This window comes from Coptis chinensis, chromosome 2 (genome assembly GCF_015680905.1).
Source record: "Coptis chinensis isolate HL-2020 chromosome 2, ASM1568090v1, whole genome shotgun sequence".
Classification (NCBI taxonomy): Eukaryota; Viridiplantae; Streptophyta; class Magnoliopsida; order Ranunculales; family Ranunculaceae; genus Coptis; species Coptis chinensis.
In genome coordinates this window covers 107,006,851-107,074,412 of record NC_141457.1, presented here as the reverse complement: position 1 = coordinate 107,074,412, position 67,562 = coordinate 107,006,851, and the positions used below count along the sequence as shown (strand labels likewise).

The 67,562-nt window shown below is 37.9% G+C and overlaps 11 protein-coding genes, 1 long non-coding RNA gene and 2 pseudogenes across 15 annotated transcripts; 5 read left to right on the top strand and 9 right to left on the bottom strand.

Moving 5' to 3' along the window:
- Positions 1-12,097: 12,097 nt before the first annotated feature.
- Positions 12,098-13,625, top strand: LOC147520209 (uncharacterized). The gene is made up of 2 exons (XM_086591715.1): positions 12,098-12,354; positions 12,501-13,625. Exons 1-2 carry the CDS (start codon positions 12,171-12,173, stop codon positions 13,259-13,261), a joined length of 945 nt encoding a protein of 314 aa, XP_086447841.1. The 5' UTR covers positions 12,098-12,170; the 3' UTR covers positions 13,262-13,625.
- Positions 13,626-14,345: 720 nt separating this feature from the next.
- Positions 14,346-16,370, bottom strand: LOC147520208 (pentatricopeptide repeat-containing protein At5g40410, mitochondrial pseudogene; annotated as a pseudogene).
- A 45-nt stretch (positions 16,371-16,415) lies between these two features.
- LOC147520207 (GPI mannosyltransferase 1-like) lies at positions 16,416-18,466 on the bottom strand. The gene is made up of 4 exons (XM_086591714.1): positions 18,097-18,466; positions 17,828-18,010; positions 17,108-17,655; positions 16,416-16,853 (listed from the first exon to the last, which is right to left on the bottom strand). Exons 1-4 carry the CDS (start codon positions 18,362-18,364, stop codon positions 16,539-16,541), a joined length of 1,314 nt encoding a protein of 437 aa, XP_086447840.1. The 5' UTR covers positions 18,365-18,466; the 3' UTR covers positions 16,416-16,538.
- A 1,875-nt stretch (positions 18,467-20,341) lies between these two features.
- LOC147520206 (thiol-disulfide oxidoreductase LTO1-like) lies at positions 20,342-24,478 on the bottom strand. The gene is made up of 6 exons (XM_086591713.1): positions 24,011-24,478; positions 23,028-23,284; positions 22,825-22,937; positions 22,198-22,345; positions 21,477-21,614; positions 20,342-20,626 (listed from the first exon to the last, which is right to left on the bottom strand). Exons 1-6 carry the CDS (start codon positions 24,384-24,386, stop codon positions 20,549-20,551), a joined length of 1,110 nt encoding a protein of 369 aa, XP_086447839.1. The 5' UTR covers positions 24,387-24,478; the 3' UTR covers positions 20,342-20,548.
- A 1,381-nt stretch (positions 24,479-25,859) lies between these two features.
- Positions 25,860-27,312, top strand: LOC147520205 (heterodimeric geranylgeranyl pyrophosphate synthase small subunit, chloroplastic-like; annotated as a pseudogene). Its single transcript, XR_015212523.1, has 2 exons — positions 25,860-26,468; positions 26,533-27,312. The product of XR_015212523.1 is annotated as a heterodimeric geranylgeranyl pyrophosphate synthase small subunit, chloroplastic-like (transcript).
- A 2,103-nt stretch (positions 27,313-29,415) lies between these two features.
- On the top strand, positions 29,416-30,486 carry LOC147520204 (uncharacterized). The gene is made up of 2 exons (XR_015212524.1): positions 29,416-30,062; positions 30,135-30,486. It is a non-coding gene; the product is annotated as an uncharacterized LOC147520204 (long non-coding RNA).
- A 3,485-nt stretch (positions 30,487-33,971) lies between these two features.
- On the bottom strand, positions 33,972-36,213 carry LOC147520203 (acyl-CoA 5-desaturase AL21-like). The gene is made up of 5 exons (XM_086591711.1): positions 35,852-36,213; positions 35,268-35,408; positions 35,049-35,189; positions 34,545-34,651; positions 33,972-34,454 (listed from the first exon to the last, which is right to left on the bottom strand). The coding sequence occupies exons 1-5, from the start codon at positions 36,182-36,184 to the stop codon at positions 34,166-34,168; spliced, it is 1,011 nt and encodes a 336-aa protein (XP_086447837.1). The 5' UTR covers positions 36,185-36,213; the 3' UTR covers positions 33,972-34,165.
- Positions 36,214-39,217: 3,004 nt separating this feature from the next.
- Positions 39,218-42,250, top strand: LOC147520202 (thiosulfate sulfurtransferase 16, chloroplastic-like). The gene is made up of 7 exons (XM_086591712.1): positions 39,218-39,364; positions 39,440-39,535; positions 39,607-39,720; positions 39,804-39,877; positions 41,325-41,395; positions 41,488-41,541; positions 42,020-42,250. The coding sequence occupies exons 1-7, from the start codon at positions 39,297-39,299 to the stop codon at positions 42,089-42,091; spliced, it is 549 nt and encodes a 182-aa protein (XP_086447838.1). The 5' UTR covers positions 39,218-39,296; the 3' UTR covers positions 42,092-42,250.
- A 918-nt stretch (positions 42,251-43,168) lies between these two features.
- Positions 43,169-45,018, bottom strand: LOC147520201 (Ubiquitin-like superfamily protein). Its single transcript, XM_086594934.1, has 4 exons — positions 44,628-45,018; positions 44,448-44,553; positions 43,924-44,023; positions 43,169-43,620 (listed from the first exon to the last, which is right to left on the bottom strand). Exons 1-4 carry the CDS (start codon positions 44,848-44,850, stop codon positions 43,513-43,515), a joined length of 537 nt encoding a protein of 178 aa, XP_086451060.1. The 5' UTR covers positions 44,851-45,018; the 3' UTR covers positions 43,169-43,512.
- A 668-nt stretch (positions 45,019-45,686) lies between these two features.
- Positions 45,687-47,971, bottom strand: LOC147520200 (pentatricopeptide (PPR) repeat-containing protein). The gene is made up of 3 exons (XM_086591710.1): positions 47,605-47,971; positions 46,214-47,520; positions 45,687-45,778 (listed from the first exon to the last, which is right to left on the bottom strand). The coding sequence occupies exons 1-2, from the start codon at positions 47,857-47,859 to the stop codon at positions 46,450-46,452; spliced, it is 1,326 nt and encodes a 441-aa protein (XP_086447836.1). The 5' UTR covers positions 47,860-47,971; the 3' UTR covers positions 45,687-45,778; positions 46,214-46,449.
- A 1,613-nt stretch (positions 47,972-49,584) lies between these two features.
- On the top strand, positions 49,585-51,469 carry LOC147520199 (protein IQ-DOMAIN 20-like). Its single transcript, XM_086594249.1, has 4 exons — positions 49,585-49,654; positions 49,717-49,787; positions 49,945-49,992; positions 50,112-51,469. Exons 1-4 carry the CDS (start codon positions 49,585-49,587, stop codon positions 50,280-50,282), a joined length of 360 nt encoding a protein of 119 aa, XP_086450375.1. The 3' UTR covers positions 50,283-51,469.
- LOC147520198 (glutathione S-transferase PARB-like) lies at positions 50,892-52,464 on the bottom strand. Of its 3 annotated transcripts, none has more exons than XM_086591707.1 (4): positions 52,363-52,464; positions 51,786-51,962; positions 51,661-51,709; positions 50,892-51,585 (listed from the first exon to the last, which is right to left on the bottom strand). In XM_086591707.1, exons 2-4 carry the CDS (start codon positions 51,933-51,935, stop codon positions 51,110-51,112), a joined length of 675 nt encoding a protein of 224 aa, XP_086447833.1. In that variant the 5' UTR covers positions 51,936-51,962; positions 52,363-52,464; the 3' UTR covers positions 50,892-51,109. The 3 variants fall into 3 exon arrangements, with proteins under 3 accessions (XP_086447833.1, XP_086447835.1, XP_086447834.1); XM_086591709.1 differs by having other exon boundaries at positions 50,892-51,582; XM_086591708.1 differs by lacking the exon at positions 52,363-52,464 and having other exon boundaries at positions 50,892-51,582; positions 51,786-51,979.
- An 807-nt stretch (positions 52,465-53,271) lies between these two features.
- On the bottom strand, positions 53,272-54,397 carry LOC147520197 (glutathione S-transferase-like). The gene is made up of 3 exons (XM_086591706.1): positions 54,096-54,397; positions 53,955-54,003; positions 53,272-53,885 (listed from the first exon to the last, which is right to left on the bottom strand). The coding sequence occupies exons 1-3, from the start codon at positions 54,243-54,245 to the stop codon at positions 53,416-53,418; spliced, it is 669 nt and encodes a 222-aa protein (XP_086447832.1). The 5' UTR covers positions 54,246-54,397; the 3' UTR covers positions 53,272-53,415.
- Positions 54,398-61,923: 7,526 nt separating this feature from the next.
- LOC147520196 (glutathione S-transferase F11-like) lies at positions 61,924-63,189 on the bottom strand. The gene is made up of 3 exons (XM_086591705.1): positions 62,911-63,189; positions 62,771-62,819; positions 61,924-62,692 (listed from the first exon to the last, which is right to left on the bottom strand). Exons 1-3 carry the CDS (start codon positions 63,058-63,060, stop codon positions 62,223-62,225), a joined length of 669 nt encoding a protein of 222 aa, XP_086447831.1. The 5' UTR covers positions 63,061-63,189; the 3' UTR covers positions 61,924-62,222.
- Between the last annotated feature and the right edge of the window lie 4,373 nt (positions 63,190-67,562).

Sequence of the window (67,562 nt, the reverse complement as noted above, 5' to 3'; positions counted from 1 at the left end):
GAGGGAGTAAAACCGAGAAAAGACCGATGAGGCCGAAAATGAAAAAGCTTGACGTAAAATTGGATACATTCGACCGGTGGATTGACGACGGTGTCTTTCACCATGTAGCCCAAGAGACTACGACCTTCGATCTATGGAAGAAACTTCGAAGACCTTTATGAGAGGAAGTCGGTGGAAACAAAGTGCTAGTCGTTAAGAAGTTTGCGGACCACGAAGTACCAAGAAGGTTCTTCAATGTCCGAGCATCTTAATGAAGTACGAGAATATCATCAATCGGATGCATTTGATGAAGATCAATTTGGGAGGCGAAGTTGAGGCTTTGTTTCTATTAGGCTCTCTACCCAAAGTTGGGAGACATTAGCGGTTTCTCTACATGGAGCGACCAAGGATGGAATTGTTACCATGGAGATGGCTACCACGTCTTTGTTGAATGAGGAGACTAGAAGAGTGCAAGCGGCTCTTCTAACTTCGGAGGTCCTTTTCACGAGAAACGGGGAGAGGTCGGGCGAAAAACCATCTCGTTCTAGAGGTGATGGCGATGTAATCTGGGGGGGTGAAGCTAGAACTCCTAAAGGCAGAGGCAATGTTACTATTGTGCCACCAAAGGCCACTTCGGATATGAGTCGCGAACACCGAACAAGAGGGATGAGAAGAATAACCGTGTACATGAAGACATGGTGCGAGGAACGGAAACACGCGGCGGGAGATATACCGCGACTAGTCGATGACCTGAAATGGGAATTGTGTCGGTGTGGTGTGTCTTTGTCCCGAGTACCTCATGTCGATCTGAGTGGGTGATAGATCTGAGGAGCATCCTATCACGTCACGCCGCCGGGGATTCTTCACTACCTACGGTTGTGGTGAATATGGTGAAGTGAGGATGGAAACAACGATGGCGTCTCGAAGATTATAGGCATTGGAGATGTTCATGTAGAAACCAATGTCGGCTACACCTTGACACTCAAGGATGTAAGACATGTCCCCGACATACGGTTAAGCCTAATTTAATTTTGGGGAAATTAGATGATGATGGCTTTGTAAACTCGTTTGGTAACGGGGTATGGAAACCGAAAGCGAGGTTCCATTGTAGCGGCCAGGAGGAAAGAAAAACTTGCTCTCTTTACAAAACACGAGGCTAGTTTGTGTAAAAGCGTAGCGAATCTGGCGAAGAAGCTTCATCTGAATCGTGGCACAAGAGACGTGTCACATGGGCATAAAAGGGATGGAAGTTCTTGCTAAGCAAAAGGCCATGCCGGACATTAAAGGTACACATTTAAATACATGTACTCATTGTTTGGTAGGAAAGCAACAGGTGTCTTTCCAAAGATTCCCGTCTCACGAAAAGGACAATCGTCCTTGAACTAGTGCACTACCTGGACTTATGTGGTCCTATGAGAGTGAAGTCCCACCGTGGGGAGCCTTCTTGACATTCATTGATGATCGTCAAAGAAAGATATGGGCCTATAGTCGAAGACCAAGGATGAAGTACTTGGCGTGTTTGAGAAATTCCACATGGTGGAAAGAGAGACTGGGAAGTTGTTGAAGTGTATTATTTCGTGGATAATGGGGGTGAGTACATTGGGCCATTTGAAGAGTATTGCGAGTCATGGGATTCGTCATGAAGCGACCACCGTTCCCAAGACACCGCAACGAGAATGGAATAGCGAGAGAATGAACCGTACCATTGTAGAGGATAAGATGCATGTTATCTCACTCTAAGCTACCTAGAAGCTCTTGGGTAGAAGCAATGCGTCTGTGCCGTGCATGTGATCAACCCGTCACCGAAAGAAAAAGCCTCCGAATAGTGATTATCCGGAGAGTATGGTCGGCGAGATGTTGATTATGGATACTTGAGGGTATTTGGGTGCGGGGGCATTTTGTGCATATTCGAAGGATGAGAGATTCAAGCTTGATGACAAAGCCAAGCGGTGCATTTTTCCGGGTTATGGAGATGAAAAGTTTGGTTACAAACTCTATGATCCGATTAACAAGAAAGTAATCCGAAGTCGAGATGTTGTGTTCTTAGAAGACCAAACCATAGCGACTTTTGAGGAGGGTGAAAAGCTACGCTTTCACCAATGATCTTGTTGATTCGAACCCGAAGTTCCTACCGTGGAACGTCGCGGAAGGCATTGAGAATGCAGAGAACCATGAGTTTGAATCTCGTGATGAGAATCCTATTGCTCATGATGGGATAGAACCTATTGGTATAGAAGATGCGGATGAGATGCATGAACCACCACCGAGCAAGCGAAGTGTATCCTCCCGGGCACCGCCAGATGGGGCAAGGAGGTCCGACAGAGGAGAATAGCTTCAACGGTATCCACCACATACGTGCGTGCTACTATCGGATGGTGGAGAACCTATGTACTATCAAGAGGCACTTGAAGTACGCACAAAGAAAAGAAAAGTGGTTGAAGGCCATGCGATGACGAGATGGATTCTTTGCATAAGAATCACACTTATGAAGTTAGTTGAGAAACCCACGGGGAGAAAAGTTCTCAAGAATAAGTGGATATACAAAGTCAAGCATGAGAGGAGAACAATCCTCACCCAAGGCACAAAGCTTCGCCTTTGTTGTGAAGGGATTCGGTCCAAAAGGAAAGGGATTGACTTTGATGAGATTTTCTCTCTGTAGTGAAGATGACTTCTATCCGGGTGGTATTGGGTATGACCGCAAGTATGAACCTAGAGGTTGAAGCGGACTAGATGTTAAGACAGACTTTTCTTCATGGAGACCTTGAAGAAGATGTCTACATGGACCAACCGGAGGGTTTGAGGTCAAAGGCAAGGAGCACCTAGTATGCAAGCCGATAAAGAGCTTGTATGGGTTGAAGCAAGCACCGAGACGATGGTACATAAAGTTTGACTCCTTTATGGTGAAGCAAGGATACAAGAAGTCCGCTTCCGATCATTGTCGCGTTTGTTCGAGATTTCGGATGGAGATTTCATTGTCTTTATTCTTTGTATGTGGATGATATGTTGATAGTTGGCCCAAACATCAACAAGATATCAAAGTGAAGAAAAGACTTGAGTAAGTCCTTTGAGATGAAGGATCCGGGTCAAGCAAAGCGAGATACTTGGGATCACGGATCACTTTCGTGACGAAAAGAGTGGGAAGTTGTGGCTTTCAAGAAAGCTACACATTGAAAGTGTGTTGAAGAGATTCAACATGGATCAAGCGAAGCCGGTCGGTTAATCGCTTGGTGGCCGTTCGCGTGACCAAAGAGATGTGTCCTAAGGGTGAGCATGAGCGTAGTCGGATGGAAAAGATTCCTTATGCATCCGCATGGGCGGTTTGATGTATGCCATGGTGTGTACTAGACGGACATTGCTTTTCGCCGTTGGGGTGGTAAAGCGATTTTTACAAATCGGGTAAAGAGCATTGGGAAGGTGTTAAGTGGATATTGAGATATCTCAAAGGCACTTCCAAATCATGTTTGTGCTTTGGTGGAAGTAAGCCACTTACTTGAAGCTACACCCGACGCGGATATGGCGGTGATGTTGACTTCGATGAAGTCCACCTCCGGTTATCCGGTTACTTTTGCGGGGAGCGGTTTCTTGGCAATCTAAGTTGCAAAAGTGTGTTGCCCTCCACTTCTGTAGTTTAAAGTATATTGCGACCAATCGAGTGTTGCAAAAGAGTTCTTATGGATGAAGAGGTTCTTCGAATTAACCGGGCTAAAACGCAAAAGCGTTTGTAGTTACGTGTGACGATCGAGGCGCCATCCACTTGAAAGCAAGAATCCGAAGTTTTCATTCTAGATCCAAGCACATACATGCGCGTTATCATCGATTAGAGAAGTACTTCGAACACAAGCATTTGTGTATCGAGAAGATCCATACCGAAACAAGAACGGGCCTGATATGATGACCAAAGTCTTACCGAAAGGTAAGTTTGATGTTTGTTGTCTATTGCGGGAATGGCGCCGACACCTCCTCTGCTGATTTGGCAATTGCATGGAGGTAGCCCCCTCACCGTTCGGGAGGGAGATTGTTGAGTTATCCCTCACATGAGGAGAGAACCGAACGAAAGGCCGAATTCGGCGCGATCGCATCAAGTCGAAGGCCGCCGCCGATCGATAGAGCGACCAGCCGTGAGCTCCAAGATAACATAGAGGCGACCCAGCGAAAGTGGCCGCCAGCCAGTCAGCCAGCCTTCAGTTCAGCGACTTCGCCAGAGTGAGCGCCAGCGCTTCCGGCCAGCATATTTTCGTGGGCCCTTGCTAAGATTCCGCGAATTTGGTTTTGGAGATAAAACCAAAAATCAAGGTTTTGGAAAACCTAACCTAACGAGAACCAAACAAGTCGGGAGGATTGGAATCCGCACTAAAACAAAAGAGATAACCTTTACGGATATACAACCCTCAGAAAGAGATAAGAGTGATCTAGTAAGGTGAGAGAAAAAGGAGAGATTGTAATCTTCCTTCCCACTTTATTAAGAACCGGCTCTTGTGGAAGTAGGCATCATTAAAGTAGAACCACGGTAAATCTTTGTGTTGTGGTTTGCTTTTACCGCTTTTACATTATTATCCGTTTGTTAATAGTTGTTTAATGAAGGCATGTTAGTATAGGTTGTAGTTGATATTTAGATTTTGTCCGGAGTTGAATTGTGTTCATACAAGTTATCTGTGTAGTGGGGGAACCGATTGGTATTGGTGTAAACCCCAACAGGATGTTCCAGATTGGGGAGGTGGATGTGGACGGGATAATTACTAGGTTTGCCATTGAGTTATGGGCACTTGATTCTGTCTGTTTCTCTATATCTTATCGTCAGATTTTGACATTTTTAAATACCTTTTGTCGGTTTCATTTTGACCCCTAGTTTAGCTCGCGCATCCATCGCATTGATATCTATGGGCCTTTGGCACTATCTACTTATTTAGCCTATCTATCCTAAACCATTTTCAATGAAAAAAAACATCGGAAGGGAGAATATGTTTATATGAAACATGAATAACAATATAGCATGAGGATACATAATAATAGAGTCCATTTTGATTTTTAATATGTGGACTAACAGCATCACCAACGGAACTTGATTACTGATTTATATAACAAACAAATGGCTAATGTCTTTTTTCTCTGCTAAACAATCTAATGGACTAATGGGCTATTGCCTATTGGCTAAGATCACTTTGTAATGTTGGATTTGGCCTTGATATAGTATTACGGTCAAATGTCCGTCTAGGTTTATGAGTACACGATCCATTCTTTGTTATTACGGTCAAATGTATATATGGTTAAGTACAAGAACCACTAACATCAGGAAGTAGTATAATTCGGAAAAAGTTTGGTGGAAATCAAACCTAAATTGAGATCTAAAATGCCAAAACTTAGGTAATAATATGTACTAACTTCAATCAGGCTGACATTCCTATATTGTCCACCAATCCAGTTTGGATGCCACATTTGACCAAAATCAATGAAATCATGCAATGGTTGGTTGCCCAACGAACGTATTCAAGTGAAATATGTCCAAGTTTTTTATTTTTTGTTTGCGTAGAGCTATGGGTAATCGGTACTTTCACTCACAGATTATTGCAATAATCTTATAATCATACCTCATTATTGCAATAATTTTATAATCATAATCTTATAAGACTAATGAAAAAAAAATAAAAAATCGGAAGGGAGAATATGAAGATTAGTTTTGATGAAACATGAATAGCAATATAGGATAAGTCCAATAGTTTGGTGCGCCATCCCACCAAACTACAATAGTATAGTGTATAGAGTTATCGGGTTATTGTTTCCAAAGTCAATGGTTTTTTTTACAGCCATCGGTACCAATGGTGTATAGGATTTTTTTTTGGACTCACTGCCATTCTCAAATGCGTGTAGAACCAACATGTTCCTGGATGAATTTGAGGAGTATTGCTGAGAGGAAATTGAGTCAGCATAAAGAGTTGATATGGTGGGGTGGAGCTTCTTTGGAAATCACAAGAGCATATCTCCAACTTTTGTTCTTTAATTTTCAGTCTAGACAAAAATTTATTTGGATGTTTTCCTCATTTCCCTCATAATATGGTTATCAAATCTGTTTGGAACAATTATCTATGAGACATCATCTATATCCCCACCGAAGGTATACTGGTTTTCATTTATGCAAATTAGGCAAGATTGAATGCAAAAATAAAATGGACTAACTGGACCACCTTGTGGCAAACTGACAACTGATATAGAATTGGCTTTTGTATGTAAAATCACCTCATTTTGTCTTTTCAAAACAGATTATGAGACTCTAAGAACCCAATTGTACAAAAATGACATCAAATTGGAAAACCCCGATAAAATTCAAACAAAGATAAATTTTCCTGTCTTTCACATAGTGACAGTATGAGCTTATACTTTTTCCTGTTTTACACAAGGTGCCAATTAATACAATTGCTCTTCCAAAAGTGTAACTAGTTACAGCTTTTCTAACATCAATAAAGATGAAGCTTTATATATAAAAAAAACAAAACAAGAAAAAAAAAACATGAAATAAGAAATGCATCGCCAACTGCTATGCTCTTTGGGAAGAATTGAGCCGGAGCCGGAGTTGGGTGCTAGCTTTCTTGGAAGGAAATTCTTGTTCAGTTACTAAACATCCATTATACTGCTATAGTTGTCTTTTTAAACTTTTATTTTCATAAACTCTTGATAATCAACTCTTGATCATTAATATCTTTAGTATTCTGACTAATTTTACAAGACACCACAATGTCTGACATATGAAGGACCAATTCCGATCTTCCTAGATAATAGAGAACCCGAAATTACAAAGAAAATATAAATGTATCCACTTCAGAGGGAGTGTTTAGGGCCCTAATAAGGATTAATGAGAGCAAATGAAACTAAGTGTAGGTCCTCGGCCGCTTAGCGCCCCTCGAGTTTAAAACTCAAAATGCCTCGCGGATAACCCCCAATCGCCATTGCCATTATGACACTACCGCCACTTTGTTCATCCGTTGTGGTTCATCCATTGAAGAGCAATCTACGTTCTAGCCTGCAGCCCTTGTATGTGGGGCAAGTTGCCCCGGCCGTGTCGATGGTGAAGTAACTTGTCTTGTGCAAGACACCGAAGGTGATGAAAGTCTTTGTTGCTTGGGGACTAGTATCCCTACTCCCTTCCCAATCATCGATTCGTCGATTAAGAGCCCCGCCCGCTCTTGAAGTTCTGCTATCGTTAAACAAACCCAAATCAGATTGTAACAAGAACCCCTAGCCACTAGACCCGGACAAACAAAACAAACCCAAATCAGATTAAAGGCGAAGAAACCAAAGCAAATTTATCAAAGAAATGCAACCCGGATAATGAATCTAACAACCCCATGGAAAGATTTGAACAGAATGAGAACAACAAAAAAATGCCATTTTATTAAACATAGATAACCACAGGCACAGAGTGAATCCAAAAACCTCATGGAAAGATCTGACCATAATAAGAACAAATCTGTTTGATAAGCATATAAAACAGTTAAAAAGCAAGAAAAAAGAGCAAACCCAAATCTAATCATGACAAAACAAGAAACCCCATTTTTAATTAGTCAAACATAAGTATATATTAAATCCAAAAACCCATAAAAAGTTTCCAAAAATGAGAACAACAAAACCACATGAAAAATATTAATTGAAAATGGACTGAGAACAACATGATTCATATTCATCTTCTATATATTCTACTAAACAATTTTTTTGAATAGGAAATTGGTTGGGACTTCATCGAGAAGGTAAGTGTTCCTCTCTTACTGACTTTTGAAACTCCCCTGCATGGAGAACAAATATTTTACGTACAAATTAGGTCGTTATTGTTCTAGGATCTTTGACCAAATTATTACGGTATAACGCCTTTACGTGTCAGACTCTAAGTTCAAGTACAGTAAGATAACCACTAATTCCAAATCTGTGCCAAGAATTTGGGGATTTAAATGTAACAACTAGCTAGGCCATTAAACGACTAAAGAGTGTAAATTTAATTCAATTGAAAACATTGGCGACAACGGTTATGAACTGATCATATCCATTTAACACAATCAAGCTACAAGTGTTACGTTAATTCTGCAGACAAAATCTAGCAGAATCACATGTATCCACAACTATCTATAACAAGTAAAAGACCATGAAAGCAATTTGAATTACTTTCAATCAAAAGCATGCCTTAGAGTCGGATAAACTAAGGCCACCATAACAAAATCAACCTAATCAAAAGAAAGCTCTCCATCTACATTGGACGGCGCTACAGCCCTCTTGGCCAAGACAACAAAATAAGAAAAAAGATTTCTCTATCAATTAATAGCATTATAACAACCGATTGACTACAACAATTGATCGAAGACTAGCTTGAGATGAATCAACAAATAAATGAGAAATTTAGATTGACTTAATTAATCAACTCAATTATATAATGTCAAGTAATCAAGATCGATATATAAATCTTTCATTTCAATATCCCATATAAAACCATATTCAAAACCAAGCATTTTTCAATACAGGGGCAATCGGACTAATTGAATCAAATCATACTCAAACAAACCTCTACCATGCAAGCCGCGAGAAAGATACAACATAACCCCATTCATCCTATTATCGAAAAGAAAACTTCAATACATCTAAATCAAGTGCACATGCAAGAAAAATCATAATTTGGATACATAACTAAAAGAGAAATCGAAATAAACGAACTCCATTAGTTTTAAAATCATATATTACCAATGCATGTTTTTCCCCGGCTTCAAAGATGCATCTTTGCATACTAGTAGATTGAGAGTAAAGTTGAGAAAGAGAATTTGCGGTAGTTCTCAATGTTGAATGAAGATCTCTCGTCCATCTCTTCAAAGAAAAGAAAGATCATTTCTTCCTCGCTTACTATCCATAGCTTTTTTTCAAACTTTATTTGTTCTTTCTCTATAAGTACTTTCTGCATTTGTGAAGTTGAATAACATGAAGAGAAGAAGAAGAAGACATGGTTATTAACGCTTTTGTAGAAAAAAAAAGAGTGAAGGGTTTCTTTATTCTTGGACAAATGGCAAATTTGGCTAGGTGGATTGAAACGAATACGAGTATGTTACTAAGAAAATGTAATTATTCTTTTCTTTGGGATTTCGGTGTTGAAACTGAAATCTTTATCGATTCTTTTCTACTTTCTGCCAACTCTGTCTGTGGAAAAAAAGAAGTTGGAGAGAGAATAGGAAAGAGGAGCGAGTGAGAGAGTTTTGAGAAAACCCTTCGCGAGATTATATTTCGAAATTTCGGTTTTTAACTAAAGTCCGTAAACGGTCTAAGAGCGGGGCTGTATATATATATATATTTAACCGCCACACAGTGTGGCGTGTGGCTTAGATTTTTCCTACTCGCCACTCATACGTACTGGTGTGTAGACTTGACGCTATCTTGTTAAAATTGACGCTATAGATAAATAAACTAATACCAATAGCGTTGTCAGATAGCGTTTTGACGCACTATTAGATCAGAATCTCAATGACGCTATCTAATGGTTTTGTCGCACCATTAGACTTGGCTTAAATGTCTAAATTTATCATTTTAGATTATTAAGACATTACACCAAGTTAAACATTAGCTCTTAAATTAAAGTGAATAAAGCTAATGGTTTTGGTTGTTGTTAATGACTGTTCTTCATGTGGATGAAGATGCATACGTATCTAGTATGTGTATTGGAGATAGTAGTGAGGTGTGAACCAGTAACCCAGGTTAGGAATCAATAATCAGATTGGAATCAAGCCACACGTAGTTCTTGAAGGTGGTTTTTATAGGCATTGATAGTATGTATTGGACGCGACACGTGTACTGATGAGTACATATGTGCGGTCGAAATGTGTGGTACATTTCCACAAGAGGGGGGGTAGTAGATGTAGGTCAGTATTGTTTGAGCTGGCATAGAGCGTAATGATACTGAGCTCTCTGTAATAATGGTGAGTGGTTGTAATGGTTTGTGGATTACGGCAGGAAGGAGACATAAAGATAATGTTGGTAATGATGACAATAACAGGTGATGATACCATGAGGTAGGGCCGAGTGGCGAGTGGGTATGGGGTCAAGTTATACTGAAGGAGTCATTGTTTGTGACCTTGTGTACATCATGTGCCTGGTAGGATGTCCCTTACATATTCATAATATAGTCTATTTTGATTTTTAATATGTGGAGTAACAACATCACCAACGGAACTTGATTACTGATTTATATAACAAACAAATGGCTAATGGCTAAACAATCCAATGGAGTAATGGGTAATGGACTAATGGGCTATTGGCTAAGGTCGCATGAGTACACGATCCCTTCTTTGTTATTTTAGTTTTTATTTTTCAAATGGAACTTTATTTTCTATATAGGATATTTGTATATGGTTAAGTACAAAAACCACTAACATCAGGATTCAGGAAGTAGTATAATTTGGAAAAAGTTTGGTGGAAATCAAACCTAAATTGAGATCTAAAGTGCCAAAACTTAGGTAATAATATGTACTAACTTTAATCAGGCTGACATTCCTATATTGTCCACCAATCCAGTTTGGATGCCACATTTGAAGCAAATCAATGAAATCATGCAAGGGTTGGTTGCCCAACGAATGTATTTATACAAGTGAAATATGTCCAAGTTTTTGACTTTTTGCTTGCGCAGAGCTATGGGTAATCGGTACTTTCACTCCCAAAGTATTGCAATAATCTTATAATCATAATCTTATGATTCTTATCATAGCCAACATTGAATAGCAGATGTTCAAGGATATTTTCTTAGGGTGCAAATCCCTTCAACAGGCTCAAATATAATATTCATCTTTGAACAATCCTTGTAACAGGAGGTTGAATGCGCCATTGGGAGGGATTATAGTCCATACAATCAAACAAGAAAATTATAAAACAATAAATAATAAATATCATCATCAAACAAAAGGGTAATAATTTAATGTTCACAAGTAACAACGAAGAAAATGATAAATCCTTTAGCATGACTTGGAACAGCAATCAATAGAGGTGGGCGAGGATAATGTGCTCGAAGCCTCGAACCCCTACTTCGGTTGGTTTTATATTACAAAAAGAAGCATGGCATCATATCAGGCACGATTGCATATTGAGTGTTCATTGTTGATGTGAAAGAGGAAGCTACCTTGACCTTGCAGGCAATGGTATACTTTGTCCATCGAACTCTTTGCACCGACTTTGGGGTGGGAAGGTCAGGCCCATACAGCCTCGTAAGCTACAGGCGTTCCACGACTTCACGAGTTGCTTGCCCCTGACCTTCACAGTGTTCATGGCTTCATGCATGTCTGCTTGAAGTTTCGAACCTAGACTAATTTATTGGTTGTGCATATTTAGTTTGCAAATTTGTAGGATTTTGCTGTTGGAATTTTAACTAAACATGAGGACATGGATCATCCAAGGACTTAGACACTTGGTAGGAGTTTTCATCTGTCCACTAGTCCCTGCTATGCAAATTAGCATAAAGTTTAGCATTTATGCAAATTAATTTGGGGGATATTATTGGATTGAGGTGGTTATTGGGGTATGACAAAAACTTAAATTAGTTATGGAGCACAGGAGTGTTTTTATGGGTGTGTCCAAGATCATCCCTTATAGAATTCAGTAAATTTTTGAATGGATTTCACCATATCCCCTTTGGCAGGATTTTTGGTGGTCGAATCACCTAATCATCCCTTTAATCACTACTGCTCCAGCTCAAATTTCGCCCCTTGGAAACTTTTGTAAATTTGTAGAGTAAATAAAAACAACTTTCGAAGTAAGTCTGCCGTTCACTGCAAGCGTAAATTTTCACCAACGCTTATATGGCTTCTGTTACACCTTCATAAACCTGTTTTGGTTACAAAAGCGAAGGAAACAAACTAATAAAGAACATATGGTCGTGTCTTAATGTCATTTTTCATTAACAAGCAGCTTAGTTCTTCAGCCACATCATATCTATCAACATCTTGGTAAGGAATCGTTTTCTGGACCGTACTCTTAAGATATATGTAGGTTTGGTAAACTGGTGTTGACCTTGCTTATAGTAACATTATTCCTTGCGCAAACAAACACCTAACATGGTTGTCCTCTTGCATGGTGGTTATACAAGCAAATTAAAGAAAACACAATTCGTAGCATGGTCACTTGGATACTCACTTTATTAAAGGACTTAAGGACTAATGACCACACTTACATGAAGAATAACAGAGATGGGAGGAGCATGGGTCGTCTTCGGTATATTTTGTTTCAGTTACTTCCACATCCTCGTTGATGCTTGGAGAGCCACTTGCCATAACCCTTATTATGGAAACTGTTATGGGATCTCTCACAACTGTCCTCCTGGTTGTCCCAGACTATGTGAAGTAGACTGCAGACTTTGCAAACCTTATTGTGGTAAGCTCTTCACTTGTTTTTCTCTTATCCAAAATCTTTTGGCTGTATGAGGATATAAAATTCCCTTCTGATTTTGAATACTCCAAAATTTGATTCTAGAGCATTATACTGACAAGTAACCGATAATCCTTTTTGTTGTAGAACAGCTTGTGATAGACCAGGAGCTGTGTGTCAAGACCCTCGTTTCATTGGCGGCGATGGTATCATGTTCTACTTCCATGGCAAGAAGGACAAGGACTTCTGCTTGGTCACAGATTCAAACATCCACATAAATGCTCACTTCATCGGCAAGAGAAGCAAAAAAGGGAGAGACTTCACATGGGTTCAGGCTATCGGCCTCTTGTTCGGATCTCATCAGCTGCACTTGGGTGCACTACAAGTTGCGAAGTGGCAGGAAGTCACCGAAAATATGTTAATTAAATTGGATGGAGAGAACATACTGGTACCAGCTGGCGAGGGCAAAACATGGAGGTCACCAGGTGCAGGGTTGAGGATCCAACGGCATGCTGAAGCAAATCTTGTGACAGTGGAAGTGGCAGGATTGTTCAAGATATTGGCACGAGTTGTTCCTATTACTCCACATGAATCCAAGGTCCACGGGTATGATGTGACACAAGAAGATTGTTTCGCACATTTAGAGCTGAACTTCAAGTTTTACTCGCTAAGCTCAAATGTAAATGGGGTGCTAGGACAGACTTACAGACCGAGTTATCGCAGTCGAGTCAAGATGGCAGCACCAATGCCAATCATGGGGGCTGCAGAGTTGTTCACTTGTCCACATCTATTTGCTATAGACTGTGCAGTCTCCAATTTTAATAAAAAAATTGACGAAGAGAAAGGTGGCGAGCCTCTTAACGTGGCATGTGGAGGTGGCAGTGGTGCGAAAGGAATGGTGTGCAGAAGATAGGCAGAAAGATGATCAGAAACATAAAGGTCTTACATGTATTTACCTTTTGGGTTAACCAATATCACCCCACTAGATGAGCCAATTAGGATTTCCACTTCCACCCTACTAGATAGGAAATTAGGGTCTCCTCCTAAATACACATAAAAAAAGTCAACCTTTTTTGTGTGTATTTAGGGAGGAGACCCTAATTTCCCATCTGGGAGAAATCCTAATTGGCTCATCTAGTAGGGGGTAACACTAGTTCACCTTACCTTTTTCAATAATCTGTGGTCTTATGAATTATGATTTACTTGTTGGAACTTTGAACCAAGTATATCTGTGTCCACTTTGATTTGGAAATAGTAACAGGACAACCGCCTTCTATCACACAATTGGATACTTTGCCAGGTTAAACGATTCCTTAATTTCTTTCTACCGTGCACTGCACTGTTACAAAACTTGCTTGTGTCCATTAAAGAGGCTTTTTTGTTTCATTAAAGCTTTAACCTTTAGATACTCCTTCCATTGACTTATATCAGATAGAACATAGTTTCAGGGATCCAATATAACTAGTACAACCAACCTTTATGCAACACCCTTCCCAATCTTATGCTGGACCATAAACACAATTTAATGCTCCCCACACCTGCATTAGGCTCAATCCATATGTTTTTAATAAGTTCATGACCACCTCCAAAAAGGCAGATATCAACCACTCAAATACATAGGCACAGCGTCCAAATATTTCATACCCTGTTCGATGTGCCGTAAGGCTACAAGCACTTCAAAACCTGGGTGAAAGTAACACAATCTGGCTGCTGCTAGCCTTAACCATGAGATTGAAGCAGATAAGATACCATGTATAGACAGCAAGCATAGCAGTCCAGGGTCTCTATGGTTTGTAAATCATCAAAGACAGCATTTTCACCGTCCCAGTAGGAAGACGGAGCACAACACAGTGATACAGCTCGTGTACTTGGGGTATGATTAGTCATCAACCTGAAAACATGGAACCTTGCCTCATTGTTCATAGAGCTGCAACCAAGGTCCTTCTGAAGGCTTCTTTCTTTCATTAAAGCTCTAAGCCTTTGAATCGACCCTCTCATTGACCAGGCACACACCATATATCAGATAGGACGTAGTTCCAAGGGTCACCAGTAATCTTGACAAGAGCAGAATCCATTAGCAAAGTGGTGAAACCGTTTTGAATCTCGAATAGTAATTGTGCGGTTTTCAACTAGTGATATAAACTTTCTTGCGCTATGACAATCACCACATATTCTAAGGTTATTGGTTATCATTATAGGCATGCCCGCACCACTAACTAGAAGTCCAAATGCAATTGCAAGCTTCTCACTGTGCTTATAAATCATATCCTCTTTCACCACCTCATCAACATCATGTAGAACATATTCTGTGTTACACACATAACCTGCATTTTGCATCTTCGTAATGACTTCCCCTAGCTTCAAGTATATTTCCTTTGAATCCGGGTGTGATTGATCAGCCACCACAAACCTATAAACCTTGCCTCCATGTTCAATACAACTGGAACTCCGGTCCTTTTTAAGGCCTCTTTCCCTCATTAAAGCTCTTACCACTGAAGCCTCCTTCCATTGACCAGCTGAAGAGTAAATGTTAGATAGGATGATGTAATTCCTGGGATCTAGTGGGTCTAGTACTAATAACCTTTCTGCAGCTTCCTTCCCAAAGTTGATGTTACTATGGATTCTACAAGCACCAACTAAAGCTCCCCATACTCCTGCATTAGGCTCGATAGGCATGCTTTCAATAAACTTCCAAGCTTCCTCCAAAAGTCCAGACCGACCCAGGAGATCAACCATGCAAGAATAATGATCCACCTTTGGCTCAACTCCATAAACTTTGCTCATGTCCTCAAAGTATTTCTTACCCTCTTCGATAAGCCCAGAATGACTGCAAGCATTCAAGAGATGTGTGAAGGTAACATGATCAGGACTTATACCTTTACTAACCATGAGATCAAAGCAATCAATTGCTTTTCTACCATGACCATGCATGGCATGGGCAGCAAGCATGGAAGTCCAAGCTATTTTATCTGGGTTGTTTAACTCAACAAAAACTTCATACGCAGCATCTAAACTCCCAGATTTCGAATACACTCCAACAAGTGCAGTTGTGATGGGCACGTCTGAACTGAATCCAGAACACACAATATGGCCATGAATGGCCCTCCCTGGTCTCACTACAGCTAAATCTCCCAAAGCCTGAAGCATGGTCACAAAAGTTGCTCGATCAGGCTTGATGCCCGCTCTTCTCATTTCATTGAAATGACTAACACCCACCTCAGAAAACCCATTTTGAACACAAACAGCAATCATCGAATTCCATGACACTATATTCCTCAACTCCATTGCCTCAAAAAGCCGACACGACGCGTCAACAACACCACATTTCCCATACATACTAATGAGAGAATTGATCACTTTAGTTTCAGACAAAAAACCCATTTTCACTGCATAAACATGGACACATTTTCCTTCATTTAATGCTTGAATATCAGCACAAACTGGAAGTACAGAGATGAGTGTCACCTCATTAGGCTTCATACCAATCTCTTTTCTCATCCTGCAAAACAAACTAAAACTCTCTTTCAAATCCCCATTCCTCGAAAAAACCGAAATCATTGAATTCCACGAGATCAAATCTTTGTCCGGTAATTCATCAAACAATTTCAGTGCACCATTTAAATTGCTAAACTCTGCATATAGACCAACCAACTGACTGCCTATGAACCCATCATTGTAATTTCCACGTTTAATCAATGTACTATGAATTGTCTCGCATTCTGCAATTGAAGAAGAATCATTTAAAGAAAAATGATTTTGAGGGGCGAGTGTTGAGGAAAGGTTTCTTGTGGTAATTGAACTGCATAGAAAAAAAATTTGAGGAATGACGTGGCTGCGACATTTGAACAAGTGGCAGGGGAAGTGATAGAGTAGCATCAAAGTAAATGGCATGGCAACCTTTATATGTCAGCGCGCGCTAATTTTTTGTAAACTTAAGTTCAGCTAGCTAGACAGCCTTCTGCCCCTCTGCACCTTCACTGAATCAGTACATGTGCACAACTCTAATACAAGTCTCATGAGCTTTCCTGCTTCGAGGTCAACTGATTAACTAGATGATGAACCGAAAATAAACTTGAAAAGAAGGTACTAGATGGTGAAATAAATTGCTACGAGCAGTTAAAAACTTAAGATTACAAGTTACAACAGGACGTGAATGGACCGGGAAAATAATCAACTAACATATTGCTCCATCACTGTAGCTTTCTTCCACTCTTGGAACTTGTTTTCTCTGACCAAAGGAAAACTGGAGAGAACTTGTGACGACGTATTAACACGACGAGAACCCATGTGTTCGCAGCCAAGAACAATAAACCTGCAAACCACAACTGGACAAAGACATTTTTGCCTTTGAACTCCAGCAGATAACCCCACATCAGCCAGTGGATCTGAGCACCCATCCATATGAGAATGCAAGAGATGCCTTCCCATCTGAGAGTCATAGTACTCCATGGAAGTACAAGGGGCAACAGGCAAAAGTACCACACAAAATACTGCGCTGTTATAACCTGAAAATGAGCATAACTTATCATTCCTTATGAACATTATGATGCACAAATATCCTATCTATACTAGCCAAACATAACTTTTACAGGGAAAAAAACCCCTAATTTTTAGGAACGACGTATGTCATCAATGTATAGGGATTCATGTTCATGACGGTTCTTTAGGATATAATTATATGATAAAAAGTAAAATCACATTCAATGAGCAAGCCCCCACCCCCCACAGAAGAACAGGATCAATGACTGAATTGACAAACCTTGTTGAATGCTACAAACGCTACCGTTTGAACCAAATAACAGAAAGGGAGGTCCTGTGCGAAGCGGAATATGAGAACCAGTTGCACCATCAACTGGGGCGAAAAAGTAACAAGCTTCTCCAATATTGAAAATTCATGTTGATGATGAAGATAAATGTGATAAAAATATATCGAGAAGTTGTGTCTCGGATCTGTCCTGGTAAGATGGTACAACAGTGCCTCATTCAAAAACTCCCACTGGTAGAGATAGAAGAAAAGACCAGTCCAAAAGAAGAAGACAGAACCAGATAATAGCCCAAATAATATCTTCTCTCCTGTTAGCATACTTCTTAAAAGAAGCCATGAATCAGAAATACGAACTAATCCTTCACCACTATAACTTTGTTGAGATTTTTGTTGACTTGGGGTCCAATTTTGGAGGTAAGGCTTTGAACCAGATTGAATGTTATGGGGCTTTAGAACCAGAAGTATTGGAAGTGCATAGATGATTGGATATATTCTGAAGTGGACGACGAGCCCATACCAAAATGCCGCTTGCAACACCTTACCTATAAATAAAAACAGTATGATATAGTAGAATATAAACTTAACGAGTAACCGACCAAATTACAGTTCAATGGAAATCTTAGTTAGTTGTACCTCATAGTCTACACATTTCACGTATATATAATACAACACTTGAGATTCTAAGAGTTATGCTTGGGGGAGTAGAGCTTACACGATTCATGATACAGATAATAATCCACAGAACTATTGCACAAACAATAGGCTCACAATTCCCACGGGTCCCAATTGTGAAGGTAAACGGATTGAAAAGCCACACTCCCATAGAAATTAGACAAAGATTCTCAGGAACACCACGGAGCTTCAAAATAATCCGGATAAACAATCCCACAAGAAGATCTGTACTATAATAAGAGCATTATTAGTAAGTCCAAGGTTTAAGTAAAAGTATAAAAATTAAAAAAGAGGAGGAATAGTTTAAATACCTGAAGCAGAGAATAAAAGTTTACCCCAGGAAGCATGAATAAATGAATTAGGCAAGAGTATAAATGCAAGCAAAGGTGAGTATCGATATGTAGATCTCTTATAAGGAGACATTCCAGTTGCCATTAAAGAAGATGCATCAGAAAAGACAAGGTAATCAACATCAGTGTATCTAACCTCCATATGGCTATCTTGCCATTCTCCATATATTATAAGACAAACCCGAACAACTGCTGAGACTAGTAGAAGTGACCGGTAATCGTAATTCATTGCTACAAGAATAATAATATATTAAGGTCTACTCAAATATTCCTTGGAAAAGAGATCTCACATTCAGAACGAGAGTGGAAACCCCGATTTCTTTTAATTTTCGATAATGGTGGGAAAACGCCGATATATATCTTCAATATCATATTATTCCGATTTCCAATTTCTGTTTGCCGAATTATTAGCGAATCGAATTTTTGAATGACAAAACCGTATAATACTTCCGAATTTCGTGATTTTTTGCTTTGAAATGAATAATACGGAAAAAAAAATAATTAAAATTCGGTTGCGTTTTTGTTATTTTTTATGTCCTCACTCTTACATTTTTAGTGATAAATTAATCCAAAAATTTTGCTTTTATATTTTTTGGGCAATATTTAAATTGTCATGTCATAGTGTGTGGTATTTTGAAATTTGAATGATAATTTCAATCCAAGAACAAATAAATAAAGTTACCTTTGTGGACCATTCAATTGGTTTCAATGTTTTTGTAGCTAAATTGTTTAAATATGTTTGTTATGTTGTAAAAAATGACAACTATTATTAATATTTACTAACATAATATCACGAATTTTTTACTTTCGAATTTTTACAACTAAACGTTTAAAATGCGTATTAATTAAACACCTCATAATTGCCGTATTGCGAATTTTTTACCACCATTTTTTTGAATCACCAAATAATTTTCGAATTATTCTCGTATCCCGAATTGCTAACCAAGGTTTAATGCGGTGTTTGTGGACAGTTGGCTTAATTTCCACGCAACATACAAACCCATAGTCAGAAATATAAGCCCAAAATTTCATATTTCCACAAGTTAGCCTGTAGAGCGCGGTAAGAAATTTATGCTTTTTAGTTTCTTTGTTAGATAAAGGTGACTGTTGGGTATTTTCTATACCATGACTGTTTGCTTGATTGTTTGTTCATACTTCAATTGATTATCTTTCGTAGTTTAAAAAAGGTTGGTGTTTTCAATATTCTCTTCTCCATAAGAATGGTAATTGCAGTTTGTTCATTTTTCTGTTACGGGGAGGGACATGCACCCTGTTCTTCGGTGTGTTCACATTGAGTGATGTTAGGGACATGAAAAGAAAAACCTTAGAGATACTTGGAATAAGGAGGTCATAGTTGTTAACTAAGATGGTATGTTGTTTTATATTAAGTTTTGACAAATTTTCTTACTTCTTCAAAATATGAACAGTTTCGCTTGTTTTTTAAGTGCACAAGGACAGAATGGAAGGTGCAATTTTGAGGTACAAAAGAAACAATGCACCGTTACTATATATGATCTAATGCTTTGTTCTGCTTTATGTTGGAATTGGCATTGAGTTGTACTTCACGGTTTGGGATGGATCACTCTTTACCTATAGGACCGCCCTCCTTTTCTTCCATTACTTCTCATGGGTATGCAAGCTATGACATTCAGGGAGCCTGATGTTTTGGGTTATTTTTGCATTCTTCTTTACTTTCTTTGTTCCTTCTCGACGATATTGCTATTTCCTTAGTATAGAAAGTTACTGATTGTTTGGTTTTGAAAAATCTTCTCTAAACCAAAAAGCATCATAAGTAACAAGTGAATACAAATTCTTACGTTGGTTCAGATTTGAAAAATATGAAATTTGTTAATCCAGTATTCCAGTAGATGGTAGTACGTTTTTCATTAAAAAAGTGAACGCTGGGTTGTTATGTTTTGTCTTGCTCAAACTGGGAATCTGCATTGCCAATTTATTATCATGCTAGTCAGTAGTCACAGTATAAACGCCACTTTTATTTTTTTATTTTGCACTTTCTGATCTATGGTTACTGCTACGCTTACACCTTTTGAAAGCTGAAGATCTCAATGGCAGCAGAAACACGCCTAGAAGTGGAATGTGGAAGTTTTATATTGGCTCATGACCAAGGAAAATTTAATAGCTACAGTGCATCAAAGGTAAATTCTGAAATTGAAAGCTTGGGAAGGACATTGCCATGACATAGTGATTAATTAAATCCAGGTTACGTGTTATTGACTGTCGCAGATATTACTTTCTCCATTAAACACAATAAAATACACGCCATCTTAAAGCAAGTGTTTTTTTTTCCTTTTAAGCAGCAGTTAGTAATGTTACATATAAAGTGACTATTAAGCTGTGGGAAATTAACTTAAGAGCTGTACATTCGTTTATTGATGTTCTGACAGGAATCTCCTTAGCTTGGTTGAAAATCTTCAAGGAGAAATCCTGACGCTTCTGCAAGCTCTGTGAAATCTTGTATGCCGTTTAGAACCTGCAAGACATACTCATTACTTTGTGAAATCCAGAATACTATATCCATACAAGCATCATCATACGTTCAATTGGTCGAGATAACCTCAGTAATTGTCTCAAACCAGAAAATCATACTATCTAAACAGTATAGTCCCCATCAATCTATCAGACAAGGCTGATACATCCGTGCAGCATAAGTTTTGTAAGGAAAGAGGTTTGTAACAGAAGCACAAAAATTTGGAAGAGAAAAGAGAGGTAAATTTCTTACAAGTTTTAAGTAGACCTTAAAGATGAAAGTTCACGACACAGCAATTGGCCAATCACCTCAGCTAATATTAGCTTCACAAAATCTTCTACCTATTTTTTGTTAATTCACCAATGAAGTGGCGATGTCTGTAGGACACTTTGGCTTACATTTTACTTTTCCCTTTATGTTTATACTACATAGTTACAGAAAACTTGAATATGGATATCTGTTTGTAGACTATGTACATCCACCAATGAAAGGGTTGAGAGCCAAACTATAGAATAGATCCCATCTAGAAGGCTAGAAAATCACATCGCTCAAAAGTAAATCTCACCAACCATGGACCTTTGCCTGTATCTTTTGGAATACTCATAAGTAGTATAAATTACTAAGTTTAAAAAACGACAAACCCTAAACAAAAGAACAAAAACAAGACAGTATATGCTAAGCTTAGCTGCAAGTGGTGCCTCCACAGGATATTCCATTTATCAATTACCTTGAATCTATTTGATTTAGATTATCACCTCTCAAAAGTCTTCCAGTAGAAAGACTTATAGGACTACTGTTGAGATTAGACATACGGACATTTTAGAGAAAAGGTTGGAGAAATAGAGTTTCTAACCTTTCCATTTATCACCCACGTCGGAAAACCTTCAAGTCCAGCATCTGAGCATGCCTTTGCCATTTTAGTTCCTTTTCTAATGCCATCAGGGAAACACTCAACATAGTCCAACATCTTTGCAGCTTCTTCTCCAAACATCTGTTTTGGAACATAAAAAAATTAAAATCTGTAAAGGAATGGATTTCAAATACTAGACAGACAACATAGAAACTGAGATTTGTACGATAAAAATGAGAAAGGAAGCCTTCTTGGTGGCAACAAGACTCGCATGATGCTCTTTCAGCACTTTCAAAGACGAGAGCTGACAATAGAAGCTTTAAGGTGATTGTTCTTTTGCCATTTCAAGAAAGTCATCAAACTACTCTGTACGAAGAGATGAAAACAAATACTTCACTCTGTTTTCTTCACTTTTTTTTTAACGGGTCATTTTTTTTTCTAACTACTTTTGATGCCAGCATCTCCACATTGAACATTAGAGTCCTAGTAGCTGAAACTAAAACATATTTTGATTTACAAAGATCTGACAACTCATCTTCAATAAACAATAAATGACTTAAATGTTGTGGTTCATGTGTTACGAGATTGAAATTGTACTCCTGCTCAGGCAAGTTACTGAAGTTAGTCCACTAATTATGATGGTTAACTTCAAGAATCAAACTGCTTTACCGTTGTTACATTGACCCAATACATTTTATTACAAAATGAAGAGAAAATAAATCACCTGTTTTTGTTCTTGGCAATGTGTACACCAGAACGCTCCATACATTTTTGCACCTACAGAGTGAAGATGTTTTGCAAGAGAAAGAGCAAGAGGGCTCGATTCTGTTGCTATCTGGGATTCATAGAATGGCTGGTACGCAAAATCCAATCTGCAAAATTGAAAGAGAAGCAAAAACCAGTCACGAGATATCTTTTTAGCACATCTCTCAAGAAACCGTCTCTGATTATTGACTGCATGCACGCACGAATTAGGTATTGTGGGAAGGTTAACATAAAAGTTGCTTCCTGCTTGTTTCTCGTTTCATCGCATAACCAGAAATCTACTTTTGGTATCAAATGCATTGATTTGCTTGTTGATATGCTAAGCAATTTCACCACATCAAGTGTGGCAACTAAATGATATAAAACGCTGAGCATTTTGTCAAAGCCGATGTTTTTATCAGTTTTTGGCACACCTGATAAATTAGTTCTCCAGTTTGATGGTTGATGTCATGTTAACATCACTGTCCTAAAGCCCAATCAGTACACAAGGGACCAAGTGGCTAACAAGGGTCAAAATGTAAATGATCAATGACATCAGTCGTATATATCAGCTGAGTGTTGATGGCTGGGCGATTAGACGACTGACCTGGTCAATACATGCTCAGATGTACTATACGAAGTATTTAAAGCAGCAACTACTAGGCCCGCTGTAAATAACTGTAGGCCCACCACATTCTGTATTTGTTGCCACCCAAGATCCTGTAGATGGACACCAAAATATTCTAATGATTTATGACACAATGTGAAATGAACATGCAGTTTCGACAAAAACATAAAAAAACACTGTACCTTTAGAGTGGTGAAAAGTAAAGTGAACGACAAAGCAGCTGATGCGTAACAATAGGAACATGATACTCCGGTAAATTTCGTGCTTAAAAGGTATAGGAAGTAAGCACTAGCTGCTGCCATTGAGGTAGTTGTCCCAAGTAAAATCAAGCGCCCACTATCTTCACCAAGTCCAGATGGAACACTCTTTTTGGCCAAAAGCAGACCAAGTGAGGTTACAATTCCATAGGCAACCATACCAATTAATGGAAGAGGAACACCTGGGAAATACCAAAGGAGTCCATTTAAATACTCTGTCAAAAAATTTGGTTTTGCTTAGCTGGTTTTAAGCATAAATTTTTTAAAAATGAGACAGCTAAAAAAAACATTCTTTGTCTCGGTCAAGTTAAAGCTGCAGAATAATTCAATATTGAAAAGCAACCAAAATTTGTATACACTGTAAGAGAAGTCGCCTCTAATCAAACAAATAAACAAAAAAGAAGGGAAAAAAAAATAACATTTTCTATCCTTCATATAACCTTAGGGAGGTATAGCTATGTTATAAACACAAGCTACTTAAAACTTGAACAAACATCAATAAGAGGGGTAAAAAGACAGGGTCTGGAACATGACTCTGCAATAAGAATCAGTAAATGCCGCATTTTGAGGGAATCAAATTGAAGCATTGATGTTATCCTACTATTGACACGCGCCAAAAAACTTTCATCTGTCTCCTCTTTTAATTAGTATAGAAACAAATAAAATCTTCTTGACTTACTCTATAGACTCTTAGCGGCTTATTAGCTACCCTACAGAAATGAAGACTTTTCATGTCCATTGAAACTTAAACATTATCTGAAATAGCTAGTAACATCTCATAGCAATGAACTTAAAACACGATAATCACATAACAAATACTTAAAACTTTCAACAATTACAAACCAAATTTCATGCACAAAGTTTCTCTTAAACAATCAACATAATAGAAAGTAGCTAAAACTGATTACCGAATACAACAGCATAGTCACTGTTGAGGACATCAGTGCAACTACCACCACTAACAGGACAAAAGGCCTCAGTACCAGTGAGCTTGAGGTAAGTCAAATATCCAGTTTCCAATAACCCCAAGGCCCCAAGGCCAGTAGACCAATTGTATATCGAAATGCCCGAGTCAGAAAGAGGAGGAACCGATTCCACCTTCTCTGGTTCCTTTGTGTGCTGTGGTGGACCTTGACCTTGTAAACATTTTACTGGAACGACAACCATTCTCTGTATTGATACCTTGAAGTGGTTTGTGGAAGTAGGTGGAGCGGAGAAATGACGATTTCTAGAGTGGGATTGAGAAGCGGAGATGCAAATGAAGCTTGCCAGCGCCGCGACCATCTTTGCTCCACTCTATCACTTCCACGTGAGGGAGAGTTTTTTTTTTTTTTTTTTTTTTTTGCTGCTTGTTAAACTACTCACTGTTGACGAACGAGAAATCTAGTTGAAGTTTAATTTTTTGAAGACGGGAGGCCCGGTCCAATAAATTGAAAGCAGCCCAACTTTGTGTATCTCGGGCTTTCTCGGCTATGCTAAGAGCCCTATTTAGCAGTACCATTTGGACGCAGTGCATTATGGGCATGCATTCATACAGCATAGTAGCATACTATTTTCGTGCAACGGCATATATGTTGTGTGACAATCAAGTTATTAATAGTTCAGGAAATATGTTTATTGAGATAGTTGGCATGAATGTTGAGACTTGAGAGTACTTTTGGCAGTTGGCACCATATCTATCAAAAACTTCAGATGTTGGAGGATAACCACGGTTTTAGTGACCAAGAGTGTAACATCATTCAAGACAAGTTTGAGAAACTAATCTGAATGTGAACTAAAAATGTCTACAGTAGATATTCAAATCCTAAATTATAAACTAAACAAATTTGGATCTAAGCATTCCATGGTCAAAACTGCGGGTAAAGTGATAAGTCCAGACCTAATTTATAAAGTGACTCGTGTAATTCTGCTCATATAAAGTTACAAGTTTCATACTTAATTTATCACGCAGGTAAAACAGAATTATGGTTTTATTTTATTTATTTTATTTTATTTATACTTATGAGTTATGAAGGGACCTCGTCTTCTTCGCTATATTTCAAGCATATTAAATCAAGTTTATATTATTTAAATTAAAAATAAAATTTTAAAAGTTTGGTGTTTTTCCAGTGGTTCAAAGACTCGTGATTTGCTATATTTGTGACCTATCCAAACTTAGTAAGTAAAACCCTTAAAATTTGGTGTTTAGTTGAGATATCTTTAATATCAAACACCAAATTTTTCAAAAATTGGTACATTTTTTCATATTTGGGGTAGACATTGGGCTTTTAAAACATGCGGTTTTCTGAAAATCAAACACCAAATTGAAAAATAAGAAAGAATAAAGTTGATGTTTGGACATCATCGCGTATCAAATCTTTCTGGAAAATCGAAAAACCGCAACATTGCATAGGCTAGACAGTGGGTTTTTATGGTGCGGTTTTGCGAAAACCGCACGAGAGATTTGAAAAGAGAAGAAAGAATAAAGGTACAACACATCGCGCAATTTCTAGAAAATCGTGTAGGCCTGGGCTTCTGTGTGGCACGGTTTTGAGAAAGTCACGTAGGCTCCATCATTTGACGATGAATATTTGATATTTCTCTTCAAATTGGTGGGTGTTTTTTTTATTTGGTTAAAAAATTTGGTGTTTTCTTGTTTTCTCTCCTAAACCATGGCAAGAAAACAAAAAAGAAAGGGACAAAGAAACGGATAAGGAAGGCATCTCTATCTGGCAGTGGCTCCATTCTGTATATTCGAATTCTGAAACCTCTTGGCGTTGAGCTTGGATCAAAAGCCATTGCCCACGTGTCAAAATTTTGTCGATAAGTTGGGTGAGATTCCAACCATACATTTCCAAATCAGATTACATCAAAAACAGGACGGAACAGTGATTAACTGTCCTAATTGATCATAGAAGTTAAATTATTTGGTATGGTTTTATCTTCCGTTTCAAAACAGAGGCAGAGAGAAGAAACGTAGACAAACTCAAAACTGAGAGTTTCCACAATCTTTCTTTCTGTGACTAATAAAAGAGTAAAAAAATGATGCCGTTTGCCATCTCAACACTAAACCCTTCACTCATCAACATCTCAAATTTTAATTTCCTCCGCCAAAAGCACCGCTTCCGCTGCTCTTCCTCAGTTTCCACCCCAATGCAATCCCAATTCGACCTCAAAACTTATTGGACAACTCTTATCACTGAAATCAACCATAAATTAGACCAATCTATCCCTATCAAATACCCTCAACAGATCTATGAATCCATGCGTTACTCTGTTCTCGCTCACGGCGCCAAACGTGCCTCTCCCATCATGTGCATTGCTGTCTGTGAGCTCTTTGGCGTTTCTCGCCTCGCCGCTTTCCCTACCGCCTGCGCCCTCGAAATGGTCAGTAATAATTTTCATCAAACATTTTTTTTTTTAATGGTGTAATTAACGAAATTTATTATAGGTACATGAAGCTTCATTAATTCATGACGATTTGCCAGACATGGACGATGATCTGTTTCGTCGAGGCCGTCTTTCGAACCATGCAATTTATGGTGTCGATATGGCAATTCTAGCTGGAGATGCTTTATTCCCACTTGGTTTTCAACACATTGTTTCTGATACACCTTCCAGTTTGGTCCCTGAAAGTAGCATTCTTCGCGTAATTGGGGAGATAGCTCGAGCTGTGGGGTCGACTGGAATGGTAGCAGGTCAGTTTCTTGATCTGACAAATGCGGAAGATTCACAAACTGAGTATGTACAGGAGAAGAAATTTGGTGAATTAGCTGAGTGTTCTGCAGTGTGTGGGGATTGTTAGGTGGAGCTACAGATGAAGAGTTGGAAAGGTTGAGAAAGTATGGTAGAGCTGTTGGAGTGTTGTATCAGGTAGTTGAAGAGATATTGGAAATTAAGAGAGAGAAAACTGAGGAAGAAGGAGGGGAAACAAGAAGAAGAAGGGAAAGAAGAGTTATGCTAAGGTGGTGGGGATAGAGAAAGCATTGAACAAGCTGAAGAGCTCAGAAGTAGAGCTAAGAAAGAGTTGGATGGATTTGAGAAGAAGTATGGTGAGAGAGTGAATCCATTGTATAGTTTTGTTGATTATGCTGTTGAGAGGAATTTTTTGATTGGTAGTGATCAAGTTGAGAATGGAGGTGTTGGGGTTAATCAGGTTGGTGGTATGGCCTCTTTGTAATCTGTTCTTTAGAATATTAATTTGATAGACTTCAGTAAGGTTTTAGATTAATGGTTGCTTATCAGGTCTGTGAAGAAGAATGTTTTATGGCATTGGATTGTTTATTAAGAAATTTTAAACTAATGAGAGTAAGAGTTTATATCATTACAAGAGATAAACTGTTGTTTAGTCACTATCAACTTGGTGTAGAATATTGGCATTGATTAACTTATGTATGGCAAAGACCGAACCCAGAAGTGATTTATTTTGTAATAATTGGTTAAAATGTGAACAAGGTGGTACTAACTTTGAAAAACATAGAATGGTCAAGATGGATACGTTGGAGGTTCTTTATTTGCAGAGTTGATCTTCCCACAAAACATCTGCTCATCGACATTTGATCTTCCAACTTTATTAAAAGATGTAAGAGGAAAATTACTTTCTCTCCCTCTCTCAATTCTGGCCGAGTTTCTCACACTCCATAACAACGTACTTCTCTTTGCAAGCAAGGTTAGCCCTTCCTCTTTCACTATCCAACTTGTTTGACTGTGTTTTAGACATCATTTTCTTTTGTCTCGAATTCTTGTCAGTCGATATAAGTTATGAAATTTGTTCAACTATTGGTTAAGATGTGGAATTTCAGATTTTATGTACCTAAAAAGTGAATATGGGCTAAGAAATGATTCATTTTTTGGAAGTTGTATATTGCATGTTAAACTATATCTGTTCTTAATTCATGGTAACCAAAAATTTTTCTTGGTTAAGAGGTTAAGTTTTTTTTTTTTTTTTTAGTTAGCTCTAGTGAAGTAATCTCTTCAAGTGAATGAATTCAAAGGATTTCTGATGAAGTACTAATTTGTTTACCACCTTATATTGGTTAAAATTATTTTAAACCAAACTTTGTTTACAACAGGTCAACAATTGAAGCAGTTCCTCTCAAAGTCAAAATCCAGTTCAATCTACATAAATACGAAAAAACACTAGTTTGAACTTCTTGAAATAGGGCGAAAAATGATTCGAGAGAGAGAACTCACCGTTGGCACTTGAGAATTATTAATAGAAAAAGTGTTGTGTCCAACGCTCCAACGATTGGTCGACAAAGACATCGATCTAAATCTTGATTTTTGGGGAGATGGATCTCAACGTCGTGAATGTCATCATCCAAATTTCTAACTTAAGATGTAAATCGACAGCCTAGAAAACTTGAAAGCACCGAAAAATCCCACAAGCCGGGCAAGGCAAACATACTTGTCAGCATAGATGGATTTAGGAGGGTGTGTGTGGGGGCGGTCGCGACCCCCAAGATTTGTAAAGTCTTATAATTTGAGTTGCACAGCTGGTATTATTTGCTTGCTCTTTTCCTGCCACCACTAGTGTTTCAATCCTTTTCGCTAGCATCTTTTCCATGCTTTATTCCTGATTTATAGAATCTGTAGGCTACTTAAAGGGGAGCTTCTAAAATGTTAGCTTCTCTGTCAGGGTCAGTTTAAGATTTATCACTTCATTAAGTTTTAGGAATTTCCTTCACCTTCGAGCTTTTAGGTGAAATACTAATATTGTTTTGTCTCTTAGCTGTGATTGGTAATTTTGAGCTAGCTTCAGAGATCACAGGATTGCGTGGTACTTAAAGTCAAAACATCTTGTTGGAAACCTGTGAGTAGATCCTCCTTTTTCAAATATTCCATGTTGTTTATTGATTGCTTGAACTTCTAGTGTGTATAGTCAATGGTATTCATTGTCATACCGGAAATACGATTTTTGACTTATAAGAGAGCTATTTTTATAACTATGATTAATTTTCCGGATTTTAATACATTCACAAGGATGCATGAAATTTATGCAAAGTTGTTGTTTAACAAAATGTGTGAATGTGGCTTATATTTTAATGGATTATTAATTAATTATTAGTAAGGATTAGGGTCAGAATGAAGTGTTTGTTGTAAGAGTAATTATCATTCTTTATACACAATGTTGTTTAGTGTATATATAAAATGGTTGAAAGTGTTAGTTTGATTATTTGTTAAATAATGTGTTTTGATTAGTTCACCTTTAAGTTTCTTTTCTCGTAGTTATGGCGAGTAGGCAGCAAACCCATTGGTCTCCCATGATGGATGAGATCCTAGTTAAGTTGTTGTTGGATCATACTCTAAATGGTAGTGCGAGCGACGCCAAAGAATGGGTGGGAGATTGAGACCTTTAAAGAGGCGGCTGGGAAGTTACTTGATATTTTGTGAATTTTGTCTATGTGTTTTAGATATTTTAGAAGACTGTTGGGATGTGTGTGGTGTATCGTGGTAGGTGTGTGTGGTGTTGGTGGTGCAAATGTGTGCTGCAGGTGTGTGGTGTTGGTGGTGCAAATGTGTGCTGCAGGTGTGTGGAGATGGTTGGGCTGCTGATGTGTGATGTTGTTGTGTGTGCTACTGGTGTGTGATGTGTTGTGTGTGTTGCTAGTATGTTGGCTGCTGCTGTGTAACTGTGAGGGCTGAGGTGTGCTTATGTGTGTGCTGCTGTGTGAAGTGTAGGCTGCACTGTGCTGTTGGTGTGTGATGCTGCTGTGTGTGAAGTGTGGTCTGCAGATCCGCAGATGTGTGGTGTGTAGTGTTGGTGGTGCAGATGTGTGTTGCAGGTGGTGGTGCTGGTGTGTGACTGTTGGCTGTAGTGTGCTACAAGAAAAAAAAGAAAGATGGTGTGTAAAGGGAGGGAATCAGTAGAGTGTTTCTTTGACATGCCTTCATGCAACAATTCAAGATAGCTTGGTTTAGCTTTATATTGAAGTCAAACACCGATCTAGCTGTTTTCTATAAGAGTGAAGCTTGCTTCAGGTAAGTAGAACTCTTATATAAACCTTAAACTCAGTTTTCATTAGAATTAAATGTAAGCTAGTTATTGCTCAGCGCAAGCTTGTACCAGTGTTCCTCACAGCTCGTGGAGCTCTGTCCACAAGGGATTCAGCGCGTAAAGAAGTGCACAAGGTGTTTATCCAAGGATAAATTGAAGTACTTCAGCTGCATGTTATTGCTGTTAATGTAAATATGGTACTTCATCCTGTTGTGTGTCCGTGTGGGCTTACAGATGCTCTATTGTATATATACAGCTCGGAACACATGCAAGCTATTGTGTATGATAAGCTATTTGTTTCAAGTGTTTGTACTATCAACTGGTAAATTGCATTAGGCACCTCTAAGTGTATGCCAACCTATTGTGATTATCTTGTGCATCTAATTTTAGAAAGTACAGCTTTAGACTTGAGAAGCATGTTTCTCACGATAATAGTAGTCAGGTTCTCTTCTGAATGAATCCCGCTTTTCATCAACAAGAATAATATTGGTTAATTTCCTTCACAGACCAGACTCTGTAGGCGGATAATTTTCAACCCTCGCACTTACAATCCGTTGTGCCGACTGTGGTAGCAAATTAATAGTTCAGGTTTTTCTGCTCTTTCTTTTGTGATTTCAAACGCACTAGAAATCACAACAATTCTCTTTTCTTATTGTGAGAATCACAACAACGCTAGCAACTTCACTAGGATGTAAACAGAATGAGAAATTTTATAATGCGCGACGGAACCAAATTCAGTAATTTTTTCAGCCACTCAACAAACCTTCAAAATTGCACTTAATAATATTAAATTTACAACAGCAATAACGAGCTTTTCTTTGCATTTTTAATTAAACTTTCAACTGCAGACCTTTTTCTGTTACACATGCAAGTTCTCCACAAACTAACGCTACTGCAATAGCACTAACGATGAAGATTACAGGGTGAGCACCAGATTAGTTGCAAGATCCATCAAATTCACAGATCCTACTGGCCCAAATGCCACTGTGTCCCTTGATTTTGTTTGCAGTTCAGGACTTAGAAATGAACTTGTAGTTGCAATTTTTCCCAATTCAATAAAATTCCTGTCAGGCGATCCTTTTCGATTCTCAACATCACTGTCTACAACTTCCATCTCATTGTTTACTTCAACTGACTAATTTGTAGATGCATCAGTTGCATGAATCCTGTCGTTAGTAGGACCTGATAGATCTTCCGAGGAGGAGTCTGTATCCATATTTGGGCAATCAAGTTTATCGCCTGGACAAACCAAATCAAAACTTGGTACATACATAATTTTAATAAATAAAAATGAACCCATTCTATTATCACTTAAGTAACGAAACGTTTTCTCGTGTTCTGAACAATCATTTGTAGACACCATTATTATGGACAGTTATGTCAGGTACACGAGGACACACAAGAACCTATATCAAACATCAAAAGTCCATCACGCAGTGGTTCTGTAAATAGACACAAGTAGAACAAAGAGACCAAAAATTGTAGGACAAAAAAACAAAACGAAATCAGAATAGCACAACCCCTAAAAGTGCCCTCAGAAGGTATCGACCTTTCTCTTCTTTGAACTGAAACATACAACATTAAAACACAACTAACTTAACTTAAATGTCATCATATAATTCCACAATCATAAGTGATTGATTACGTGGGGCGAAGACACGTACAAAAAGGCTAGTAATAATAAGGGGGTGAAATCGTTTGAAAAAAGAGTAGGAAGAACGAAGTCAAGGTAGGGAAACTCATTGCTATTAGATAATGTTAGGGCTCACTTTAATTTTTCATATTCTTCTTTAAATCCCAGAATAGTAGTAGTTTTCGTTAATGGCACTATTGTAGATGATGCCTATTATTTTTACAGTAGTAATTTTCGTTGATGACACTGCGATTTATTTTTATACTCACTCTAAGTGTTTCTTATAATTAAGGTCTTGTTTCTTTATTCAAAACGTGTTTTATTAAAATTTTAAGGTAGTTCGATTGTGAATGGTTTTTATTTTGAAACGTTAAATTTTGTTTGAATGAATTGTCGTTTTTTTTTAAGCATTATTATTAACCCATATGGGGCCGTATATGGTGATAATTGTCCTTTCCGTATTGGTGAATAAGGACTTGCGGGAGTGTTATGCACATGGTAAGGGGATGACTAAGAATACGTATCCAAGAGGAGATAGATGCCGGAGAGAGGGTAAACTCGAATGAGGAAGAAGGAACCAACGAATCATCCTGTGTTTGTTGCGGCACTTTCTCTTATCTGACTTGGGAATGTCAGCTAGAGAAGTAAAGTTACTTTCTACTTTGGCGTAAGTCGTTTGAAGTTTGGTATAATTTATTTTGGTTTTCATAAGGTTTCATACTTTCATCTAAATAATCTGTCTGGATTTAAAGTGTCTTTTTTAAGTGTGATTTTTAGTGTTCTCCTTTTTAAATTTTACTATCTGAAAAGTTTCTTAACATTTAAATTTCTTACTTGTCTTAATTGTCTCCCTTTCCCAATAGTTTTCTTCTTTGTCTATAAATAATGCTTATTTCTTATGCCTATAAATGTCATGTCATTTCCAGCACTGTGGATAAGGACTTGAGGGAGGCACCCACATATGGCGGGTACGATTAAGTAATGAACTTGAGGAAGAGAAAGTTATTGAAGATTGGGGAAGATTTCGAAAGAGAGAAACTGTATCAATGAATGAAATGTCCTTGTGAAAAGACATTGTATTTGGGCCACGTTATCAGAGATTGTGATCAATTCTTCAGATCTTGCAGCTTATGGCCGAAGAAAGGGACATCTGTCAGGGATTGTGTGAGATTTTGAAAGGGGGAGAAATTCAATTAATGGATATGTAATGTTGGATTAATGATGTTATTATCAATTAATGACCCCTCTATTTCATAGGGGACAAGTGTAAGTAACTACCACAGTTTCAGTGTTTCACGTATTTAGTTCCTGACTTCCTGGCAGAGCAGATAGTTTGCTAAATCAACCTCCATTGTCTTTCTGCCAAATAATAACGACATCCTCTTGATCGAAATCTTCAATTCCATCTAGTAGTAGTACGATATCAAAGCATGCCAAACAGGAGGCGGAGTTATTTATGGATGTTCAAGACCGTAATGCATAGCATTATATTGGAGATGGTTAGGTGTCAAAAGAAATCTCTGATGAAAAAGCCAATGTGGAGACAAAAGATTGTGTATCAGATCTAGCCATGATGCTATCCATGTCAATATTCTAACACAACCTTCTTGTTTCTTGTATTTATTCAGCCTATGACCTAACTTTAGGTTGCAACTAGTGGTGTTACAGATGATGGTGGAGAAGGCAGATAAGCAATTAGCGCTGAAGCTTCTGATGGTGAAGGGAGGTAGCAGCTGGTAGGGAGAAGGAGATAACTCTTATATGCGTGGAGAAAGAACATGAAAATAGAGTTGGCGGCATTGTAGTTTAAACTTTAAAGGGGCCAACAAAGTACAAACAGTTCTCAGTGCGTGGCTTCCAGCCAGGTGTGTGTACCAAAACCTCTAATATTAAGATAAAATTATTGATAATAAAATGCTTGAGAAGCATTCTTTTTCAACACGAAAGCAATTCTGTTTTTGAAAAAATAGCTTTTGGTTTTTCGATTTCTTCAACTTATTACTTATATAATTTATATTGCATCTCTCCCTTCTTAGACAGAAACAAATTTATTTTTTTGATTTTCTACTAATTCTTTAATCATTGTATATTTGTATTCGTGCTTTTGGCTTTGGAATTTTTTTAACATGTGTTTCCTTAGAATTTCTACTTTGTGATACAACTATCACAAATCATGGTGTTGGTGGAGACAAATCCACGCCAAATTAAGTTAGTTTTACATGTTATTGGATGCAAATTAGAGAAATTACACTATAGCATCTTAGTTAATTAATACTTCACTATTAAGACTAGGTTGGGAAGAAAAAAGAAATGTCATCAATTTAAAATTTTAAATACAGGATATTTCTTGCGATCTTCAGAGACAACCTTAATTAAGTACGTAATGGACTGAGTTACCATCCCTCATGGCTCAGCCATAGTGCAATATGCCCTCAATAATTCCTTGAGACCAATTCATGTTGATAAGTACGCCTTAGCTTCACTGCAGTCAACCGAAATCATCTTCTGCATCTTAACATCGGTTTGGGGCTTCATGTCATCCATTCGATTCTTCAATGACTTTTTATGTTTATGAATCTTTGAAGGTACTTTTACATTGGTTGCTAATCCAAAATGCTCAAGCAGTTTAATTACATACCACGTCGTATCTAGTTGCCACCATTCCAATCCATGTCGAGCAGAGAACTCGAAGGCGTGATGGTTATTATGCCACCCCTCTCCAAAGGTAAATAAGGCCACGAACCTGAACAAAAATTAGCTTGGACGATTAAAGAAATAGATAAATTAAAAACTTGAAGATTCTGCCTGATGGAAAGGTGTTATATGTGCTCACCAATTGTTTTTTGACAAGTCCCCTGTGTTCCATGCTTGGTGTCCCCAAATATGACATACTGAATTCACCGAAAAAGTGACGTGGTAACCCCATACGGTTGATACTCCCTGCATTCGCATGCCATTTCCATCAGTCCATCAGTTTTAGACTTTCAGTTCATACAAGTTTTTAAGGTTTACGAAAAGAGGGATGCTAGGAGGCAACTCCAAGTCTCCAACTCCCCAACTCGCTTGTGACATGCGCGTACAAGCCTCCCAATAAAAACATAATTTTGCAGATTAGCCACTCACTCACACCAGCTAGCATGACAGCCTCAAGGGAGTTAAACATGTAAATGTTAAAATTCTTTTTTTTTTGTATGGATGTTATACGGTGCACCATTGGACTTAACCATTAGACTCACAAGACATAACTCTTCGATAAACTACAACTATTCGGTTTAACCATCAAAAATAAATAAATAAATAAATAAAAACTACAAATATTCAGTGAAAACGAACTTACCTTTCCCCACACAACGAAAGGAAACCCTCCAAGCATATACAACAGAGCTGCATGTAAGTATACGTGAATCACGACAGTAGTCTCCAGAAACCTATAGTAGCGTTGTCTCACTAAATCTCCAACATTTACATAATTTTCGCCCTACAAAACATCGTACGCATCATTTAAATAGTCAAAAATTTTGATTGGATTTGGTACCCCACCAGAAGAGAGATATACCTTCTGAACAAGATAGTTGTCATCAAAGATCCAGCCCATGTGACTGAACCAAAACCCTTCAACTGGACTATGTGGATCTGCCTCTGTATCAGTGAACTTGTGGTGGTACCTGTGGGTGCTCACCCAAAATATTGGATCTCCCTAAAATTGTCATCAAAACCAAAGAGCCCAACTTCTTGTAAGATTCACCAAGTAAAAAACCTACTTATTTGAATATGGCAATATGGGGAATTGGGGAGTATATAAAAGTGTAAACGTCCTATAAAAAACAAAAGGTAAAAATGTAAACGCAACTTCTAATCCCAAATCAGTGAGTTGTATTTAAAGTTGTTTATTGCAATACGTTGAAGATTTGACCCTCCCCCTGAAGGAAAAATAAAAAACAAAACAAACACGAACAGAGCGTGTGTACATTCATGTAGAAATACAAGATAACATTCAAAAGAGCACATACTTGCATATATTTAGCAAGAGAAACCAGGAAATTAGACTTTAAACGTTACACGCCTAGATGTTCATATTTCGTATACCCGTTTCAATTATCATCTCGGTAGAGAGTGGAAATTATATATAAGCGAACATACTTGTAGCGCGAGCATCCCGAAATAAGCGAACAAGTACTCGAGGTACTTTGGAAGCTTGAAACTCCCATGTGAAAGGCCCCTATGGTAACAGAGTGTAACCCCAAAGAGGCCACACAAAATGTAATGCACCACTCCCAACCAAAATGCATTCCAATTGAAGGTGAAAGGTGCAAACAAGCATAACACATGCATTAGCAGCACAGCTGATACATAGAGCAAATCCTTCATTTCCCATTTTGTAAACGAAGTTGCCCTCTTCTTCTTAAGCTTCACCACCACATTTTCCTCCAAAACAAAAGGCGATGGCAGCGTTGGTGTCGTTGTAAGTTCCATGAGTACTTAAAATTGACTTTGTTTTAGCTAAGAAAATGAAATGTGTGCATGTTCTATATATGTATAGAACTTGAAGCAAGATGCAATTTAAGGGAGAGAACTAGCCCACCTGCAACGAACATGCATGTCCCCGTCGTGACCTCGTGGGTGCGTCATGCTTGTGAGTATTGTGTGCTTACTAGATTTACAATTTCATACTTTTTTAAAATGTTTTTGTGATACTAAAGAACAAAAATACACCTACAGGCAACAACATATCAACTTATCAACTTATATATCAACTATGTATGTTCTTAAGGTGAAGTCGACACAATAATGATCATAGACGACTGTATGTTCATTGAATGATCAACAGAAGTGATCACATGGAACTAGTCAATAGGAGGGAAATGGACTAATGTCTCCTGAACTTTTATTATAACTCAACCAAGATCCGTACGTAGTTAATGTTGGAATCTTCATGTGTATTTCAAATACTTGTGTGTTGTTTAGTCCCACATTGATGAGCCACCACTAGCAAGTGAGGTATTTGAGGTTCTAACATAAGGACAAAGGCTTTTGTGTTAGGAGGGAGGACTCAAAAACCACACCCGCCGGAAGCCGCATCGCTAGACTAGTGGGTAGTGGATCATCAATAGCCTAATCCGCGCCTTGGTTATTACCTGTTATTCTGTCCTTGTCTTCTATAAGTTTCTTTTATCTACATACAACAGTTAAGATCGACTATTAGTTCTGAAGGACATTAAAAACCCCAACGCTACAAGTTGGAAGTAGAATAAGAAGAATAGATTTCTTGATTTGTAGCCAGCTATTAGTTCGTGACCTCATGTATAAGACTGTTAAGCACTGAGGACACAAGATAGTTCGCGTAAAGCCATAGACTTCCATTAGATGATTCAAATTTATATGGAAGTGTCAGATATTTAATTGGAAGGGCATTGGTGTTATGTCAGCAGGTCGTCAAATTGCGTTGCTTAGCGCGTAGATGCAGACGAGCACCCCTGCACTCTTGTTTGGACCCTGCCTTGGCAAGATCTCTTGTAATTTTGTCTATGAGTGCAATCTTAGCGAGTCATCATCCGAGACCATTGCCATTGGTTCACAAAAAAGAAATGGAGTTGTTGAGCCGACTAAGAGAATATATAGTCATATAGGACGAAAACTGGAGGAAGATGTAGAACTAGAGGATTCAATTCAGTGTATACTAGATTTTGGACCCGGGCATACGCCCGGGATCTATTAAATATTTTGTGTGCTGAAAAGGCTTTACAAAATGTCTCACACAAATTTTCGAATCAGAATATATTTTTATTGAAAATAAACTGAAATACGTTAATGAGCATCGATTATGGTGCATAAGTACTTGGAAATTAATAAATCAAATTGAGATAGCCTATTCACTTTGTGGTTTAGGATATTAATCCATAATTTTCAAATAAAATTATCTTAATAGCTGTCTTCAGGTAAGTAGAACTCTTATATAAACCTTAAACTCAGTTTTCATTAGAATTAAATGTAAGCTAGTTATTGCTCAGCGCAAGCTTGTACCAGTGTTCCTCACAGCTCGTGGAGCTCTGTCCACAAGGGATTCAGCGCGGAAAGAAGTGCACAAGGTGTTTATCCAAGGATAAATTGAAGTACTTCAGCTGCATGTTATTGCTGTTAATGTAAATATGGTACTTCATCCTGTTGTGTGTCCGTGTGGGCTTACAAATGCTCTATTGTATATATACAGCTCGGAACACATGCAAGCTATTGTGTATGATAAGCTATTTGTTTCAAGTGTTTGTACTATCAACTGGTAAATTGCATTAGGCACCTCTAAGTGTATGCCAACCTATTGTGATTATCTTGTGCATCTAATTTTAGAAAGTACAGCTTTAGACTTGAGAAGCATGTTTCTCACGGTAATAGTAGTCAGGTTCTCTTCTAAATGAATCCCGCTTTTCATCAACAAAAATAATATTGGTTAATTTCCTTAATTTTTTCAGCCACTCAACAAACCTTCAAAATTGCACTTAATAATATTAAATTTACAACAGCAATAACGAGCTTTTCTTTGCATTTTTAATTAGAGGTCCTTTTAATTAAACTTTCAACTGCAGTCCTTTTTCTGTTACACATGCAAGTTCTCCACAAACTAACGCTATTGCAATAGCACTAACGATGAAGATTACAGGGTGAGCACCAGATTAGTTGCAAGATCCATCAAATTCACAGATCCTACTGGCACAAATGCCACTGTGTCCCTTGATTTTGTTTGCAGTTCAGGACTTAGAAATGAACTTGTAGTTGCAATTTTTCCCAATTCAATAAAATTCCTGTTAGGCGATCCTTTTCGATTCTCAACATCACTGTCTACAACTTCCATCTCATTGTTTACTTCGACTGACTAATTTGTGGATGCATGAATCCTGTCGTTAGTAGGACCTGATAGATCTTCCCAGGAGGAGTCTGTATCCATATTTGGGCAATCAAGTTCATCACCTGGACTAACCAAATCAAAACTTGGTACATACATAATTTTAATAAATAAAAATGAACCCATTCTATTATCACTTAAGTAACGAAACGTTTTCTCGTGTTCTGAACAATCATTTGTAGACACCATTATTATGGACAGTTATGTCAGGTACATTCACATGGTATCAAATATAACAGTAGCACTTCACAATCATTGTTCACCTTATAGGTGTGTATCACGAGGACACACAAGAGCCTATATCAAAGATCAAAAGTCCATCACGCAGTGGTTCTGTAAATAGACACAAGTAGAACAAAGAGACCAAAAATTGTAGGACAAAAAAACAAAACGAAATCAGAATAGCACAACCCCTAAAAGTGCCCTCAGAAGGTATCGACCTTTCTCTTCTTTGAACTTAAACATACAACATTAAAACACAACTTAACTTAACTTAAATGTCATCATATAATTCCACAATCATAACCTGAAAGTTTCACATCCCACAATAGAGAAGGAAAATTGGGCTTTTCTGGTTTCAAGATAGGGCAGGCCCACAAACACGAAATCATTACCTTATATATATATATATATATATATATATATATATGCACGCACGGGGCAGTGAACGTGTCTGGAAGAAAACAAAAAATGAGAGCCATATCCATTGTTTCCTTCGTCACCTCTCGAACTCTTCTTCGTCCTCATAATCTTACCAGGTCACATCTCATTCTCATCAACTTTCCCCATATTCAACATTATCTCTTTAATTTAAAATTATATTTTGTTTCCAGGTTTATACTACCAACGTTTTCAAAGTCTCAAAAGCAATGCCAGCTCCATCAACTTCATTTAATTGGAAACAAACCACATGCATTCTCAAATTCCAGGTAAACTATCTATTAGGCTTTTGGATTGTTAAGGATTTCAAACTCTTTAATTAATATCATATATGTTGTAGGTTGATGGCTATGGCTTCTGGAGAAAATGCAGACAGGATCGAAGTTCCAAGGTCTGTTCCAGTACGTGTGGCTCATGAGCTTCTTCAAGCTGGCCACCGTTATTTAGATGTCAGGTAATGAATTTCTATTGAATTTGTTCAAGTTAAAATCATGATTGTTGTATTTATTTTGTTATTCTTTTTACACATGTTTCAAGGACTGCAGAAGAATTTAGTGCCGGACATCCGTTAGGAGCTGTAAATATTCCTTATATGTTCAAAGCTGGACAAGGTATGGATATGTGTCCGAGCTATCATATTTTTTTTAAGTTTAGGGAGATCACTTTTCCGGAAAAGAAAACATTCATGATGTCCACATCATTATCGGTCCCTGCCATGGTGTTAATCTGTTTTGGATGATTTGATCTTATTAAATTTGGTGGGCGCATGCGGCTATAGACACAAAGTTTTTTTTTTTTTTTGATTGGCAAGCCTGTTTTAAATGAGATCAGTAACTCTTTGATGCTGGCGGGGTTCGAGCCCCCGACTTTTGGTATCATCACCCAAAGGTTTTATTGACTTTGCTAGTCGGCACCTGCTTTATAGACACAAAGTCACAAACAATTAGTTTTAATTTTGAATTAGTGTGTGATTTCGAGGATGCGAGGAAGTAGGAACGATGTTATTCAAGTGGGGTTCGGATTTTGCATAGATTTCTTTTTCACTTAAGGAAGAAGTAGGGTCTTATTGTTGGGGTTTATACCAATACCAATTGATTCCCCCACTACACAGATAACTTATATTTGAATACAATTCAACTCCAGACAAATTCTAAATATCAACTACAATCTATACTAACATGTCCAACTCGCTAAACAACAGATAATAATGTAAAGCAGGATTAAACGCATACCACAACACAAAGATTTATCGTGGTTCGGCCAATGGTACCTACTTCCACAAGAGCTAGTTATTTATAAAGTGGGAAGGAAGATTACAATCTCTCCTTTCAGTCTTTCATCTTACTAGATCACTCTTATCTCTTTACAGGGTTGTATCTCTGTAAATGTTATCTCTCAATCTTGATAGCTTTCAAGATTGAGTTTTTTCTGACTTTTGTCTTTTCCTCTGCGTGTTTTTTACTAAGGTGTTAGGTTTTGCCAAAAACTCTAACTCTTATTGCAAACTCGCGGTCCCAATTTTCTTCTGAAAATAGACTTGGGTGCTGGTCGTGCCTCGGGCAAGACCAAGTCGAGCGCGGGTCGTGCTGAAGGTACTGGAAGTCTTCCACGGCATGGGCGCGGGTCGTGCCTTGGTCAAGGCCAATCTGAGCGCGGGTCGCGCTCAAACATTTCCACGCAGAATGAATTCCTTTTCTCTCTCCTCATGTGAGAGATAAAGCCAACACTTATCTCAATCAAAAGTTGCAAACTGAAAGCGTTTTAATTAAGAAGATGAATTTACATTATGATCAAAACTTATATCCATATTCATCACTCAACAATGAGTTTGGACCAAGATAATCCCTTGTTGAGCTGCAAATATGACGTGTTCTGTTTTGTGCTGAAGAGGAGATCCAAGATATATCATCACTAGGAGTTTTCTTACGTTAAAAGAACTGTTTTCTTTACTTTATTCTCTTCAATTGAATGCTGTGATGACATTTTCGTCTAATGTTATCTAAAGTGCTCAGTGCTAACATTTCCTTCTGACACAATTGGTCTGTTCTGTTTGTTCAGGGATGACGAAGAATCCTAATTTCTTGGAAGAAGTATCTGAACATTTTGGAAAGGATACTGAGATAATTGTTGTGCGTCCACTTCCTAAATAATTTATTTTGTTTGGCTTGAAATGTCACCACCTTCAATAGGTTTAGCTTATGACGCTCTTAATTTGTTACAGGGTTGCCAAAGTGGAAAAAGGTCTCTTATGGCTGCAACTGATCTTTCATCAGCTGTATGTGCTCTTGATACTTCACTACTTCTTCGTTTTTTGAATATTTCACTACTTTGCTGTGAACAGACAATAAAAATTTCCACTACTAGTCGTTATTTTAATTGAAAAAATGTTCATCGTACATAGAATATAGTTTGGGAAGATGAAATGCAATAGTGAAGTTGGATGCAATGAGATGATGTGCACATGCCGTGTCATTGCTACAACAAAAAATCTAACAAAGGAATAATGGATTAATAGATTAGAAAATAGTTTGGAGAATTAAAAATAAAGTTGGAATGAAAAGACAGTCTCCATTGCGGGACTCCTCTTTATAGTGCTTTATAGAAATATAATGGTTTCTGGCAGTGGCATTTTTCTCTTATGTTTTAAACTTTTAATTACTCTGAAAAATGTTTACTGTAATTTATTTTGAACCAATATTGGGGAACTTAGCTCTAGGGTTGATTGGATTACGTGTTTTTTGTTTCTTCATCAGGGTTTCAGTGGAGTCACTGACATAGCTGGTGGGTATTCTGCTTGGAGACAGACCGGACTTCCTATGGAGTAGCAGTTCTGCAAGCTTTTGCTTGTGCATACACAGTTTTGTCAAGTAAAATACTCATGATGAGCAGGATGAAGTTCCTCAGATGAAGGGATCATCTGTAATCAAACAGCAAACAAACATTAAAGAATAATATCATGAGCTCAATAGTTAGTTGTTTCTAGATGTTTAAGATTTATGTCATTTTTTTCCGCATTGAATACAGGTACCAGCCTGACAATTTGGTCTGTGACACTAGCAAACCTGCAAGAGGTCCTATAGTGTGATGGGTTCAACCATACCGAAAATCTTGCAAAGCATAGTACTCTACTCGTCATATTTAAGTAGACTGAGTGTTCATTTCTCCTATTACCAAAGCATCATCATCTGTACATCAGCCATCTTATCAGACCGCACAAGCCAAAAGTATCTCCGAACTTCCCCCTAGCTTGCCGATTGACCTGTACAAGTCTTATTGATAACTTGTGTGCATTCCGAGCTTTTACTAAACCTAGAATTGTGAAAGAAAGACTTTATGGTATGCATTCCAAGTTAATAATGTTAGCAATTTCTGAGGCGTACTGACAGATTATTGAGATAACGAGGATGTTAAAAAACAATACGATGTTAAAAATATGTACTGATGATTATTGGTTCAAACGATATGCATCGCTGTACTGAAAAGAAATAGGTAATTTTTAATTTTTTATGATAATTTATTACAACTATCACAGTCCTATGATCAATCAGTACAAATACAGAAATTATGTAGATCATAATTTTTTTAGTGGAAGCTTCTGCAAACATAACCCAGGTACTTTAAGTCTAATTAAATTAGACGGACAATTTGGTCGCGGTCTCAGATTGATGCACTTTTTAGCATCAAGCAACGAATATAGTTGGAGCTGAAAAACCATACATATACTTAGGCTGTTAGGCACGAGTTAGATCAATTGCATAAGCAATGACAGCAGGCAGTAAGTAAAAACTCGTGATGATGAATCTGAGCTCGCGGCCTTCAGCCATGCTGTAGCTCAGCAAGCTGGTTCTATTGTCTTACACGACAGAGTAACTTCATTGCAAGGGTACAGAAGAAAAATGATATAGAAAAATTTTGACTTAAATTTGATACAAATTATATTTAACACCAAGCTGTTGGACGTTTTATGCACAGTAAGTGACATGGATAGCCAAGCAGCAGGGAGTTCATGCTATTAAGTTACAAATTTACAATTTCTACATAGAAGAAAGAGATAAGAAAGTGAACCTCCAAAACCAGTTATGTGAAATTTCCAAAATCCAGATTATACACATTATGTTTCTTCATCATGTTTACAATATAACCTGAATTGTTGTGAAAGATTTCCGAACAAAAGCTTGAGTGCTTCTGATATTTTTGGAAGTAACACTAATCAGCATTCAATCTCGCAGCAGTTGGTAGTGTACATCTAACTAGTTCCTTGTGAACGTTTGCTGAGACCATGGAAAAACCTGTGCTTTTTCCTCCGGGAGTGCTTCCGATATACCCTTGACACGACATAAGGTACAAAATGCACCTGCACGAAATATACAGTTAAGTACCACGAGAGACGAGACCTTACAAAAGCCCGTTCTCTTTTTGCTCATTTTGCGGATGCAATCCATATGTTTTACCTTAGGCACTGTACCTGCTAAGGTGCTACCTAATGCCTTGGGTAGTTGGGTGACAATGTAATGAAAGAATCATGGCCCTAAGTCCCTAACTGTGATTAGCTCATTTCAAGAAAAATGAAAACAGTGAACAAGTTGTCCTGCTCCAGCTTGATAGATAAGCATGGCAGAATTGAACGCACGAAAGAACTCAAAATGATAGCGTTTACCTGAGAGTTATTACGTAAGCCAAATTCTTGAAGCACCGTGTTGTCATCAATGAGTTTGTCATTGTGATGGGATAGACAAAAGTTTGCCCAGACGTGCTTCCTGCAAAACACATATACCCAACTTCAAAACTACATCCCCATCTGAGTATTCTAATTTGACTATCACAAGCAAATGAGGATTGTGACAGATAAACAAGAAGAGGTATTACAAATCATATCATAGCTTAAAATGTAATGAAGTTCAATACAATCCCTCAAGAAGAGACACACACACCCCCCATGGATTCGATGCCCCATAAAACACATGCACTTAATGATAATAGTTTAAGAAATGAACATAGAAAAAGCCGTAAAAACAAACTAATAGCAATCAACCTGAATTTTATAGTTGAAGTGGTAGCAATAAGTAAGTCTGAATATTATAGCTCTTGTATAGTTTAGTAAGTGAAACAGTAAACCAAAGAGAGCTAGATTATGCGACTTCTTGGTTGATCTGAAGAAAAGGAATTTATTTAACGGCATACCAAGATATGTGGCGGTGACCCATCTTTGACTGCTCCATTTCATTAGTTTTCTTCTTGACTGCTAATTTCAAATCCTTAACTGTAGCAGAGTTCAAAACTGCAACTTCTACACAAACAAAAGAAATGGCATTGGTCAAATGTTTGTGAAAACTTCCAACTGACGTAACAAAAATAAATTACCAAAGGAGGTGCCATCCATTTTGTTAATGGAGATTCTCATAGCGCTGCCCAATTCCAAGCTGATCAAGGTGTCTACCTCGGTCAGGGTTGGTTTTTTCGGGACATCAGCAAGTATTGGATCTTCGAGTAGAGCTGAAAGTGTCGATTGTAATCGCGCTTTCTTGACGGTGTTACTGTTGTATCCAACCACATCTTCATCGCTCTTTACATTTGATGATTCCATTGATCGTTTGAGGTGTTCAAATCTTAGCAAGTTAGCAGATGTAGTCGCTATTTAAGCATGGTACGAAATATCATAAACTTAACCGAAACTTTCCGGAGTTCCTGGATTCAATATTTCAAAATAGAAACTTCTTCGTGCGTTAAAAACGGAAATTGTAATAGCATCTCTAGATGGTAGTAGTATACTTTTCATATTTGAAGCTGGTCGCAAATTTCGACCAATTCTAAGTGGTTGCAAATTTCGACCGCAAATTTCATTATAAACCCCACCCTGCGACATTATTGATTTGGCGGCTACGATGCCAGAAATGCAGTGTCGCCCATGTACAATTCCAAAACAACCCACACGACATTAGGAGTGGGGCGCGACAGTACCATTGGCGCGTGGTGCTGGTCAAAGTCTAAAAAAAAAAAAATTAGGGCGACATTATCAATGTCGCTCCGCATCCGCATCCGTATCCAAATTGCCAAATTTGCGAACAAAAATGCGAATAAACAGGTGATGCTACCGGATTTGAGACCACCAAGAGATGGAATTCCGAGAAATTTCGAACTTTTCATTATGAAGAAAAAGTCAGATTATACTACCACCTAGAGATGCTCTAACCAACCCCCTTCTACAAATTGAGACGTAGATTACCCCAAGAGCATCTCTGGATATCTTAGGGCAAATACCCCCAAGTGCAATAGAGGTCCCTAGGCCATGGGTAAGTATGTTCTGCCGATGCTGGTGGCTACTTGTTTTATAAACTTGCCGTCCTTGATTTCTTGTTGAGCTCAAAATATGGGACTGAACCTCGAAAACCAACTAGGAGAACACAAGCCTCGAGATCCATATTTGTAGTGGAACAGGGATTAAAATAATTGTTATACTTAACTCAAGAAAATATTTAGGCACAAGCGTAAATTTATTACATGTTCATGTTGATCTTCAAACCATGGACCAAAATATCGCCGATATATCCGATATATCGCCGATATATATCGGTATTTTGGTACACCGACATCGATATTTCCGACATATATCCACCGAATATAGAACTCTTTTTTTTCCGATATATATCGGAATTTCCGATATGAAACTTTATATCGCCGATATAATCGATATTTCTCGATATAATCGATATATATCGGTTGACTTTTTGACCATTTTAAAATATAAATCCGATATTTCCAATATATTTCCGATATATATCCGATATTTCCGATATTATATTTCCGATATATCCGATATTTCCGATATTTTAAATAGTTTGAACTGGTTACTAAAAAAATGGATATATCCGAAATATCCGATATATCCGATATATATCGGTTTTTGGGTACACCGATATATTGATCGATATCGATATTTTGGGCCTTGCTTCAAACTAACTATAGACGATGTATGCAAACCTCCCCAGTAGTACCCAATCAATCAATCAATCAAATACACCTAAAGAAAGCCATTGCGAAGAACTTGGGGAAACTGGGGAATCAGGAATGCTTCATACAACTTTTTTGAACAGGATGAAAGAATGGGAAATAACTCTTGAGGGTTGGTGTTATGGCTTTATAGGCATGTACTTTCATTGTAGGAGGTTCCTCCAGATGATCTGATTTAACATAACCAGTTTCTAACATTCTTTCCCTTAGCAACAAAACACCCTATGTTCTTACGATCAATTCTCATTGGACTACTTAACCTTACCATCATCTCCAAAACCAGAGCTTTAACTGGTGACTCTCCTCTAACGCTACTATGTTTTCCCAATCCACAAACCACTACAATCTCAGCTGGAATCACTGAATTCTCATCAGAAAACCTCGACCGCAACTCTTCAATCCACTGTAACATAATCACATACACACACCCTAAGTGCATTCCATGCAAATCCAACTTCCCTTCCATTGAACTCCATTCCAATAAATCCACCAACACCGACGAGTCCTTCAGTTCTTGAATCAACACTATTTCATCTTTCTGCAACTCTTCCATTAGTTCTAGGATAGATAGAGGTATAGTTTTCGGGTCTTGGAGTAATGACATTACTGTTGGGCATGAATTGAGTACAGTGTTGTAAGTACGTATTGAGAAAGGAGTGTTTGAATTCTTCATTTTCTGAATCCACAAAACCATCTCAGATACTTCTTTATGAGTTCCATACGAAGAAAGAACCATATTGAAACAGATTGTATCCAATGTATAACCCGAAATCTCCATTTCATCAAGAATTCTTCTCATTTCATCAAACAATCCTAATCTTCCATACGCGAGAACTATCGACCTGAACTCAAATTTAGAAGGCTTAAGCCCTGCATTTCTCATTTCTCCCATAGTTTTCTCAGCATTATGAGCTAAATCTAGTGTACATAATGCATTGATCATACACTGTAAAGCTTTTCGATTCAAAGAAGTATTCAATGAACAAGAACCAGCAGATAGAACCTGCTTTAAACGCGCATAATGATCGAAAACAGCTTCGTTCAATCCATGTTTTGATAAGGACTCAATCAAATCACAGTAAAACAAGGCAACATCTCGTTCTCGAAATTTTAATCTCTGGATTGATTCAGAAATTAATAACTCAGCTTCATCTTTGAGTCCTTGGCTTTCTAATGACGCGATAACACTTGAAACCAATTTGGAATTCCAGCTGAACCAACAAGTTTCAGCAATTCTTTCATACATCTGTGAACAAAATGAAAATAGTTAAGAGTTAGAAAGTAATAAGGAGAGATGAGAGAGGGTAAAGACGTAAAATGCAGGGCATACGGGTAGAGCGAGGGAAGAGTAACGGTGGACGTCAGAGGAAATGAGATGAGAGAGAGTGTTGAGAGAAATGGATTTAGATGAAGAAGAGACAAATTTGCGGATAAGGCGATGAGAAGTTGTAGTGTCTCCAGATGCTGCGTCTAATGAAGTGAGAAGACGTTGGGCTTGTTTGCTGAGCGCGCAGAGTGGTTGGAAGAAAGGTCGTGGTTTTAGTTGCGGGTTCCATGTGAGTGGTAGTGAAAGCTGCAACAACATGGATTGGGTGTTAAGAAATCACAGAGTAACAAGAAAAGAAAATGTGGTGTGTAATCGTGTCAATGACCAAATGGTTTTGTTTCTAGACTCCATTACGCTAAGTCCAACGGTTTGGGTAGGGATGTCCATCTTGCCGGAAACCAGCCTAAAACCCGAACAAAATACCCGCACCGAACTCTGTCCGACAAAACCTGAACCCAAACCGAAGTACATAGGGTAGGATTTGGTCACACTCTCTAAATCTGGACCGACCCAAGCCCGACCTGATAATTTAACCCTAAACCCGTTAAAAGAGTTAAAAAAACCCGAAATTGAACCCCAAATCCGGTTTCAATTGCATACTACTAATCTCATATAAAAGAATGAGTTAGATAAAATTGGATTATGATCTCATTCATGTTTACAATGATGAGTTATTTAATATATTGGATTATGAAAAAATTTATGTTGGGATTTCCAATTTTTTCAATAATTGCATGTGATTCTGTGTCTATAGTTCATTCCGAGTCTATCTATTTTTAAATCATATCAAATAATTATGTCCGAGTATATGTGATAATTACTTTCAAGTTCATTAGAAGTTTTATTTTGTTTGAAGGATTGGTGGATAGCCGAAGAAGAAATAAAATATAGATATATATTTCAAATAAAATTTCTTATTGTCTTTTTCCTTCATTTATACTGGACTTTATCCTACCCGAAACCTAAACCCGAGCCCGATGGATACCAAAAATATAGGGTTAAGATAGGGTTTGGTCACACTTCTCAATAAAATACCCGACTCTGAACCCGACCCGCTAAAAACCAGTTTGGATTCGGATAACCTGTTCAAAACCTGAAAAGTCGGGTTCGAACCAAGTACCCGTTTGGACATCCCTAGGTTGGCGCCCCAAACCACAATAGAATAGTTTCCAAACGTTTTAACACCCAATGGTTTTTACCCAAAAAAATAAAATAAAAACACCTCCTTAGACAATGGCGTGTAAAAAATAATAATAATAATAATAAAAAAATCCCTAACCACACTCCCAGTATGGAAAAAAAAAAATTCCTCCTTTTCCATTTTGCCCTTTTTTCCTCAAGTATACAAAAAAATAATAATAATAAAGACACAAATGTAATTTACCAAAACTCAAGATTTTAAAAATAAATTTAGTCAAACAAATTTTCTAACCGCAGTTTCTACTAGCGTGTGCAAACCATACACTATATTGTTAAAACTGACGGTATAGACAGTATAAATAGGTAAACTTATACTGGTAGCAAATAGGTACATTTATACTGATAGCATTGGCGGGTTAGTGTTTTGACGTACCATTGGATTACAATTTCTATCATATTTGATGTTTTTCTCCACACTTTTAGAGTTAGCCTTAGCCAGCCTGCCCGGCCCATAACGCTATCGGGTTCAGTAAAAAACGCACAGAAATGTGCGTAGTCTAAGGCTCTAAGCAAGTCATTCGGTTTTCTTTTCTCTAGCTACAAAGATCATCAATATGAAATTATGAACCGATGCTAAGCTAGGCCAACGATGGCGCACAATCGGAGACCTCTTAGAAGCAATACTGTGTTGAGGTATAAAGCCTATAATGCATAGCAGGGCTGGTTTGGTCAAATTGTCATTGACTTTGCCGTCCTGACTACTGTGTAGTGATTAGTGGAAAGCTTCAAACACAGTGTGTCAAATTTACTGCCAAGCACGTTCAGTACTGAGTCCTAAACGACATGGAAAGAAATACTGAAGAAGTCTTTTCGGTGTGTGCAACTGTAGTGGTCCCAACAACTGCTGTTACATGTTGAGCACAATTCCTGCCTTTAAGCCACATTCTCCTGTTATTTGAGTGAAACATAAAACAGGTTTCAGTATCTCCAACAATCCAGCAACGTTGAAAGAGAAGGAAAAAAAGATGGGAGGCTACTGGCAATGGGTAGGGGTTATTCAAAGTAAATTTGCCAAATCACCACGTCATAGAACAATAATCGTCAACCAAATCAACAACACCAAAACCGTTGCAGATGAAGAAGAGAAATATCCCAAAGAAAATGGAGATCACCAATCGTTAAAGAAACAAGAATTTTCCCTAGAAGATATCACCAAGAACAAAGATTCAAGCATTCTTCAGGGGTTATCTGGTATGTTTTATGCCTTAAATTGTTTCCTTCTTGGTTCTAAGATGAATTTGAGCTACATATTCACATGGATGACATCCAGCTTACAATTATTCATTTGTTCATGGCTTCTTTCATTCAAGGCAAGACAGGCATTTCGAGCACTGAGGAGCCTAGTAAAGGTCCAAGCGCTGGTTCGTGGGGTTCAGGTGAGGAAACAGTCACGGATTGCCCTACATTGCATGCATGCCCTGGTACGCTTGCAGGTAACCATTCGAGCTAGGCAGCTGCTGAGCAGGGCAAGTGACGATTGATTTTGCACTGCCACATAATCTTCTAGGATTAAACCCTGGAATGTTCATGTCAATCTTCTTTCCTTTTTTTTGGATGCATAATTATGCTCTGGGTGACTACAGTATCTATAATTCTGTTGATAGTATTCGCGTACTGATGTTTTGAATCCTTTCGTTGGACTCAATGCAACTATCAAATCCAAGTGCTCGAAATAAGTCAAATCCAAGTGAAGAGAAAAATATTAGCCCACAAATTGTAGAAAATTTCACGATCGCAAGAATTAACTGCCAATTTGCATAATAACCACCCCTAAACTAGCAAAGGAAATTGCTTTTGAAACTGCGAATGGCACAGACAACCAAAGTACCAAACTAGCAAGGAGGTTGATTGTTTCAGCATATGCTGGGATGAGTTTCTATGCTGGGATCCAATAAGAAAAAGTAGTTAAGATGGAGTAATGGCAAAGTAAGAGTTGTTTTAGTCTTTTAGATGTGATTTCTCTCTTGAAAACCAAGACTCTTCAGAAGTAACAACGCAAATGAAGCGATGACAACCACAAATACCTAAGGGGTGTGCGCAAACTTTACGAGTTACAAGCATCCTTGAACTATGATTGAACAACACAGTAATTCTCAGATATTAGCCAATATATTGCATTTCAATAGCGCTCAACATGTATACATGAAAATATCACAAAACCACACCAACAAAAAAGTACTAAATACAAAATGCAACGACAGTCATATCATATTAAGAAGTAAATTAACAGCAAATGTATAATAATAATAATAATAATAATAAAGTGAGAAATCCAACAAACTTCCACCAATGAGAATTTACCCAAAGTTCAAGCTGTCACTGGAGGAATAGCTGCCTTCTGCATTTCAACGACTTTCTTCCACGAATCACGACTGGATATCTCGCCCCACCATCTCGCTACATTCTTTCTAGAAGTAATCAATTCTCCTCTGTCCGTCCGACTCAGCAAGTACTGTGTATTAGGCAGATGAGAAAGATCGGCAAGTGTGAACTCATCACCAGCTAAAAACCTACTCTCTCCAAGTCTTTTCTCATACACATCAAGCACTTTCACAAGCTTTTCCTCATTCTCTTTTATTGCCTCTGGATCTTGTTCTAACTTCATCAGTGGCAACCAAGAAAGTTGAACAAGCAAAATCAAACTTGGAGGTTGGAAACTTTGACCTTCTGCTTCTAACCACTGATCTATTGAAGCTTTTGTTAATGGATTGTTTCCAAACAAGCCTTTAGTCCCTTGATTTACGTACTTTTCAGATATGTATCGGCATATCGCCCTGGATTCTGCTAATAAGAACCAGTTTAACGTTAATTCTCGAAGAATCAAAGGATAAACAAGTAAAGTAAAATAAAATTATATACCGAAGAGGGTGATGTCCTCGTCTTGGAAAGCTGGAACTTGTCCGAAAGGCTGTTCAACAATAAGAATCAAATTAGAGAGTGGGTGAAAAGGTGGGCGCACTTGGTTGAGTTTAGTGTGAGGTTACCTGAATCTTGAGATAATCGGGTAACTTATGCTCCCCTTTGGCCATGCTAACGGTGATTAGCTGATATTGGACATCTTTCTCGATGAGACATGCTAACACTCTCGATACGGCAGTGGACAATGGTGTTCCGTACACTTTTACTGTTGCCATGGGAGGGTTTTTGAGGTCTGTTAGTAACTTGGGATAATCAAGGACCAAAATATGGATATCGGTTAATATATCGGTGTACTCAAAAACCGATATATATCAGATATATCTTTTTTTTTGGTTACCCGTCCAAACTATTTAAAATATTAGAAATATCGGATATATTGAAAATATTGGATTTATATTAAAAAATAGTTAAAAAATCAAACGATATATATCATAAATATTGGATATATCGATTATCTCGGCGATATAAAGTTCTATATCATAAATTCTAATATCGGGAAAAAAAGTTCTATATTCAGTGAATATATATCGGAAATATCGATATCGGTGTACCAAAATACCAATATATATCGGCAATATATCAGATATATCGGTGATATTTTGGTCCATGGGGGATAAGTGTGCAAATTTTAATCCACCTTACCCCAAATAATTCCGTTGACAATGGTTTGGTGCACTATCCACCAAACCACAATAGTACAGTGGATAGAACCAATGATTTTTTTTGACAGCCACCAATACCAATTATTTTTTTTGACAGCGGACAATACCAATACCAGCCGCCATTCTCTCAAAAGCGTGTGGGAAAAAAGATTTAAAAAATAAATTCTACCTGCCACTCATACTAGCGTGTAGACTTGATGCTATCTAGTTTTTGGCGTTATAGATAGATAAACTTATACCGATAGCGTTGGCGGGTTAGCGTTTTGACGCACCATTAGATTGGAATTTCCGTGATATTTGGTGTTTTGCCACAACATTGGACTTAGCCTCAGCCCAGCAAACCAACCCCACTTGTCTGTCTATCTGCTTCATCGCAAACTTTTTTTTTCCTCTCGCTGAGCAGTAAAACTCCCTCTCTCCAAACACCACTAAATTATGTTTTTCTCTTACCTCTTCTTCATTCGGCTACCACCGTTTTGCGGTGTACTAGTCATATAATTATTGAAGAAAAATATAATATGGCTGAAGTTCTTAGAACTCCCGGAGTGCTTCATATGGTTTACACAACATGTTCTTTTCAACTTGATTTTAAGACTTACTGAACTCACATGGATGATTTTCAGCTCACAATTATTTATTTGGCAATGGCTTCTTTCTCTCAAAGGCAAGACATACATTTTTAACACTTAGGCAATTGCTCAGCACAATTAGAGCTGGGCAGCTGCTGAGCCAGGGCAACTGATGATTAATGTTTCAGAGCAACATACCTCCTGCATTACCCCTAGAGAACACGCTAAACTTATTTGTTCCGGTGACGGTGACGACAGTATCTATAATTCCGTAGATACAAGAAATGATATCACGAAACCACTAAGATGACGAGTACTAATAAGAACGAAAACCGCAAAAGCACTACAAATTCTCAATAACAAAGATTTACGAAGTTACAAGTCAAATGCAACAGAACAATACCATGACAAAAAACAACAAAATTCCCCAACAACAACAACAAAAATGAAAATTCACCCGAACCTCAAGCTTCCCCAGGAAGAGCTGCATTCTGCATTTCAACAACTTTCTTCCAAGAATCATGACTCGATATTTCCCCCCACCATCTCTCTACATTCTTCCGAGAAGTAATCAATTCTCCTCTATCCGTCCAACTAAGTAAATACTGACAATTAGGCAGATGTGAAAGATCGGCAAGCGTAAATTCATCACCAGCCAAAAATTTACTCTCTCCAAGTCTTTTCTCATACACATCAAGCACTTTAGAAAGCTTTTCCTCATTCTGTTTTATTATTGCAGGGTCTTGTTTTAACTTCATCATTGGTGCAAATGCAAGTTGAAATACTAAAGTTGAGCTTGGTGGATTAAAATTTTGTGCTTCTGCTTCTAGCCATTGGTCTATTGATGCTTTTGTTAAAGGATTGTTTCCAAACAAGCCTTTATTCCCTTGTTCCACATACTTTTCCGCTACGTACCGGCATATCGCCCTCGATTCTGTAATTAAGTATCAATATCAGGTAATTTATCGAGAATTTAAAGGACAATTAAGTAAACAAAAATTACCGAAGAGAGTGATGTGTTCGTCTTCGAAAGCTGGCACTTGACCGAAAGGCTGTTGAAATGAAAATTGAGACTGTAGTTAGGGAAAAGGAGGTGTAGGTGCGCAATGTGGTGCACTTGGTTGAAGGTAGTGAGAAAGATTACCTGAATCTTGAGATAATCGGGTGACTTGTGTTGACCTTTGGCCATGTTAACGGGGATGAGTTGAAATGGTACATCTTTCTCGATGAGACAAGCTAGTACCCTTGATACGGCTGTTGATAATGGTGGACCGTGCACTTTTACTGCTGCCATTTTTCAGAATTTTGAGGTGGTTACTAGCTTAATACTTCTCCCCGACTCCGTTTCGGGTTTATCTTATAACTTGGAGTCTGGAAGAAGAGTATGGTTGGTTGGTCTCCGCTTCTTTGTAACGTGGCTCACGTTTGGAATCAGATTTTATGTGGTTTATTTTTCTTTAGCGTCATGGTCCGTCGTATTCGGGTCGGGTTACCCATATCCGAAAACTAGGTTTTTAGTCGGGATTCTTACGGCTGTGAATGGGCCGGGTCAGGCCCAAAACCCAATTGAATCCGAACCAATAAGATAGGGACTTGGGACTTGGGACTTAAATGTTGTTCGATAAGACTATTGGGCCAGTTATGGACATATCCCCATTTGACCCGATGACGGCCCGGCTTGAAAACTAAGGTTATTTTTTTAGTTTTTCAAATAAGTACTATTAAATTTGTAACTACTAGTAAGCATAAAATATTAAGAGGCTTATGGATTAGTGTTGTAGTGCCACATATAAGACTAGGGTTTGAGTCTTACTACACTCTATTTTAGTTTTTTTTAGAGAAATAATAAAAAAAATACACTATTTCTATGTAATCTTATTGGACTTAGGCCAGGCCCGAATCCGATCATGTCCAACGGGACCTAGACGGGGACTTGGACCTTCTAAATGTAAATATAATTTGGACGGGACTTGGACATAGGTGAGTCCTGTTCCAGTCCGGCCCGTTGACAGCCCTAGGAATTCGGTTATCCAATAACTGAACCGTCTCAGGTCGGGTAGAAAAAGGAAAAATATCCACCAAAGCCTACCCAATATCCGATTAGGTCGAGTACTCCATCGGTTTCGGGTAACCCGATTCTTCAAAATCCAAAAGAAAAAATAGATCTGAGAAAAAAGTGGAAGATGGTGGTGGGTTCATCATACTCGCCCTTTTGAAATCAAATTCTAAAAAATTAACACAACTAAACAAGACCACTAATTCCATCAAACATGGTTAATCCACCACCAAGTACAATATTTTCAAGAGAACATGATTATTTTAGTCGAAATTCAAGAGTTCAGATATCAAGAAAAAGAGAGTTGAAAAGTAAAGACGAGAATCGAAGCCCAGGTCACTATGCTAGACAGATTGTAAAGCAAGTCAAGAAGAGTGTTAGTGGAAGAGATGGTTTAGAATTTTAGATCGAGCATCTCTCAGTGGTGGTAGTATCACTTGCAAATTTGTCTCCAAAATTTGACATAACTTTTCTCAAAATTTGACCAATTCTAGGTGGCCGCAAATTTCACCCCCGCGCACCATTAGTACTGTAAGGGTTGGGTTCGGATACCAAATCTCCAGTCCACATAACCCTAACCTACTATATGTCGGTTTGGTTTCAGGTTTTATCGGGCGCGAGTTGGATTTTTGTCGTTTTTTCAAGTCAGGTTTTAGGTCGGTTTCAAGTCTAAATGCACACCCCTAATCATGAAGCCAATGTTCTAAAAAACGCTAGGCAATAGTCGGGCGGTGGGAGAGATAGGCGGTTTTTTTCCCCTAAATATCTTATAATATATATAGTAATACATATCTATACTACAAGAAATGAAAAAAATCATTTACCATAAGTCAAAAAATAAATACAAACAAATATACTTATTATAAAAATGTGTAATAGTTGAAGAAGATCGACTTCATAGAAAAACATATTCTTTCTTATAGTGGCATATAATTTACATTAGACTTTAGTCTTTCATTCAAATCTTAAGTCTACACGGGTCATTAATTTTCGACATTTAATTATTCAAAAAAAAAAAAAAAAAAAAAAAAAAAAAAAAAAAAAAAAAAATTAGTTCCGCCTAGACCTTAAGCCCTGCCTTATTGGTCCACCGATTTTTTAAACGACTTGGGTTTAGGTGAGTCGGTTGGGCACCGCCTAGCGCCTAGAGACCGCCTATGCGGCCGCCTATACCGATTTTTAACACTGCATAGAGCCCACTCTTGTCATAAATTAACCAAACAACTGGCAGACTCCTATATCACTTCACTGTAATTTTTCTTTCACTTATTTTGCAAGGTACCCTATTATCTGTGAATCCGAAGGCATGCGTAAACCTTGGATTATTGATATTTCACCAAGTGATCATATTCTCTATTTTCATTCTCGAAAATAGAGAATGAGGACTATATATAAAGTCAACGCATTGAGATATATCCAATGACGCTCTAACGGTGATGAGCTGAAATTGGATTTCTTTCTCGATGAAGACATGCTAACACTCTTGATACAACAGTCAATAATCATGTTCCGTACACTCGCTGTTGCCATTGGAGAGTTCTTGAGGTTGTACAACAGTAATCGGCCTTATCATATAATAATTGAGGAAGAATGTGGTTTGTCCATTTGTCACGTTTGGAATCATATTCCCTTCATGTAATGTTTTTTCTTTATATTATTGGTCACGTTGGATATTTAAAATGGAAAAAAGTAAGAGCATCTCCAAATAGTAGTAGCAATTTGATAAATTTTGTGAACAAGTTTGCCAACTAGGTTGCAACAAACTGGCCAAACCCTAGTCGCATATGATCTTGGGGCTCTACATACACGCCGGCGCTAATTGAAGCAGTGCGCCACCAGGTTGAGACGTTGAGTGCAGTGTCCTATTTGCAAGAGTCCGGTTCCTCTATAACTGGGTACAGAGATTGATCTCTGTACCACACACACATCTCGGAGCACACACACAGGTATCGAGGCACACACACACATCTCGGATTCGGATCAACGGTGAGATAACACAATTACAGAGATGATCTCTGTACCCGGTTGTAGAGATCTCGAGTCCTATTTGCAAATTTGTAACCAACAATTAGTTTCTACCAAAAAATTTGATACATAGATGGAGATGATTTTTTGGGTTTTAAATGGCAGTTGTTTGATATCCACGTAGAAATGTTCTAAAGGAATCTAAACATTCTAAAGGAATCTAAACAAGAGTCCGGCTATGCAATAACCGGTTACTGGGATGGGAACCTAGTAATCGTGTAACACAAAACACCACGTGTCCACACTGAACACTTAACAAGAAGTTAACTTCAGTTTTGCTTTGATTTTTTTTTTATTGTTCCCCTTTTTTTTTGGCTAAAAAATATGAAACAACTCCATTTCGTCTTCCTCGTCCACCTATTCTTTTCATCCTCCAAACCTAATGTAAACATAAAACAGTGTTATACTAAAACAATTGTATTTGTTTTGGGAGAGAAATGCCTTTTTGTTCTCAATATCCAGACTTATATTTTGAGAGAGAAAGATCAAATATTTGAAGTATACCAAATTGTCAAACACTTCGTTCTCCATATTATTTGACAAAAACACCCAAAAGGGAAAAGCAAAAGAGAATCAGCAAATCGACCCATTTTCTTCTCAACAAAAAATTTCACATCCCACAGTGTCATACTTTATATATATCGGACTCGCTACGTCGACATACTAAATTGACATACGCATTTCAAAAGCAGATTTTCACATTGAACTAAAGACTGATTTATAATAGAGATGACTTACCTACTATGGATAGTATCTCCACAAAAAATCATCTCAATTGGATGTCTCTAGTCTTGTCAAAAAGGTGTTTAAGTTATGGAATAGTATATATATATATAGAAACGTGCCCGATATATATATATACCTTTTTGACAAGACTAGAGACATCAAATTGAGCTGATTTTTTGTGGAGATACTATCCATAGTAGGTAAGTTATCTCTACAAAATATCAGCCCTTAGTTCAATGTGAAAATCTGCTTTTGGAATGCGTATGTCAATGTAGTATGTCAATTTTGTATGTCGACGTAGCGAGCCCGTATATATATATAGGCTTGTGCGCCCTTACCTTTTGGGTCTTCGGGGTCAACTACCATACACTTAGTATAAAAAGGTGACTAGCTGGTAAGCCTATGAAAAAACAACAAGCTTAACTGAAACTTCTCTCTCATGAATAAGCCTATTTGCCACTATCTGCATCTGATCTGCCTAAAGGTCGCGCGGGATGCTTTCTCTCCTTCTGCTCTTAGGGAAGACAAGGCAAACGTGTGTATATATATATTTGTTGCTTTTTGAATCATGGGTGTTTCAGCTAAGGAAGACGAGATGTCGAAATTGTTTTTCTGAGTTTTTCCTATTTAAGCCTTCATGGAACCGTGGGGTGTTTAGAAAATATAAAGTTAAAAAAAAAAGGAAAAAGAGAAATAGGGAAACCGAAGTTAATTAAGTTGGTTGTTAAGTGAGGACACGTGGTGCTTGATGTTACACGGTTACTGGTTCCCCTCCCAGTAACCGGTTATTACATAGCCGGACTCTTTGAACAAGAACTATAACTCTAGGGCATGTTTGGCATCATGAACAAGCACTCCCTATCCATGAATAGGTGACATGGAATACCTGTTTTAGTTGTGATGTGTTTGGTTGGTAAGAAAGTAGTTGAATACCATATAGAACCCGATGGTTTGTAGAAACACAAAATCAGGGATATCCGAATAAAAAAAAATAGGAGAGATACAACAATACTTGTTTCCTTAAGGAGGAGAGTTAGGGTGTGTTTGTTAAATTTTAACTCATGGAAAGGAAAGGAAATAAAATAGGTGGTCCACTATAGAATGGAATGGAAAGGAAATAATTTTAAATGGTATGTGTTTAGTAAACTGGGGAAAGGAAAGTAAAAACTGGGGAAAGGAATAATCATGTTTGTTTGCAAAAGCTATGGAAATGAATAATTGTATTGTTGGGTCATGGGTGTATTAGTAGTAAGTCCCTATTTATCTATTTTCTTTCCTTTCCTTTCCACAAAATTTTCAGGAGTTAGCTAAGGACACAAAACCTTTTCCATTTCCATGATTTTGTTTACATATGGAAAAATCCATTTCTTTTCCATGGGTAAACAAACGCCTTAAAAACTATGGAAAAAGTGGACCACTCTTATTTTCCTTTCCTTTCCATAGTGTTTCCATCATAACAATTAATCTAAAAAATAAGAAAAAAAAAATGAAAAGTTCTTCTCTCTCATGGTCTTCAACTGTAAGTCCCCGCCCATTCAATCTCATCTTCCATGCTTATCCATAGCAAGTTGGGAATTTTATCTATTTCTCCTGTCCTTTCATAATATCTTCTTTTATATGAGGTGTTTATCACCCCCATCTCTCTCAACTTCCCCAAAGATTTTAAGATGGACTGAGAATTGAAACTCCAAATGATATGGGTTTTAATAAGGTGACTTTTAGTTTGGGAACAAAAACGAGTTGTAGTATTGCTGTTAGAAGTAAATTGAAACTGAGATTTTTGTTTGATTCAAGCATGCATGGGGCTACTGATTTTTAAAACTTGAAATTTTTCTTCAAAGTTGAGAAATTTGTGGGCATAAAAGCTATTTTATGTAATTGGGTTGGTATTCAACAATGAATTGTGCTTGTAATCACTTAATTTTAGAAGTTGTTTATGTTATTTGTTATTGTTTAAGAAATATATTAGGGATTTGTTTGCATAATATGATAAATTACATTGTCAGTAATCACTGGTCAAGGAATACTTGTGTTACCCTAGATGACAACCAAACAAATTCCAACTTAATCATTTTTAAGAAGTACAACCACGATAATAGGTCTCCTAAACTATCATCTGCAATACGTATTTTGTTGCGGCCAAACAGAGCCTAAAACTATTCTTAGCCTCTTAGGTGCATTACTATCTTATTCATTTTTTAACTTTCAAATAGTAACACACTAAACATCATTGTTCTGGGTGACGACTGACGACAGTATCTATATAACGCTTCGATAAAAACGAATTAAAGAAGCAAAACAACAAATGCACTTTAAATAACAAGAAATTGGTCCCAAGGCCCAATTTTGGGGAAAATGAAGTCTAGAGGACATGGTTTTTTGTGAGTAACTCACAAGGACAAATTTTAGGAAAAAGTAACTCACAAACCCATTATTTCAAAATTAGTAACTCTCAAGGACAAAATAAGTTGTCCCTGCCTTTTTATATTTTTTAAAATGCCAGTTATACCCTTCCGTGAAAATAACCCTCAAGGACAAATGGCCCAGATTTAAAATAAATATTTTTTGATTTTACCCTTTCTGTCATTTTACTATGAACAATGAGTGTTCATGCCTTCTGCTGGTGTATGAACAATGATTGTTCATATCCAAATAGGTGAATGTATCTTATACAATATATTGATGTGGGAATGTTCATACCAAAAGGACTATGAACATTCAATGTTCATACCCAATCAATGTTCATACCCAAAGACTATGAACATTGAATATTCATACCCAAAGGACCAAAAACTATGAACATCAAATGTTCATACCCAAAGGACTATGAACATTAAATGTTCATACCCAATCAATGTTCATATCCAAGGACTATGAACATCGAATGTTCATACCCAAAGGACTATGAACATTAAATGCTCACGAGCGTTTAACATTCAATAATCATAAATAACATTAATGTTCATAATTGAACATTATGAATGTTCATACCCAAAGGACTATGAATATTAAATGTTCATACCCAAGGACTATAAATATTAAATGTTCATGTATGAACATTTACCCAAAGGACTATGAACATTGAATGTTCATACCCAAGGACTATGAACATTCAATGTTCATACTAAATACACCGGGTCGTTTCATCTGGGCCGAGACGTTAATTATTTTGCGTCAGGGGTATACTTGACATTTCATCTACCCGATCCGTTTTTTATTTCGCGTCAAGGGTATACTTGAACTTTCATCTATTCGGTCCTTGTGAGTTACAAAAATAAAAAGGTATCTTTGAGAGTTACTTTTTCGGCATATTTGTCTTTGAGAGTCACTCCCAAAGTACAAAATATCACGAAATGTCGTGATAAATATTGAGATTTCAGCATAGGATACATGAATATCACAATATGTTTACAAATATATAAAACTGCAAATATCAGTGATATTTCAACGATATTGGCAATATTTGAAGATATATGACAATATTTAGAGATATTTGGCGATATTTTGTGTAGGTAATAATTTTATTTAATATTTATCATTATATTTCAAATAAATATAAATGATATATTGTGATATATTAAGAAATATCTACAATATTTATGATATTTGTCAATATTTTAGATATATCCACGATGTTTGTCTATGAAACAATGTAAAATATCTCTAAAAAGGAGATATATCCACGATACATATCAAGAAATTGAGTATCGATAAATACCCAATATTTTGTACTATGCTTCAAATCTCTGAAAATAGGGTTGGTCATCGAGCCACTCGTGTCGAGTACTAGGTTGCTCAAGCTCGGCTCGTGTATATCTCGAGTCGAGCTCAAATTTTGTTCGAGCTTTATTTCGTGCTCAAGCTCGACTCATCAAGTATTCGAGTAGCTCAATGAGTTTAGATTTTTATTATTCAAGACTACAAATTTGAATTCGATCATAGGCTCTAGAGTTTGATTTGATTTGTATTATGTATAGACTTGACTTCAACCACAAACTAGAGATAATTGAGCACAAATAGATTCTAAATTTTACCTCAAGACCAAAATAACTTGTTAAACTCATCTAAATAAAATACTAAAATACAACTACAATTCACTAATACCACAATAACCACTATCAAACAACTATTTAAAGGTGTGCACATTATAAGTACAATTAATATATGTTGAGTAATAGTAATCCAATACACTAACATAAATAATTATCACAAATAAGTGTTAACATAACTATATAAAGTGCGAACTGCGAGTAGCTCGCGAGCATCTCGAGTTCGAGCTCGAGTTTTAAAATGGGCTCAAACTCGACTCATATTATTGAATGAGTGAGTTTGAGTCGAGCCTTGGACAAGCCGAGCTCGAGTTACTCACAAACAACTCTCATCTGTAAACAGGCCTACCCGAAAACAAAGAATTACAAGTCAAATGCAAGATACAATTGAAGTACGGAACAGTAACAAAAAACCTCAAGCTTTCGTAGGAAGAGCTGCATTATGCATTTCAAGAACCTTCTTCCACGAATCACGACCCGATATCTCGCCCCACCACCTCTCCACATTCTTCCTCGAAGTAATCAATTCCCCTCTATCCGTCCAACTCAGCAAGTACTGTGTATTAGGCAGATGAGAAAGATCGGCAAGTGTGAATTCATCACCAGCTAAAAACCTACTCTCTCCAAGTCTTTTCTCATACACATCAAGCACTTTCACAAGCTTTTCCTCATTCTCCTTTATTGCTTCTTGGTTTTGTTCTAACTTCATCCGTGGTAACCAAGAAAGTTGGAAAAGCAAATTAATGCTTGGAGGTTGGAAATTCTGACCTTCTGCTTCTAACCATTGATCTATTGAAGCTTTTGTTAATGGATTGTTCCCAAACAAGCCTTTAGTCCCTTGATTCACGTACTTTTCAGATACGTATCGGCATATCGCTCGGGATTCTGTAATTAAGCATCAATATTATCACGTAATTTATTGAGACTTTAAAGGACAGTTAAGTGGGAAAAAAAATAAGTCACCGAAGAGAGTGATGTGTTCGTCTTCGAAAGTTGGAACTTGACCGAAAGGCTGTTGAAATGAAAATTGAGACTATGGTTAGAAGAAGGGCCAAAGGAGGCGTAATGTGGTGCACTTGGTTGAAGTTAGTGGGAAAGATTACCTGAATCTTGAGATAATCGGGTGACTTGTGTTCACGTTTGTCCATGTTGACGGAGATGATTTGAAATGGTACATCTTTCTCGATGAGACAAGCTAGTACCCTTGATACGGCTGTTGACAATGGTGGACCGTGCACTTTTACTGCTGCCATTTTTTAGAATTTTGAGGTGGTTACTAGCTGCAGTCTCCCTGACTCCGTTTCGGGCTTATCTTATAACTTGGAGTCTGGAAGAAGAGTATGGTTGGTTGGTCTCCGCTTCTTTGTGTCGTGGCTCACACGTTTGGAATCAGATTTTATGTGGTTTATTTTTCTTTAGCCTCATGGTCGGTAGGGCACTAGGGCCGTAGGGGTGTTCCTTCGGGTCAGTCCGGTTACCCGTATCCGAAAACTTGGTTTTTCGTCGGGTTTCGGTTATCCAATAACCAAACCGATAGTTTCGGATTGGTCTCGGGTCGGGTAGAAAGAGGAAAAATATCCACCGAAGTCTACCCGACTTCTTTCTCGATGAGACAAGCTAAAACCCTTGAAACGGCTGGTGACAATAGTGGTTCGTGCACTTTTACTGCTGCCATCTTTTAGAATTTTTGAGGGGGTTACTAGCTTCAGCCTATCACTTCTCCCCGACTCCCCTTTTAGCTTATAAAGTTTCGTTTCGGCCTTTGTAAGTACCTTTCGTCCCACACTACAATGCATGTGTCCATATACTAGGTTGTCCACCTTCAACTCGTCCCACACCATCAGATCGTATCCCACGACCCAACACCCAGGTCGTCCAACAATATCAGTTACAGCGCCATTTATGGAAGTAAACCAACTAGCGCAATTTTGGAGCTCAATCAACGCCACAATCATGGAGACATTAATTTTGTAATAGCAGAGTAATGACGAATCATCAAGATAGCACATAAGGTGGATCTACACTTCATAACGGTCCAGAGCAGATATGGAAGGTCAGTTCAAACATCTATAAATAGAGAGAGATGAACTACGTAAGGCTTGATTCAAGTTTACCCCAAGAAACTTGATACGTATGCAACTCTTATCCCAAGAAGAGTGCATCCATTCCCTATCACACGAATCATCAGGTCGTTGCCCAGTAAATACAACATCTACATTGGCGCCATCTGCCGGTTCGTTCTTTTGAGAAAATACACATATCATTTTTTCAAGCCCACGAAGCTGGTCACAACAAGCCACCATGGAAGCACAGCTACAAGCATTAGCAGATCAGATAAAGACGCTACAGGAATCGCTCGTAGCCCTTCAACAAGAAAACCAGACAATGCACAAGCACACCACCTCCAACACTAATAACGGCACTCCAGATGCAGTGGAGAACAACGCCGTTACAGCCCTCAACAACACCACCAATCAAAGGCTAGAAGACTTCGCACAAAGATTGGAGAAGGCGAACGACAAGGATAGCGCCCTCCAGATCGCCCAGAAAATACTCCAGACGTACAAGACGTCACCATTCACAACAGATTTCACTCACATGCAGCTGCCTTCAGAGTTCATTCAACCAACGTTCCCGCTGTACGATGGTAGCTCGTTTCAACCAGACTCTCGTACTCTACAGTGCACCAGAATACGACTACCTGAAGTGCAAACTCTTTTCAGCCAGCTTGAAGGACGGAGCCATAGATTGGTTCTACATACTCCCTCCTGATTCCATCAGCAACCCGACAAAGTCGGGCGAAACATTCATGCGGCTGCCTACAACAGGAAGAAGCAGGCCGACCTATACTCGCTGTTCCAGCTAAGACAAGTGCATGATGAGACAATCTATGCGTTCCTAGGACATTTTAAGAAGGACCTCCTCTCGTTGGAAGCAGGACTCAAGGACAGCTTTGCAACTTCTGCGTTCACAAATGCCCTCTAAGACGACTCCGACCTAGCAGGGCCCCTCATGCGCAACAAGCCAGAAACCCTAGACGACATGTATCACAGAGTTGACAAGTACATAAAATACGAAGAATGGATGACCCAACACAAAGAAAAAGAAGTCCTCGCAGTAAGCGACAGGCGATGACCCAAAGAAAGCAATCAATATTCAGGCAGCAACAACAACAACAACAACAACAAGAGATCCAGCTCCAGCAAGCCTTCGTACACAAAGAGGGAATTCTCCAACTTCTCCAGGACGCCGAGTCAGATCATGAAAAAGATATATACAACACCATACTTCAAGCCCAACATCAATGATAAGAGCCCAAAACTGTAGTTTTAACCCTGTAACAGTCATACTTTTAGACCAATTATCTGAGTAATATAATTAAGAGTTAACACTGATTACGTGTTTTTATGCATTTCAGGCTTCAAAGTCCATTATGTGCAGAAATGTGCCACTTTAGCGAGATAAAGGAGCAAAAGTTAGCAGAACTTCCGGCGTATCTTTTGGACTCGGACCTCGAATTGGGCCTACCTTATGTCAAAACGACCGGCTCGGAAAGACCTTTCCAATGGTCCAAGCCTTGACCCAATCAGAGGAGCAAAAGTGGACGAAAAGTCTGTTGAAGCCAACTGCAGCTGAAGAGGCCTTTTTTGAATTTGAAAAGAATTGGGTTTTGGGCTGATTTTCGCCCAAAACATGGCTCCAAGCCCATGCACGATTTTGGATCCGGATGTATAAAACAAAAGCTTAGCTCATTGTTAAGGGTAGATTTTTAGTAGAGAATTAGGGTAGATAACCCGAATAGAAAGTAGCCATTAGAATAGCTTCTAGATCTAGATTTAATTGTTTTAATTAAGTTTAGTTCCATTTAAATTATTGTATTAGATTAAACATTTGAATCCTGTTCTTCAATTTGATTAGATCAATAAAGTAGTATTTTTTTTATCAATTTCAATTTTTGTCATTTCCATTTCTAGATCTAATTTCAATTCCTGTCCTTATTTCATTTTAGTCATTAAATTAGATTTTATTATTGTTTAATTTAGTAAATTTCAATTCTTTATATCATGTTTAGTTTAAATTTAATCGGAAATGATTGCGTAATGATTCTCGGCTAAACCTCCATTAGAGGGGGTTGAGAAGCCTTGATGAAAGCTTGATCCCGATTATCGTAGATTCGTCGTAATTTCCTTTTCACTCTAGAAACGTTTAGTTCACCATGAGAATGGGTTTAATCGCTTCACATGCTAGTTATTAATTGGTAGAAATGCCATGTGTAATTAGGGATTAGGAAGAACCAATTGTTCTCGCCGGGCGCTCAATTCGATTACGACGATTTGTCGTTAATAGGATTAAGTCGAGTTAAGGTGGAATCAATCCCCTTCTAACTCCTTATCATTGAATCAACGTAGCATTCCCTTAGTTATTTTGATAACCGACTAGTTGCATTTTTTGTGGGTAGTTGCATCGTAGTCTAGTTGCCTCATTCGTAAATCTCTCATAGACTTTAAGAAGATACTCATACTTAGAAAACACAGCATGCGGAAGGACTAGGAGTGGAACGAATCACTCTACTCCACTATATCTCATAGGATGGAGAGTAGAATCTTTGATGAATATAGGCACATAAGATAGTTTTAGTTTTACTTGTGTTTGTAAGAATAATCGCTTTATTTCGTAGGTAAGACTTTTATCATTTTATGTTTTATCAAATGGCGCGGCTGCCATCTTAGTTTCACTTTCGTATTGTTTTCGTAGTATTAGTACTGTTCTTAAAGTCCCATTTCACCCACCCACCCTTGTTTGACTCATACTGTGGTTGTCCATTTTAGAGTTGAAAAATTTCGGGTAAAAATTACACCGAAGCGTCTTGTGGCGCCCTCCTTGAGCGACCCCTAACTCATTTGGACATAGAGCGATCCGCCCCCATGTGGAAGCCGACCAGCTAAAAACACCTTGTAATTTGAAAGTTACTTTCGAGGCCTTGGCGCTCTATGCTGGCAATGGCATCCATGTTAAATTTTTTTCGGATTTCGGCGGTTTTGAATCAAACTTTGCTCTTTCATATTTTTCGGTGTTCTAATCTATATATACACCGAACAAGCGTAAACAAGACGCTATTCATAAGCGAAGCAATGACGCAATCAGGTATTCCTTTCTTCCAAACCTCGCGTTCTCCGTTAGAGGTTTATACTAGTATATCGAGAATTGTTTGGAGTGTTGGCGTGTTTAGCTAAGTTGGTCTTAGCCTTGTATGAGGTTAAAGATGCGGCCGAACAAAACACGAACGTAAATACACAACAACATCAACAATCAAATATATCTAGTATACCACCCACTACACCTCTAGCTACTATATAATGGCAGAAGAAAGAGAGACTCCTCTCTCTGACTTCTACAAAGCCTTGAGCGATAGCCCCAAATCTTGCATCGTTCTAGCGGACCCGGGGGATTTCGAATCCCTCCAAATATTTTAATTTGTTACCCGTTTTTCATGGATTAGACCATGAAAAACCTTATCGGCTTACGCGTAGGATTGAACAAGTCCTAACAACATTCCACCACCCCTACGGTTGGTGCGAACAAATTAAATTAAGGGTATTTCCTTCACCTTAGCCGATAAGGCGTCTTGGTTAACTTAACCCAAACCTAACTCGTGGACTCGTGGGCTAAACTTGTTCACCTATTTATGGAACATTTTTACCACCCCTAAAGACGGATGAGATGCTATCCAAGATTTATTTCTTCCGACAAAACC

Bases quoted from the DNA above. Each gene is read 5' to 3' on its own strand.
- LOC147520209 (XM_086591715.1), top strand. From the start codon at position 12,171: ATGGGAGGAGCATGGGTCGTCTTCGGTATATTTTGTTTCAGTTACTTC. The intron at 12,355-12,500 runs GTAAGCTCTTCA...GTTGTAGAACAG, and splicing joins ACTTTGCAAACCTTATTGTG to CTTGTGATAGACCAGGAGCT.
- LOC147520207 (XM_086591714.1), bottom strand. From the start codon at position 18,364: ATGAATTACGATTACCGGTCACTTCTACTAGTCTCAGCAGTTGTTCGG. The intron at 17,656-17,827 runs GTGTAAGCTCTA...TTTTATTTATAG, and splicing joins TATTATCTGTATCATGAATC to GTAAGGTGTTGCAAGCGGCA. The intron at 16,854-17,107 runs GTTTGTCAATTC...GCTCATTTTCAG, and splicing joins CGTTTGTAGCATTCAACAAG to GTTATAACAGCGCAGTATTT.
- LOC147520206 (XM_086591713.1), bottom strand. From the start codon at position 24,386: ATGGTCGCGGCGCTGGCAAGCTTCATTTGCATCTCCGCTTCTCAATCC. The intron at 22,346-22,824 runs GTCAGTCGTCTA...TCAATTTTGCAG, and splicing joins TCTGAGCATGTATTGACCAG to ATTGGATTTTGCGTACCAGC. The intron at 20,627-21,476 runs GTTAGAAACTCT...TATGTCTTGCAG, and splicing joins CGTGGGTGATAAATGGAAAG to GTTCTAAACGGCATACAAGA.
- LOC147520203 (XM_086591711.1), bottom strand. From the start codon at position 36,184: ATGGAACTTACAACGACACCAACGCTGCCATCGCCTTTTGTTTTGGAG. The intron at 35,409-35,851 runs GTATGTTCGCTT...TGACAATTTTAG, and splicing joins TCGGGATGCTCGCGCTACAA to GGAGATCCAATATTTTGGGT. The intron at 35,190-35,267 runs GTATATCTCTCT...GATGTTTTGTAG, and splicing joins ACAACTATCTTGTTCAGAAG to GGCGAAAATTATGTAAATGT.
- LOC147520202 (XM_086591712.1), top strand. From the start codon at position 39,297: ATGAGAGCCATATCCATTGTTTCCTTCGTCACCTCTCGAACTCTTCTT. The intron at 39,365-39,439 runs GTCACATCTCAT...TTTTGTTTCCAG, and splicing joins CGTCCTCATAATCTTACCAG to GTTTATACTACCAACGTTTT. The intron at 39,721-39,803 runs GTAATGAATTTC...ACATGTTTCAAG, and splicing joins CACCGTTATTTAGATGTCAG to GACTGCAGAAGAATTTAGTG.
- LOC147520201 (XM_086594934.1), bottom strand. From the start codon at position 44,850: ATGGAATCATCAAATGTAAAGAGCGATGAAGATGTGGTTGGATACAAC. The intron at 44,554-44,627 runs GTAATTTATTTT...TTGTTTGTGTAG, and splicing joins AATGGATGGCACCTCCTTTG to AAGTTGCAGTTTTGAACTCT. The intron at 44,024-44,447 runs GTATGCCGTTAA...TGTGTTTTGCAG, and splicing joins GGTCACCGCCACATATCTTG to GAAGCACGTCTGGGCAAACT.
- LOC147520200 (XM_086591710.1), bottom strand. From the start codon at position 47,859: ATGTTGTTGCAGCTTTCACTACCACTCACATGGAACCCGCAACTAAAA. The intron at 47,521-47,604 runs GTATGCCCTGCA...TTTTGTTCACAG, and splicing joins ACTCTTCCCTCGCTCTACCC to ATGTATGAAAGAATTGCTGA.
- LOC147520199 (XM_086594249.1), top strand. From the start codon at position 49,585: ATGGAAAGAAATACTGAAGAAGTCTTTTCGGTGTGTGCAACTGTAGTG. The intron at 49,788-49,944 runs GTAGGGGTTATT...AATTTTCCCTAG, and splicing joins TGGGAGGCTACTGGCAATGG to AAGATATCACCAAGAACAAA. The intron at 49,993-50,111 runs GTATGTTTTATG...CTTTCATTCAAG, and splicing joins CATTCTTCAGGGGTTATCTG to GCAAGACAGGCATTTCGAGC.
- LOC147520198 (XM_086591707.1), bottom strand. From the start codon at position 51,935: ATGGCAACAGTAAAAGTGTACGGAACACCATTGTCCACTGCCGTATCG. The intron at 51,710-51,785 runs GTAACCTCACAC...ATTGTTGAACAG, and splicing joins CCGATTATCTCAAGATTCAG to CCTTTCGGACAAGTTCCAGC. The intron at 51,586-51,660 runs GTATATAATTTT...GGTTCTTATTAG, and splicing joins CGAGGACATCACCCTCTTCG to CAGAATCCAGGGCGATATGC.
- LOC147520197 (XM_086591706.1), bottom strand. From the start codon at position 54,245: ATGGCAGCAGTAAAAGTGCACGGTCCACCATTATCAACAGCCGTATCA. The intron at 54,004-54,095 runs GTAATCTTTCTC...TCATTTCAACAG, and splicing joins CCGATTATCTCAAGATTCAG to CCTTTCGGTCAAGTGCCAGC. The intron at 53,886-53,954 runs GTAATTTTTGTT...ACTTAATTACAG, and splicing joins CGAACACATCACTCTCTTCG to AATCGAGGGCGATATGCCGG.
- LOC147520196 (XM_086591705.1), bottom strand. From the start codon at position 63,060: ATGGCAGCAGTAAAAGTGCACGGTCCACCATTGTCAACAGCCGTATCA. The intron at 62,820-62,910 runs GTAATCTTTCCC...TCATTTCAACAG, and splicing joins CCGATTATCTCAAGATTCAG to CCTTTCGGTCAAGTTCCAAC. The intron at 62,693-62,770 runs GTGACTTATTTT...GCTTAATTACAG, and splicing joins CGAACACATCACTCTCTTCG to AATCCCGAGCGATATGCCGA.